At 32.6% G+C, this 72,089-nt stretch overlaps 6 protein-coding genes across 11 annotated transcripts; 3 read left to right on the top strand and 3 right to left on the bottom strand.

Moving 5' to 3' along the window:
- The first annotated feature begins 16,593 nt into the window (after positions 1–16,593).
- Positions 16,594–20,291, top strand: LOC129871538 (mitochondrial carrier protein CoAc2). Its single transcript, XM_055946479.1, has 7 exons — positions 16,594–16,993; positions 18,665–18,750; positions 18,842–19,049; positions 19,142–19,268; positions 19,349–19,533; positions 19,617–19,739; positions 19,827–20,291. Exons 1-7 carry the CDS (start codon positions 16,832–16,834, stop codon positions 19,962–19,964), a joined length of 1,029 nt encoding a protein of 342 aa, XP_055802454.1. The 5' UTR covers positions 16,594–16,831; the 3' UTR covers positions 19,965–20,291.
- A 1,041-nt stretch (positions 20,292–21,332) lies between these two features.
- Positions 21,333–24,891, bottom strand: LOC129871173 (serine acetyltransferase 5). The gene is made up of 2 exons (XM_055946055.1): positions 24,455–24,891; positions 21,333–22,317 (listed from the first exon to the last, which is right to left on the bottom strand). Exons 1-2 carry the CDS (start codon positions 24,842–24,844, stop codon positions 21,826–21,828), a joined length of 882 nt encoding a protein of 293 aa, XP_055802030.1. The 5' UTR covers positions 24,845–24,891; the 3' UTR covers positions 21,333–21,825.
- Positions 24,892–26,730: 1,839 nt separating this feature from the next.
- Positions 26,731–32,705, top strand: LOC129870321 (probable acyl-[acyl-carrier-protein]--UDP-N-acetylglucosamine O-acyltransferase, mitochondrial). 4 transcript variants are annotated; one of them, XM_055945058.1, is made up of 10 exons: positions 26,731–26,846; positions 26,939–27,012; positions 30,100–30,224; positions 30,308–30,416; positions 30,720–30,812; positions 30,900–31,016; positions 31,117–31,200; positions 31,663–31,767; positions 32,139–32,225; positions 32,308–32,705. In XM_055945058.1, exons 1-10 carry the CDS (start codon positions 26,756–26,758, stop codon positions 32,419–32,421), a joined length of 999 nt encoding a protein of 332 aa, XP_055801033.1. In that variant the 5' UTR covers positions 26,731–26,755; the 3' UTR covers positions 32,422–32,705. The 4 variants fall into 4 exon arrangements, with proteins under 4 accessions (XP_055801033.1, XP_055801030.1, XP_055801031.1 ...); XM_055945055.1 differs by having other exon boundaries at positions 32,287–32,705; XM_055945056.1 differs by having other exon boundaries at positions 30,305–30,416; positions 32,302–32,704.
- Positions 32,706–35,355: 2,650 nt separating this feature from the next.
- LOC129870323 (transcription factor MYBS3) lies at positions 35,356–38,033 on the top strand. The gene is given in 4 exon segments (XM_055945059.1): positions 35,356–35,776; positions 36,708–36,877; positions 36,879–36,904; positions 37,673–38,033. Coding segments are annotated over 4 exon segments (672 nt in total). The 5' UTR covers positions 35,356–35,442; the 3' UTR covers positions 37,815–38,033.
- A 5,114-nt stretch (positions 38,034–43,147) lies between these two features.
- On the bottom strand, positions 43,148–50,706 carry LOC129904965 (uncharacterized protein At4g29660-like). 3 transcript variants are annotated; one of them, XM_055980370.1, is made up of 4 exons: positions 50,525–50,706; positions 47,574–48,444; positions 44,720–44,932; positions 43,148–43,538 (listed from the first exon to the last, which is right to left on the bottom strand). In XM_055980370.1, the coding sequence occupies exons 3-4, from the start codon at positions 44,900–44,902 to the stop codon at positions 43,419–43,421; spliced, it is 303 nt and encodes a 100-aa protein (XP_055836345.1). In that variant the 5' UTR covers positions 44,903–44,932; positions 47,574–48,444; positions 50,525–50,706; the 3' UTR covers positions 43,148–43,418. The 3 variants fall into 3 exon arrangements, with proteins under 3 accessions (XP_055836345.1, XP_055836347.1, XP_055836346.1); XM_055980372.1 differs by having other exon boundaries at positions 48,372–48,444; XM_055980371.1 differs by lacking the exon at positions 47,574–48,444.
- A 10,919-nt stretch (positions 50,707–61,625) lies between these two features.
- Positions 61,626–64,349, bottom strand: LOC129871605 (putative GATA transcription factor 22). The gene is made up of 3 exons (XM_055946563.1): positions 64,080–64,349; positions 63,399–63,656; positions 61,626–62,350 (listed from the first exon to the last, which is right to left on the bottom strand). Exons 1-3 carry the CDS (start codon positions 64,332–64,334, stop codon positions 61,886–61,888), a joined length of 978 nt encoding a protein of 325 aa, XP_055802538.1. The 5' UTR covers positions 64,335–64,349; the 3' UTR covers positions 61,626–61,885.
- Between the last annotated feature and the right edge of the window lie 7,740 nt (positions 64,350–72,089).

The following is a 72,089-nucleotide window of genomic DNA, read 5'->3' as shown; positions in this document are numbered from 1 at the left end:
GTGCCGTGGATCGTGTCGAGGTTACACATACTGATCCTCAAAATATTTACGGAGGGTCCCATATGAGTTTTAGAAAACTATTGACCGAAAGGTATTTCACCAAAATATTCTTAGGCTAACACACACCAAAAAGAGAAAATCGACTAATTCCGTTTGTGCGACCCTTAAATGCTATGAATGCGCTGTGGATCGTACCAATGCTATATATACTGATCCCCTGTTATTTATGGAGGGTCCCATAAGGGTTTTGAAAAAATATTGATCAGAAGCCAGTTCACCAAAATATTCTTTGGCTAACACTCACAAAAAATGAGAAAATAGACTAATTTCTCTTGTGCGACCCCTAAATGCTATGAATGCGCCGTGGATTGTACCTATGCTACAGGTATTAATCTCCCGGATACTTAAGGAGGGTCCCATAAGGGTTTTTGCAAAAAATTAACTGGAAGCTATTTCACCAAAATATTCATTGGCAAACATACAGAAAAGATTAGAAAATCGCCCGATTCCACTTCTGTGGCCCCTAAATGCTATGAATGCACCGTGGATCGTATTGAGGCTACACGTATTGATCCCCGAATTCTTACGGATTATCACATTAGGGTTTTATAAAAAAAATTGACCAAAAGCCAGTTCAACAAAATATTAATGGGCTAACACACACGAAAAATGAGAAAATCGCCTAATTCCGCTTGTACATCTCCTGAAAGCTATGAATGTACTGTGGATCATGCCGAGACAACATGTATTGATCCTCCAAGAACTTACAAAGGGTACCATAAGGGTTTCAAAAAAATATTGACTGAAAGCCAATTGACCAAAATATTCATGGATTACAACACATGAAAAATGAGAAAATCATCTAATTTTGCTTATGCGGACCCTAAATGCTATGAATGTGTGGTGTGTGGTGAATCGTTCCAAGACTACATATACTGATCCCTCAGCTACTTACAGAGGGTTTCATAAGGATTTTGGAAAAAAATTGATTGGAAGCCATTTTACGAAAATATGCATGGGCTAGCACACATGAAAAATAAAAAAAATCGCGTCCGTTTGTGCGGATCCTAAATGCTATGAATGCATCGTCAATCATACCGAGAGTACACATACTGATCTCAAGGATATTTACGAAGGGTGCCTTAAGGGTTTCGAAAAAAAATTAAATGAAAGCTAGTTCACCAAAGTATTAATGGGCTAACACACACTAAAAAAATGAGAAAATTGTCTAATTATGCTTGTGTGATCCCTAAATGCTATGAATTTATCGTAGATTGTGCCTAGGATAAATGTACTAATCTAATACTTATGGAGGGTCCCATAAGGGTTACAAAAAATATTTGACCGAAAATCAGTTCACTAAAATATTCAAAGATTAACACACACGAAAAATGAGAAAATCATACAATTCCGCTTATGCAATCCCTAAAAGCTATGAATGCACCGTGGATCGTGATGAGGCTACACAAACTTATCCGTCGAGTACTAACGGAAGGTCCTATAAGGATTTAAAAATTGACTAAAAGCCAGTTCACGAAAACATTCATGAGTTAACACATACGAAAAATTAAAAAATTATGTAATTACGCTTGTGCGTTTCCTAAATGCTATGAATACAAAGTGGATTGTGCTGAGGCTACACATATTTCCTTGGGTATTTACGAAGGGTTCCATAAGGGTTTAAAATTTTTTTTATCAAAAGCTAGTTCACCAAAATATTTATTGACTAATAGACACGAAAAATGAGAAAATTATCTAATTTCTCTTGTGCGGCCCTAAATACTATAAATGCATTGTAGATCGTGTTGAGACTACATGTACTTATCCTCTGGGTACTTACGGAGGGTCCCATAAGCATTTCGAAAAAAATAATCGAAAGCCAATTCACCAAAATATTCAAGAGCTAACACACACGAAAAATGAGAAAATCAACTAATTCTGCTTGTGCGGTCGCTAAATGCAATGAATGTGCTGTGGATCGTGCTGAGGCTACATATATTGATACCCTGGGTACTTAAGGAGGGTCCCATAAGGATTTTGAAAAAAAATGACCAGAAGCTAATTCACCAAAATATTCATAGACTAACACACAAAAAATGAGAAAATTGCCTCATTTCGCTTGTGCGATCACTAAATGCTATGAATTCACATGGATCATGCCTAGATTATATGTACTGATCCTCGATACTTATGGAGGGTTCCATAAGGGTTTCAAAAAAAAATTAATTGGAAGCTAATTCACCCAAATATTTATTGGCTAACACACACGAAAAATTAAAAAATTGTGTAATTCCAATTGTAAGGCCCCTAAATGCTATGAATTCGTTGTGGATCGTGCCGAGGCTACATGAACTTATCCACAGGGTACTTATGGAGCATCCAATAAGGGTTTCAAAACAAAATTGATCGAAAGGCAGTTTACTAAAATATTCTAGAGTTAACACACATACAAAATAAAAAAAATTATGTAATTGTGCTTGTGCGACTCCTAAATACTATGAATGCATCGTGGATCGTGACGAGGTTACACGTACTGATCCCCTGGGTACTTACGAATGGTTCCATATGGATCATTTTGAGGCAACATGTACTAATCTCTTGGGTACTTACGGAAGGTCCCGTAAGGGTCTTGGAAAAATATTGATCGTAAGCCACTCCCGAAATATTCATGGGATAAAACACATGAAAAATGAGAAAATTGTTTAATACAGCTTGTGCGACCCTTAAATGTTATGAATGCGCTATATATCGTGGCAAGGCTACACGTACTAATCTCCTTGGTACTTACAGAGGGTCCCAATAAGGTTTTAGAAAAAAATTAATCGGAAGCCATTTCACCAAAATATGCATGGATTAACACATACGAAAAATGAGATAAATCGCTTAATTCTGCTTATACGGTCCTTAAATATTATAAATTCTCTGTGGATTGCCCGAGGTTACACGTACTGATCCTGCGAGTACCTACATAGAGTCCCATAAGGGTTTTAGAAAAAATTGTCTGGAAGGAATTCACCAAAATATTCACAGACTAACCAACACGAAAAAAGGAGAAAATCGACCAATTTTGCTTGCGCGACCCCTAAATGCTGTGAATGCGCTGTGGATCATGTCGAAGCTACACGTTGATCCCTTGGTACTTATAGAGGGTCCCAATAAGGTTTCGCAAAAAATTAACCGGTAGTCATTTCATGAAAATATTCGTGGCTAATAAGAAATTACTAATTTCGCTTGTGCAACTCTAAATGTTATAAATGCACAGTGGATCATTCCTAGACTACACGTACTGATCCCCAAAGTTCTTACAAAGTTTGACATAAGGGTTTTGGAAAAAAATTGATCGAAAACCAATTCATCAAAATATTAATGGACTAACACACATGATAAATGAGAAAATCGCTTAATTTCACTTATGCTGCCCTAAATGCTATAAATGCACCATGAATCATGCCTAGGCTACACGTACTGATCTTCCGTGTACTTATGGAGGGTATCATAAGGGTTTTGGAGAAAAAATAACCGAAAACGTGTTCACGGAAATATTTATGAGCTAACACACACGAAAAATGAGAAAATTATTTAATTTCGCGTGTATGATCCCTAAATGCTATGAATGAACCGTGGATCATGCCGAGACTACACGCATTGATATCCTGGTATTTATGGTGGCTCCAATAAAGGTCTTTGAAAAAAAAGATCGAAGTCAGTTCAACAAAATATTAATGGACTAACACACACGAAAAATGAGAAAATCGCTCAATTCTACTTATGTGGCCCCTAAATGTTATGTATGTGCCATGTATCATGACGATACTACACGTACTGATCCTCTTGGTACTTATGGAGGGTCCTAACAAGGTTTCAGAAAAAAATTAATCGAAAGTCATTTCACCAAAATATTCATGGTCTAACATACACGAAAAATGAGAAAATCGTCTAATTTCGCTTTTGCGATCCCTAAATGCTATGTATGCAATGTGGATTGTGCCGAGGCTACAAATACTGATTCTCCGAGTGCCTACATAAGGTCCCATAAAGGTTTCAGAAAAAAATTGACCTGAAGCAGTTCATCAAAATATTCATGGTCTAACACAAACAAAAAAAAGGAGAACATCGACTAATTACGCTTGTGCGACCCTAAATGCTATAAATGTACTGTGGATCATTCCAAAACTACACATACTAATCTCTGGGTACTTACGAAGGGTCCCATAATCATTTCGGGAAAAAATATACTAGAAGCCAATTCACCAAAATATTAATGGGCTAACACGCACAAAAAAAATATGAAAAAATTGCCTAATTTCACTTGTGCAACCCCTATATGCTATGAATGCACCATGAATCCTTCCAAGGCTAAACGTACTTCTCCGCCAGGTACTGACAGAGGATTTTATAAGGGTTTTAGAAAAAAATTAACCGAAAGCCATTTCACCTAAATATTCATTCGCTAACATACACGAAAAATAAGAAAAACTGCCTAATTCAGCCTGTGCGGCTGCTAAATGCTATAAATGCACCATAGATCATGCCGAAGCTAAATATACTGATTCTACGGATACTTATGGAGGGTTAAATAAGGGTGTCAAATATTTTTTATTAGAAATCAGTTCACCAAAATTATAATGGGCTAATACACATGAAAAATGAGAAAATTGTCTAATTCCATTCGTGCGGCCCCTAAATTCTATGAATGCACCTTGGATCGTTCTAAGGCTACACGTATTGATTCCAGGCTACTTTCGAAGGGTCCCATAAGGTTTTCGATAAAAATTGACCAGAATCCATTTCATCAAAATATTCTTGACTAACACACATAAAAAAATGAAAGGCGATCCCCTGAGGTGAATGTAAAGGAGCTTAAGGTTCCGGGTTCGATTCCCACGAAGCCCTACAGGGTGAAGGAAGGGATGAACTGATTGATCCTGACTTAGACAATACTTGAATATGTGGGCTCAGAGAGGGGGTCGTCACATTCAGTTCACCAAAATATTCATGAGCTAACATAAATGAAAATGGAGAAAATCTCCTAATTCTGCTTATGCGGCCCTAAATGATATGAACACAACGTGGATCGTGTCGAGTCTACACTTACTGATTCTCTAGTACTTACAGAGGTACCCACCAGGGATTGACTGAAAGACAATTCACCAAAATATTCATTATCTAACACACACGAAAATTGAGAAAATTGCTTGATTTCGCTTATATGATCCCGTGGTTTATGCCGAGGGTACATGTATGATCCCCTGGGTAAGTACGGAGGGTCCCTCTAGGGTTTAAAAAAAATTTAATCGAAAGTCAGTTTACCAAAATATTCATGGACTAACGCATATGAAAAATGAGAAAATAACCTAATTTCGCTTGTGCAATCCTTAAATGCTATAATAGTACCGTGGATCTTGTCAATGCTACACCTACTGATCTCTAGGGTTCTTACTAAGGGTTCCAAAAGGGTTTTGGGATTTTTTTACCTAAAGCCAGTTCACCAAAATCATATATTTCTACTTGTGTGACCCCTAAATACTATGAATACGTCATGGATAGTGTCAAAGCTATATGTACTCATCCCCTGGGTACTTATGGAGGAGCCTATTAGGGTTTTGAAAAAAATTTAACTAGAAACTAGTTCACCAAAATATTCATGTGTTAACATACACGAAAAATGAGAAAGTCACATAATTTTTTTTACGACCTCTAAATGCTATGAATGCACTATAGATTGTGCCGAGGCTACACGTACTAATTCTTCGAGTACTTACTAAGGATCCCATAAGGTTTTCAGAATATTCAAGAGCTAACATACACGAAAAATGAGAAAACTGCCTAATTGCATATGTGCGGCCTTTATATGTTATGAATGCATCGTGGATCGTGCTCAAACTACACTATTGATTTTGGGGTACTTATGGAGAGTACCATAAGGGTTTAAAATTTTTTTTGACCGAAAGAAGTTCATCAAAATATCCATAGGCTAACACGCACGAAAAATGAAAAAAAATCGCTTCATTTTATTTTTGCAGCCCCTAAATGCTATTAATGCACTATAGATCATGCCGATGCTACACATACTGATCCTTAGAGTACTTACGGAAGGTACCAAAATGATTTCATAAAAAAATTAATCGGAAGCAAGTTTACCAAAATATTAATGAGCTAACATACACGAAAATGAGAAAATCGCCTAATTTTGCTTGTGCTACCTCTAGATTCTATAAATGCGTTGTGGATCGTGCTGAAACTACACATGTGGATCCTCTGGGTACTCATGGAAGGTCTTATATGTTTTTAAGAGAAAAATTGATCGGAATCCAATTTACCAAAATATTTATTGATTAACACACACGAAAAATGAGATAATCTACTAATTCTACTTGTGCGGCCCCAAAATACTTTGAACGTGTCGTGGATCATTTCGAGACTACATGTACTGATTACCCGGATATATACAGAGGGTCACATACAGGTTTGAAAAATAATTTACCAAAAGTTAGTTCACCAAAATATTCATAGGCTAACATACACGAAAAATGAGAGTCTCCTAATTCTGTTTATGCGGTCCCTAAATGCTATGAACGCATTGTGGATCGTGATGACACAACACATACTGATTCTCCATGTACGTACGGAGAGTCCCATAAGGGTTTTGAACATAATTGATCAAAAGTCAGTTTATCAAAATATTCACTCGCTAACACACAAAAAATAAAAAAATTGCCTAATTTTGGTTGTGCGTCCCCTAAATGCTAAGAATGCATCAGGTATCATGTCGAGGCTACACTTATTGATCTCTAGATACTTATGGAGGGTCCTATTTGGGTTTTCTAAATAAATTGACTGAAAGTAAATTCACCAAAATATTCATGGCTAACACACATGAATTTTTTTGCCTAATTCCGCTTGTGCAACCCCTATATGCTATGATAGCTCTGTGGATCTTGCTGAGGCTACATGTACTGATATCCTGAATTCATAGGAAGTCTCCGCTTTGGGTTACAAAAAAAATTAATCAGAAACTAGTTCACCAAAATATTAATGGGCTAACATATACGAAAAATTAAAAAAATTGTCTAATTCTATTTGTGCAGCCCCTAAATGTTGTCAATGCACTATGGATTGTGTTGAGGCTACATATACTAACCCCCTAGTAGTTACAGAGTATCACATAAAAATTTCAGATTTTTTTTTGAAAAGTTCACCAACAATATTCATTAGCTAACACACACGAAAAATGAGAAAACCTTTTAATTCCACTTGTGTGGTCACTTAATGTTATGAATACATCGTGGATCATGATGATACTACACGTACTTATCCCTCTGGTATTTACGGAGGGTCCCATTTGGGGTTCATAAAAAGATTAACCGGAAGCCTGTTCACCAAAATATTCATGTGTTAACACACATGAAAAATGAGAAAATCACCCAATTTAGCTTATGCGACTCCTAAATGCTATGATAGCTCCGTGGATCTTGCCGAGCCTACACATAATGTTATCCCAGATACTTACGAATGGTCTCATAATGGTTTTGAAAAAAATTAACCAAAATCTAGTTCATTAAAATATTGATGGGATAACACACACGAAAATTAAAAAAATTATCTAATCCGCTTGTACGACCGCTAAATGCTATGAATGCCCATTGGAGCATGTCGAAGCTACATCTACTCATTCCTCGGGTACTTAAGAAGGTTCCCATAATGGTTTTGGAAAAAAATTAACAGAAAACCAGTTCACCAAAATATTCATTTCCTAACAGACAGAAAAAATGAGAAAATTATTTAATTCCGCTTGTGCGTCCCCTAAATGCTTTGAGCTCAGTTTTGCCGAGACTACACATACTGATTTTTTGGGTATGTACAGAGGCGACCATAATGGTTTTGAAAAAAAAATAACCATAAAGGTTACACGTACTGATTCCCCAAGTATTTACGAAGGGTCTCATTAGGGTTTCCAAATAAAATTGATCGGAAGTCAGTTCACCAAAATATTCATGGACGTTCACAAATGAAAAATGAGAAAATCGCCCAATTCTGCTTATGTGGACCCTAAATGCTATGAATGCATCGTGGATTATGCCAAACTATACGTACTGATCCTCTAGGTGCTTACGGAGGGTCTCATAATATTTTCAAAAAAAATTTAACCGAAAGCAGTTAACCAAAACATTCATGGGTGTTAACACACACAAAAATTGAGAAAATCGTCTAATTACGCTTCTGCATCTCCTAAATTCTATGAATGCACCATGGTTCATGCACGTACACATCTCCAGATACTTACGGAGGGTTCCATAAGGGTTATGAAAAAAATTATCCGGAAACTAGTTCACCAAAATATTAATGGCTAACACACATAAAAAAATGAGAAAATCGGCTAATTCAACTTGTGCGACCCCTAAATGCAGTGAATGCATCATGAATTGTGTCGAGACTACACGTAATAATTTGTAGGTTGTTACGGAGGTTCCCATTAAGGTTTTTGAAAAAAATTAACCAGAAGTCAGTTTACCAAAATTTTCATTGACTAACAGATACTATAATAAGAAAAATCAACTAATTTTGTTGTGCGGCCCTAAATGTTATTAATGCATTGTGGCTCAGGCCGAGGCTACATATACTAATCCTCCGGGTACCTACGGAGGATCCCATAAGGTTTTCGAAAAAAATTGTCTAGAAACCAGTTCACCAAAATATTCATGAGCTAACACACACGAAAAATAAAAAAAATCACCAAGCAACCCTAAATGCTTTGAATACACCTTGGATTGTTCCGAGGCTACTGTACTGATCCTTGTATACTTACAGAGGGATCCATAATGGTTTTGGAATAAAATTAATTTGAAGCTAGTTCACAACAATATTAATGGGTTAGCACACACGAAAAATGATAAAATTGCATAATTCTGCTTGTAAGGCCCCTACATGCTACGAATACTCCGTGGATCATGTCGAGCCTACACATATTGATATCCTAGGTACATACAGAAGATCTCATAAAGGTTTCAGAAAATAATTGATAGAAAACCAGTGCACCAAAATTTTTATTGGCTAAAGCACATGAAAAATGAAAAAATCGCTTAATTTCACTTGAGCGGCCCTTAAATTCTATGAATGCTTTGTGGATCATGCCGAGGCTCACGTACTGATCCTCTAGGTAATTACGGAGGGTTCAATAAGGTTTTTAGAAAATAATTGATTGAAGCCAGTTCACAAAAATATTCACGGCTCACATACATGAAAAATTAGAAAATTTCTTAATTCTGCTTGTGCAGTCCTTAAATATTGTGAATACATCGTGAATCATACCAAGACTACACGTGTTTATCCTCTGGGTACTTACGGAGGGTCCTATATGGGTTTCACTAAAAAATTGACAGCAAGCCAGTTCACCAAAATATGCATAGGGTTAACATACGAAAAAATAGAAAATCATTTAATTCTGCTTGTGCAACCTCTAAATGCTATGAATGTGTACTGGATCATGATGAAGCTACACATACAGATACCCCGGATATGTACGAAGGGTTCCATAAGATTTTTGGAAAAAAATTGATCGAAAGCTAGTACACCAAAAAAATTCATGAGCTAACACACAAAAAAATGAGAAAATCGATGAATTCTGCTTATACGACCTCTAAATGCTATGAATGCTCCGTGAATCGTATCTTGGCTATAAATGTTGATCTCCCGGGGACTTACAGAGGGTCACATAAGGGTTTTAGAGAAAAATTGAGCAGAAGCCAGTTCGCCAAAATATTCATGGGCTAACATATACGAAAAATAAAAAAATTGCGTAATTCCATTTGTCCGACCCCTAAATTTTATTAGTGCACTGAATCATGTCGAGGCTACACATACTGATTTTCTAGGTATGTACAGACGTTCTCATAAAGGTTTTAGAAAAAAAATTGATCGGAAGCAATTCTCTAAAATATTATGGACACATCGTGGATCATGCCGAGGTCCCAGGTACTTATGGAGGGTCCCATAAGGGTTTTGGAAAATAATTGACCTAAAGTCAGTTCACCAAAATATTAATAAGCTAACACACACGAAAAATAAGAAAGTCGCTTAATTCTGCTTGTGCAGCCACTAAATGCAATGAATGCACTGTGGATCATGTCGAAGCTACGTGTACTCATCCTCGAGTATTTACAAAGGGTCCTATTAGGGTTTCTGAAATAAATTGATTGAAAACTAGTTCACTAAAGTATTCATTGCCTAACATACAGGAAAAATGAGAAAATTGCCTAATTTTACTTATGTGCCCCTAAATGTTATAAATGCACTATAGATCGCGTCGAGACTACTCGTACTAATCTCCTGGGTAATTACGGAGGGTTCCATAAGGGTTTTTAGAAAAAATTGCCTGAAGTCAATTCACCAAAATGTTAATGGGCTAACACAAACGAAAAATAGAAAATAGCCTAATTCCACTTATTCGGTCTCTAAATGCTATGAATGCATCGTGGATCGTGTCGAAGCTACACATATTAACCTGGGTACTTACGGAGGATCCCATAAGGGATTTGGAAATATATTTACCTAAAGCTAGTTCACCAAAATATTCATGGGTGAATAGACACAAAAAATGAGAAAATCACCTAATTGCGCTTGTGCTACCCCTAAATACTATGAATGCGCCATGGATCGTGCTGAGGCTATACGTACTGATCTCCCGGATAGTTATAGAGGGCCTCATAAGGTTTTCAAAAAATAATTGACTGAAAACCAGTTCACCAAAATATTATGAGCTAACACACATAAAAAATAAGAAAATCACATAATTCTGCTTGTGCGATTCTAAAATGCTACGAATGCATCGTGGAAAATGTAAAACCAACACGTAATGATCCACCGATTACCACGAAGGGTGCCACAAGGCTTTCAGAAAAAAATTACCATAAGCTAGTTCACCAACATATTTAAGGGATAACACACACGAAAAATGAGAAAACTGTCTAATTCCTTTTGTGCGGCCCTAAATGCTATGAATGCTCCGTGGATTGTGCCAAGGTTATACGTACTGATTCTTCGGATACTTACGGATGTTCCCATAAAGGTTTCAGAAAAAAATTTAACCGGAAGCTAGTTTATCAAAATATTCATAGACTTACACACCCGAAAAATGAGAAATTATCTAATTCCACTTGAGCGGCCCAGAATAGCTATGAATACATTGTGTATCGTGCTAAAACTACATATACTTATCACCAGGTACTTAGGGAGGTCCCATAAGTATTTCAAAAAAAATCGATTGAAAGTCTGTTCACCAAAATATTCATAGAATAACACACAAAAAATGAGAAAATTTTCTCATTCCATTTTTGCAGCCCCTAATTGCTATGAATGAGCCGTCGATCATGCCGAAGTTACACGTAGTGATCCTCTGAAAACTTATGGAGGGTCCCATAAGAGTATTGGAAAAAATTTATCGAAATCAAGTTCATCAAAATATTCATGAGCTAACACACACGCAAAATGAGAAAATGGCCTAATTCCGCTTGTGCGACCTCTAAATGCTAAGAATATTTCATGGATCATGCTGAGGCTACACATACAGATCCCCCAGATATTTACGAAGGAACCCAGAAGAGTTTCAGAAAATTTTTGACCAGAAGCCCATTTACCAAAATATTCATGGGCTTTACACATGAAAAATGAGAAAATCATTTAATTCTGCTTGTGTGACCTTAAATGCTATAGTTTCAACGTGGATCATGTCGAGACTACACTTAATGATCCCTTGAGTACTTATGAATGGTCCTATAAAATTTTTATAAAAAAATTAATCGAAAGTCATACACCAAACTATTCATGGGCTAACACACACGAAAAATGAGATAATCATCTAATTCTATTTGTGTCATCCCTAAATGATATGAATATGCCGTGGATCATGTCGAGCATACACATACCGATCTCCTGAGTACTTTTGGAGGGTCCCAAAAATGTTTTAATTTTTTTATAGAAAGCCATATCACCAAAATATTAATGGTATAACAAACACGAAAATGAGAAAATCGCGTAATTTCGCTTGTGCGGCTCCTAAATGCTATGACTATATCATGAATCGTGCCGAGGCTACACATACGACTCGTTTGGTACTTATAGAGGGTTCCATAAAGGTTTAAAAAAATTGACTTAAAGTTATATCACCAAAATACTAATGGACTTTACACACGAAAAATAAGAAAATTGTCTAATTTCACTTGTATGACTCCTAAGTGTTATGAATACATCATGAATCACGCCAAGGATACTTGTATTGCTCCCCCGGGTACTTACATAGGGTTCCATAGAGGTTTCGAACAAAAATTAACCAAAAGTCATATCACCAAAATATTCATTGGCTAACACATACTAAAAATGAGATAATTGTCTAATTCCTCTTGTGCGACCCATAAATTCTATAAATATATCGTGGATCATGTCGACACTACTCGTACTACTCCCACGTCTACTTACGTAGGGTACCATAAAGGTTTTGAAAAAAAATTAGCCAAATATCATATCACTTAAATATTCATAGGCTAACACAAACGAAAAATGAGAAAAAATTGCGTAATTCTACTTGTACAGCTCATAAATGCTATGAATATGTTATGAATCGTGTTGAGGCTACATGTACTGCTCCTTCGAGTACTTACAGAGGGTCTCATAAAAGTTTATAAAAAGAATTAACCAAAATCCATATTATAAAAATATTTGTGGGCTAACATAGACGATAAATAAGAAAATAGGCTAATTTTCTTGTGCGACACCTAAATGTTATGAATACATCATGGATCTTGCCGAGACTGCATGTACTTCTCCCCCAGGTACTTATGGATGGTCCTATAAAGTCTTCGAAAAAAATGACCGATAGTCACATCACCAAAATATTCATGGGCTCACACACATGAAAAATGAGAAAAATCACCTAATTTCGCTTGTACGGCCCCTAAATACTATGAATATGATGTGGATCGTGTCGAGCCTACACGTATTAATCCCCCGAGTGCTTATAGAGGGTCCCATAAAGGTTTCAAAAAAAATTAAACAAAAGTCATATCACTAAAATATTCATGATCTAACACACACAAAAAAAATTAATAAATCACTTAATTCTGCTTGTGTAGCCCCTAAATGCTATGAATACGCCGTGGATCCTGCCGAGGTTATACATACTTCTCCCTCAGTACTTATGAAGGGTCCAATAAATATTTTATAAAAAAATTGATCGAAAGTCATATCACCAAAATATTCACTGGTTAACATACACGTAAAATATGATAATCACCTAATTTCGCTTGTGCGGCTTTTAAATGCTATAAATATGAGGTAGATTGTGTCGAGGCTACACGTATATCTCCCCTGGGTACTTTCAAAGTGTCCCATAAAGGTTTAACAAAAAAGCTCACCGAAAGTCATATCACCAAAATATTCATGGGCTAATACACACGAAAAATGAGAAAATTGTCTAATTCCGCTAGTGTGGCCCGTAAATGTTATCAATACGTCGTGGATCGTGCCGAAACTACTTGTACTGCTCCTTTAGGTACTTACGGAAGGTCCCATAAAGGTTTCGGACAAAAATTGACCAAAAGTCATATCGCCAAAATATTCATGGGCTAATACACACGAAAAATGAGAAAATCGTTTGATTCTGTTTGTACGACCCCTAATTATTGTAAATACGTCATGCATTGTGTCGAGGCTACACATACTGCTCCCACGATTACTTACGTAGGGTCCCATAAAGATTTCAAAAAAGAATTAACCGAAAACCATATTATCAAAATTAATAGGCTAACTAACTAACACACACGAAAATAAGCTAAAATCAGAATTACTTTTAATGTAATTACAATGGAACTTTTGGGCCTTCAATTTTAGGTGCCAAAGAATATTTGCTGGGGAGAAAAGAAGAAAAACAGATCTCTCCTTACAACTTACAATTTAATATGCAAACTTTTAATTAATTTAAACAAAAATATATATATACGCATTTAGTGGGAATCAAATCTTTTTATCAACTCATAATGACAGAATTTCCCTTTCATTAGGTCCACTATGTTACTTTAATCAAATAGGCATTTGACCATTAGATTTGTCACTCTAAGAGCGCGTTTGGACGGGACCAACTTATAAGCCTTTTTTAGCTTATTGTGGTGTTTGCCTAATGCTAACTTTAACTCATAAAGTTTTTAAAGTCAGTCAAAAATAAAAAGTTAGGATTCCTAATTTTTTTTTTCTAAATACTTAAAGCCATTTTCTTTGACCATAAAAATTACTTTTATATCCCTTATATTTTAACTAAATTCTCAAACTACTTTCTTTATTCTTTTAACCCTAAAATTCACATTATTTTCCTCATTTCTTCGGCATAAACACTTTTATCCAAACACTCAACTGCTTATTTATAAAAATAACTTTCAGCACTTCAAAGTTCTAAAAACACTTCATACATAAAAATTACTTTTATGTTTATGAAATTTGTACAAAATTTAACTTTAATTTTAAATTTTGAATTCTTCAAAAAATAGAATCTCAATTTTTTAAATGGTAAACTTGACTCATAAGTTAATTTTGTAATAAAAAGACTCATGTCTGACGTGAATAAATTATTCGTACCATGTGGTAAGATTATATTAAAAAATAAATAATTATAACTACTGTTAATTTTTTTAAATCAATGAATTTTTATAAAATTATGTGTATTTAAAATATTGTAATACCATGTAATTATAAATATTTATTTATTAAAGAAAGATGGAGGTATGTGATTTATTAATATGAGATCTTAGGATATTTTGATGCCTTGTTTATGAACTATAATTTGTTTATTTGATAAAATTGTATGAAAATTGAGGAAGTTTTGATAGTTACTACAAATTATGAGACTTTCATATATATGAAAAAAAGATACTAACTTAAAAAATCTAATTATCGTCAGAATAAAATTTCATTCAAATTAATCAAATCCTTAATCATAATTTGGAAATCATGTCGAAACAAATCCTAAAAAAGCAATTCCATCAACCTTATTATAAAATTGGGAACATATTTAGATGCCCACTTTAATTTCTTTTTTCTTACATTACGTACTATTTTGGAAAAGAACATAATCAAGTCGTATAGGTAAAAGTATAAAAAGGAATTATGCTTATTATTTAAACCAAATCAAGTAATTAAATTTCATTTGATGCGTTTTGCTATAAAGGGCCATTTGTTAGGGATTAAAAAAGGAATAATCCTATATAAAATTCACACAACATAATCAGAATATTTGATTGGAGGTTCATCATGACGGATATAGAATGTTGCTAGTGGATTTATATGAGCATCTTTTATTTAAAAATTGCTAAGTATTTATAAATAGTTAATCGTAAACTCAATTATTATATATTAACTTAAAGTTCCATAGTAATTTATACATAATATTGAATAACGTGTAAAAAAGAGTTTATATTTTATGTACTGATTGATTAAAAAATATTTTCACAAAATCATTTTATTAGATAATTATAGATAAAACGGAAAAGGATCAAAATTACCCTTTAACTATTTAAAATAGGCCAAATATACCCTTTAATTATTTTTGGGCTCAAAACTACCTCTCCGATTTAACTATTGGGTCACTTCTATCTTTCCGTTTGAGGGAATAAAATGTGACATTCCAAGCGTATTAATTTATGCCACATATGATGTCCACATAAGCACCCCACCCCACCCCATTTGTCCACATAAGCACCCCACCCCACCTCATCAATTAAAAGACCAAACTCACCCATTAAATTGAAATTAACTTGATATTATAAATTAAAATTTATTATCAATGTACATGACTTAAATTAGAAAAAACAACCTTTCACATCACATAACTAACGCAATGTGTAGTTGGTCGTATTAAATAATACTCATAAATCATGATAAATCATGCCATAATACATATTATGAGTAAATATTAAATTATTTTGGAAAAAATTAAAATAAGTAATTCTTACTCCTCTGTCCCATATTAGATGGTCATCTTACTAAAAATGTTTATCCCATATTACTTGATCACTTACTAACTCAAGATAGAATTAATTAAATTTTTTCTATTTTACCCCTATAATTAATATGACATTTTGAATATAAACAATTTTCAATACTAACTATTTTTATACTTTATCTATATTGTATTGATATAAACAAAAGGCAAAATGGTAAAGTCTTTCAATGTATTAATGATTTCTTAATCACCGTATAAATTAGAAGTACCCATCTAATATGGGACGGAAGTAGTATATAATAATGCTTATTTTTTTTCTTCCTCATATATATATATATATATATATTGAAATTTCACTAATTCAAATCGGGGCAAAAATATTTCAAACTCTTTCAAGTAAAAATCAAATTTCGTAGTACGTGAAGTCCCGACTAAATTCAGATAGGACACTGTAGGGTCCATTTAGAGATAGAAGTAGCGTTTTCAACAAAAAAAATTTATTCATAGAACTCGAACCCAAAACCTTTAATTGAAGCAGTCTCATCACTGCACACGACGACGATGTGGGTAATAATACTAATTAATTCTTCCTATAATAACCGGCGTTTGGTGACTCATAAATAGTCAAAAGCGCAAGTTTCATCAATTGTCTGTTTCTATAGCAGCCAAAATCAAAGCCATTTTTAGCCTACAGAAGTAAAGAGCCCATTAACATCTTGAATTTCCCTTCTTTATTGAGCTTTTATTCTTTTGGGGGTTGTTCAAGATTTGTGTGGAGAGAGGAAGAGACCTTGTCTCTCCTTTCTCAATTTTGTGTGTTTTTTTTTTCTAAAGGGGTTTTCTTTTGGAATGGCAAAACAAAGAGATGAAAGGGAGGAGAGGGGTGAGTTGTGGGATGGGGTTATAGAAGGGATGCCTTTGTTTGCTAAAGAATTAATAGCTGGTGGTGTAGCTGGTGGTTTTGCTAAGTCTGCAGTTGCCCCACTTGAACGTATCAAGATCTTGTTTCAGGTATTGTTGTTTCCTTATTGAGATTCTGATTCAATTTTGCTTTCTGGGGTTGAAAGTTTTTAACTTTTTTGTTTCGGGGTGAGTTTGATGATGGATTTGTAGTGAATTTGTTTTTTTTAAAGTGTTATATGTTAAATGAGACAATATGGGTTGATGCATTGAGCTTGGAGGATGATTCTTGAATGGAGTTAATTGCATTTTTCTCAAAATGTGATCTTTGTTGATGTTCTTGAGAAATATGATTTTGTTGATGTTTTCGAGCTGCTTTGTAATGTTTTTACTTGAGGTGAGAGTCTATGGGAAACAACGTTTTCTACCCTTTCCAAAGTAGGGGTAAGGTCTGAGCACACACTACCCTTTTCAGACCCCACTTGTGGGATTACACTGGCTATGTTGTTGTTGCATAGATCATGGAGGATGATTAACACTTGAATAGAACTAATTGCATTTTTCTCAGAATTTGATCTTGCTTGATGTTCTTGAGAGAAGTCAGAATTTACCCTCTATGATTTTTATTGATGTTTACAGTTCTTTCTTGATTATTTCCTAACGTTGAATTAGAGGATGAAGTCAGGAGCTTAGTTAGCGTCTTTGATGAGAGCATCCATCAGTCTCAGTTGTAAAATACTGTGATTTATGTTACAAATTTTTGCATTTCAATAAAGTGCCTGAGGTGATTTGAATCTGTGTGCCTGACCTTTCTTCACACATTGCTTAGCTGTGAATATGTATTTTGCTCGTAGAATCGATTCCAATCAAGCTGAAAAAGTCATCCATGTATATGTTATTAGTAAAGCGCTAACGTTCTATCTATAATAAGCTGTCCTTTCTTGATCGAGAGCGCTGTTTCTGATTGCAGCTAGGCACCTCTTTTCTTTCTCAACATCAACTTCCTCACTTGTTTGTCCTTTAGAAGTTTACAAAGTGATTACTAACTTGTGTATATCATTTGAGAAATTACTATTTGTTTATGATATGTCTTACTAAGGACATAGACAAAACACTGAACATTCATATAAGCATCTCAATTAAATTGGAATTAAGGTATAGTTAATTAATATTTCTTATTTAAAATGCCTCTAATCAATAATGTATTTAAGTCTCTCTGTAAGAGCACAAAGAGCAGGGAAACAGATGCTTGAAATATTCCATGATCTATTCACTAGTGGAGCTTATGGGTGAAAAAGATTCTTCTTGCATTATCAGAATCATGAAGGACCTCAAAAGGCATATTGCTATGACATGACCACCTTTTCCTGAAGTTCTTTCCTCTGGCATCTTTCTTTTCTTTTTTTTGTTATAGTGGGCATACTTGGGATTACACTAGGTACGTTGTTGTTGTCGTTGTTGGGCAAACTGTTCTGGCAACTAACTATTATGTTACGTATTAGACTGGAGCTATTTTTCCCAGAAAGACTCGAGGATTGAATGATGGATGTGGTAGTACTCGCAAAAAATTCTTTTACTTTGCCGTTCCTTTCTTTTGCGTACATTTCTACTTTTCCTCATACAAGCATTAGAGATACCTTTGTTTTTTGTTCAACAGTTGTTAGTTAGAGATACATTGGTGCTATTGAATATTAAAAAGTGGAATGTGCTAAGAATAGTAAGTATGAATTCATTAATCTAGAAAAATGCTGAATTCCTTATATTTAATTTTCTTTTCCTTAGACCAGACAAGCAGAATATAGGAGTTTGGGGCTGTTAGGATCCTTTACAAAGATTGCCAAGACAGAAGGAACCCTTGGTTTTTTCAGGTGCAAAATGCAATATTTTCCCCTCGATTTTAACTGTTCAGATGAATTAGTCTTTAAGTTTACATGTATTTTTTGTGGAACTCTTCTTCAGGGGAAATGGAGCTAGTGTTGCTCGAATTGTCCCTTATGCAGCACTGCACTACATGGCCTATGAAGAGTACCGCCGCTGGATTATAGATGGAATTCCCGGAGTGGGGAAAGGTCCCATTCTTGATCTCGTAGCAGGATCATTTGCTGGTGGGACTGCTGTACTCTTTACTTATCCACTTGATTTAGTTCGAACTAAATTGGCTTACCAGGTGAGAAACATAAAGACATACTCTTTTGGGGGAAAAAATCCACTTTACTGCTCTGTGAACAATTGAAGACTGATTCACATATAATCAGCTAGGTAGTTGGATCCCAAAAGTTGAATATACAAGGGCTTGTTAGTGGTGAACAAGTTTACAAGGGAATAAAGGACTGTTTTTCAAAGACATACAAGGAAGCTGGAATTAAGGGCCTATACCGTGGAGTTGGTATGAAGTGCTTTGCCTTGTGATACTTGTATATACTGTTAGTTGCAAGTCTTCTTACGTAATGTGCATGTTGATTCCAGCTCCATCACTCTATGGAATCTTTCCATATGCCGGGCTGAAATTTTACTTCTATGAGAAAATGAAGAGCCATGTCCCCAAGGAGCGGAAGAATGATATCATGATAAAACTAGCATGTGGATCTGTAGCAGGACTTCTAGGACAAACTTTCACTTATCCTCTAGATGTTGTTAGGCGGCAAATGCAGGTAATTTAGTGAGATTGCATAAGTCAATTAATTATTCTTGTGGCAAACTTGCAGTTAGAATGACAGAATACATGAACTTTCAGGTCCAGCGACTCTCAGCATCTAACAGCCACGAAATGAAAGGAACAGCTGATACTCTTGTTATGATTTTGCGGACACATGGATGGAAACAGCTATTTTCGGGGCTTAGCCTCAACTATCTGAAGGTAAGAAACAGACTGCACATCGACTGGCCATTATTGCCTTTTGTATCTATTATGTTAACTGATCACTATACTATGTTTGATAATAAGGTTGTACCATCTGTGGCAATTGGGTTTACTGTTTACGATATGATGAAAGCATACCTGAGAGTACCATCACGAGATGATGCTGTTGTAGAAGTCGTCACTAGTAACAGAGATAGTCAACCATCCACTCTGCACTCTTAGCCAATCTTCTTCAGGATCAGAGATTGTCAAGTTCAATTTCGGAAAACTGGCCATCTTGAGAGCTTCTAAAGTGTGTAAATTTCCATTCTTTAACATAGGCATAATTCTTCTTTACAATAAGTTGCTTACTGCAAGCAATCAGATAGTATTGCCTTAATCCCAAATTAGTTGGGGTTGGCTACAAATCCTCTTATTAATTCATCTGTATACGATGTTGCACTGCAAAAATGTATATTAACAACAACTTGCTGTAAACTAATGCCTCATTCTGGCATCTTATACATTGATTGACAAGTTTAATGACCTGAAGAGTAGCGCATATTTGTGTGTTCGAGTGTCTTTTCTTAAGCAGATCTGAGTTCTTGATGAAGTGTTACTACTCTATGTCTATTGTGTTAAGTATGAAATTCTTTAGTTCTTGTCGATAATAAATCGTGTTCCATATGCAAAGGCAGCAGCCAGCAGCATAGAAGTGGAGTAATCAGACATGTATGTGTTTTCTCTGGCAGATTGATCATATACTAATGTAAAGACTGATACTTTCTATAAACAAGTTTTGAAGGCCATTCAAACACCAATTGGTTACATGTAACTCTACTGTGAAATTTGTAGGAATTGCTTAAATCTAGATTGATGGACTTCACCATTAGTCTTTGGCAGTGACATTACCATCTCTAAAATGATGAAACTGCTTATTTTCTTGGACGATTGACTCTCTCTCAACAATCTATGTGTGACTCCCATGGCAGAGGGCGGGTCATAGAGAAGGACTAACAAGCTTTTAAAGAAAGAATGCATGTGATACCTTAGACGAATCCCGCATTAGAATGAGAGAAGAATGTGGATGAGCTTAGGACAAATTGTGAGGTCTATTGGGTCAAAACAGATAATACATGCTATGGGCTTGGACCGTGACATTGTGTCATGATTTTAGCTAACTGTTCACTATGATACATCAATACCTGCTCCTTGCACTCCTCTTCAATAGCTTCAAGCTCATATAACTTTTTTGGTATATAGCCTGTAATCTGCATCCTCCTTTTAGGCCTCTAAAGCCTTTCAACTTCTTTGTAGAAATGAGTGGCTTCAAGCTTGTCTATATTTGTGTTTCATGACTTCGAAATGCCAAAAACACAACGTTTTTCATAGTGAGTATTGGCCACCGAGCCATTTCCAATGGAGTCAATCAAATTCAAGAAAATCAACATGTACTAATAGTCTAATACACACAAATGACACCCATAATTATGAATTCGTGTTTTATGACCTCAAAATGCCAAAAAAAAATGTAAAAAAATGTTTGACATTGCAAAACAATGAGTATTGGTCACCATGCCATTTCCGATGGACCGATCAAATTCAACTAAATTCAGAAAAATCAGCATGTAGTAGAGTCGACTCAGACTTGTTCTATAAAAGTCGAGGTATTTCAAATTGTTTGTTGACACAGACAAAGTCAGAGAAAACCTCTAAAATTATTTCAACATTGAACCTTGGACATAAAAGAGTTCCGAATCGAATCTCTTTTATCTCTAATCTTTCAACTTATAGTAGTCGTCTACCTTTCTCCGTATTTAGCATTTTGGGGCGGCCCCCTGTGTCTTGTGCAGAATTGTGGCTAAATATTACTCAATTCCAAGAACATTACACTTTTTATTCATCCATACCGGATATCTTCAACCTTCACAGTATGTAAGTACAGAAAAGCAGAAGAATAATCTTTTAGAGTAGACAGATAGATAGACTGTTGAACTAGTAGTAGTCAGCAGCAGTAAGATTGAACCTCTGTCCTCTCGGTTAAGTTCTGAGACGACGACGATGACTTGTTCATTTTGCAAATATATCATACATGGTATGCAGGTCATATGATGTAATCAGACCATCCAGATATGAAAGATGTATGGTCCATACTCTCTCCGGGACATTCCTCGTGCTTAGTTGGCTGTTCCTTCCCTCCCACCAACCTAGCTGGATTCCCAACTGCAGTTGTTCGTGGTGGCACGTCAATCAATACCACTGATCCAGCGCCAATCTTGGCCCCCTCGCCAATATTTACGTTGCCTAATATAGTGGCACCTGCACCTATTAGCACTCCATCACCAATCTTAGGGTGTCGGTCACCACCAAACTTACCAGTTCCTCCTAAGGTTACATGGTGAAGAATCGACACATTGTTTCCAATAACTGCAGTTTCGCCAACAACCACTCCTGTTGCATGGTCAAAGAGGATGCCTTTTCCGATTTTGGCAGCTGGATGAATGTCAATAGCAAAAACATCAGAGATTCGGGATTGAAGTGCAAGTGCAAGTGGCCTTCGGGATTGAGTCCAGAGTTTGTGAGCCACTCGATGTGCCTGAAAAATAAAACATTAAATTGTTAGTACTTAATACTACCATCTGCAGAGAGAGTAAAGAAGGGGACTGGGGGCAGAAACACAGGCAATCTGTCAATATTCAATTTCCATGATATACTAATAGCTACTCATTTTATTAAAATAAAAAATCGTCTCACATTTGTTAACCAAATGTATCTGTAAAGATATTTCATTGTCAGCGGGGAGCCAATTCAGCAGAGCTCGAAGCTTCCTTCGTAACTCCCGGAACTTCTTCGTAGTGGCTCCCTTACATGCCTCATTTCAGAGGGAACCTCAAAGTGGCTACATGGTAGCTACTGAACATTGTTTAACAGAAAAGGAAAGATAAATTGCATACATTCATTTATATCCACATATATAAGTGTTCGGGACTTCCTACACAAATAAACAGGAAAACCCAGGAGTACGATGTTCCATTAGCCGCCTATGTCAAATTAGATTGGAATGGAATAGAAAAAACAAGGAACGGTAGAGACCACCAAAATTGGCAACCTTTTATCTTTGTACTTCTTTCGAACCATACCTACCAACCAGATACTAGAGACTACTGAGCGAACAGCATGCACATCAATTGGGATGATGAGCAATAAAATGTAGGAAAATAGGAGTACAACCTACACTGACCCCTCTCTCTCTCTCCCTATCAAATGTTTTTAACTAGTCCATCAAATCCATGGCTCCATTGCAGCACACACTTTCACCATTTTAACCCGTTCAGACATGAATAACTATTTCCAAATAGTAGTTTGGCCATGAAGTCTCGGATACCGAGTGAAGTCTGATTTGAACTATAAATGAAATCTTGTAATAGTGGTTTGAAAGCTTATTTCAAGTGAGGTTCTTCACATCTTCGACTTCTACTCACAAATTCACAACATTCACAAACTATTTTTCCAAGTGAAGTTCATGTCCAAACATATACATTAACATCCACACTGTTTTCCAACTTAATTTCAAATGCCCTCTTTTCAACTTCAACTCAACTATTATCCAAACGCAAACCAAGTATACATCCAAAGACAAGATCTAATTCCACCCGCTACCTTACTAAACTAGTACTCTACTTTCCTTTTGGGTTTGTCCCAAAAATAGTGCCTCTTTCTATATTTAGTAAGTTTTTCAATTCCAACATTCTACCTGGCAAGTTTAAGACCATAAAATTGAAAGGACTACACACATCTTTAATTTAAGGCCACAATGTTCAAAAGTCTCCCTTTGTTTCTTAAACTCCGTGCTTAGTCAAACTAAAACACTTAAATTGGAACGTAGGGAGTAATAATGTAATATTTTACCAAATGTGCCTATTGTCACAACATAGTAGTATAGTACCAAGTCTTGAACAATGTCAAATCCCAAACTAAAAAGAGGTCAAATTATCAGTCTCATATTCAAGTAGATTGACATATACCTTTAACATCCTATGTCAATCTTTTGTTTTGTATAACTTCCAAGGCAACAATGGGAATATTTGAGTCTCCCTGATGAAGACTCAATTCAACCATGGGTGGAGCTATGGTTCGACAAGGGGGTACATCATCGAAAAATTACATTGTATGTAGTATGTACAAGGTGAAACTATTTTGTAGTTAGAGTATATATATGCTCTGTATCAATTTGTTTGTCTTACTTTCCTTTTTAGTATGTAATATGTTTAAAAAAGAATGTCTCTTTCCTTTTCTAACAACTCCTTAATTCCAACTTTCCATATGACATGTTTAAACCACAAGATTAAAGAACATTTTGATACATTGTATGTATCTTTACTTTAAGATCACAAGAGTCAAATTTTTTATTTACTTTCTTAAACTTCATTCCAAGTCAAAACCACACTAACAAACGAAGGGAGTAGTAGATATTGAATCCTATGGCTTTTTCGCGTGTTTTACTTCTCTAAATATTGAATCCCCTTATCAGAAATACTGCATCCGCCACTGAGTTCAACAATTTCAATCATCACATTTTCATATAATGTATCTCAACATCCAAATCCCAACTTTTACTTATCCACTATACTAAAAATAAACGTCCACTTTTACTTATGTCGATTAGAAAATAAAAGATATAATTTATCACTTAGTTTATAATCAATAGTGGACAAGTATGAGTAGTTACAAACCTGACAAGCAAGGAAGCCTTTGTAATTAAGCAAACAATGAGAGAAGGAAACACAGGCAGGGTCACGGTAGCGAGCGGCGAGAAGGTCGGCGGATGCGGCGGCGCGTAGCTCAGGATCAGTAGAGAAATTATTGAGGAATAAATCGTAGAGAAGAGTAGAGAGAAGCGTTGAAGAACAAAGCTTGTTCCCCAAATGGAAAGAGAGCGAACGCTCAAGCGAAGAGTGAGAAAGTATAGTTGAGTACAAATAGCTCGCTAATGCCGGTTCAGCTTCGGCGTCGCGCCGAGCTTCTGCTTTGATCTGTGTCCATAACCAGATAGCTTCTTCCGCCGTGTCCGTCGGTGGATGTGGCGTCGCCGGCGACGCGTTACGGTGTTCTTCGGCTGGCATCTCGGAATACGGCGTCGTTTTAGTGAGATATTTTTCTTTTCCAATTTTCAACGGAGTATTTATGGGAAAACAAGTAACGCAGGGAAAGATAACACGTGTCAACTTTCTAGAAGGTTAAGGAAAATTGTTTATCAAAACATGTAAACAATTAAATATAACTAAAAAAAGCAAAAAAAACAATATATCCAGTGTAATACGATAAGTGAGGTTTGAGGAGTATGATATGTACGTGGTATTATTTTTATTCTCTAAGGGTAAAGGTATTTTTAATAAATTCTCGATTAAAATAAAATATATCAAATTAATAAAAAAAATATAGTAGCAAAGAAAATAAACAATAGCAACACAAACAGTTCAATAATAAAATCGAAACATAAGATAGTAATAATGAGAGAATATCTTTAAAAAGGTGTTATACTATATTATTTTTAAATTTATTATGTGTCAAAATAAAGCCTCACAACAATTACTTGTTTCATTTTATGATTTAAAATAGTTTTTATCTGAAAATAATTTAATTAAAATTATATATATAAAAAATTAATCCCCAAGAAAATTTACAATTATTATTTTTTGGATGTGTCTGAATATGCACGGGATAAATTTGTTCATGTATAATATCTCAAAATTTAAATCTGAAAATGTAAATCGTATTAAAAATAATTCGATACAATGAACTCGATGACTATGATGTTTAATTTCTTGAATTTCTAGTGCATATTGCGATTGTTTTTTTTACTTAGTTGTCTTGATAATTATAACTTAGCGGTCTTCGGCCTCCGCTTAGTTTAGTTGAAATCTTCAATTATTTAAATATCATAAATTATAACTATATGTTTTTAAAGACGTTTTCTTAGAGATGAATTTATCCTAGATATGATTTTGATTTCTTTTTAGGATAAAAGTTATCATAAGTGGAATAGTAAACGGACCAAAATGGCTTGTGGTGTGGTGGGACTATTTTATTCTTAATCAGAGATCTTGGTTTCGAATCCTGATATGAAAAAAATCTTGTTGGAAGCGTTATCCCGAATGAGCCCTATAATGCGCGATCCTAATATAGTTAAGGCTCCGTGGACTCCAAATACCGGGTGGAAAATAAAAAAAAAGGTGGAATAGTAAACACATTAAGTATTTATTTGTATTAGGTGTTTACACAAAATAAATAGATAGATGATATGTAATTGAATGTACATAACTATTATTTAATTACTTAACTATAATAAATCGAATTGATTTGGTGTAAATATTTTATGCATATAAGTTTTTTACGAACACCCCTATTTGAGCAACAACGTTAAGTGGACTCTTCAAATCTCATTATTTTTTAAGGTTAATTTTTTATTTGGTCACTGAACTAATATTTATTATATTCAAAAATCATTTTCTTTGCTAAAACAAGTGTAATGTCAGGATCATTTGTTCAGATCTTCTGACGATTGTCGGTTATCGACTTTGATATTAACCATTATTTATGAATGTTTTTTTAGTTTGGGTAGACAAATCTTTTGTTTTTCGGATGATGTCCAACAATAATGCTTGATTTGAGTCTTTCTTTATACTTCTCTTATATAAGTATTCCTCGATCGATCCTTTATACAACATTCATCATACTAAAAATAAATTGATATAAATAAATCAAAGAAAACATATCTGAGCAACGAGGTAGGAATTCGAAGCTTTGATAAATAAAACTTCAGATAAATTCCTAAAGTTTTCGTATTTTAATCAAAAAGTATGATGGAATAAATGATGTCTCTATATTAATTATTGACTAAAGTTTAATTAATTTAAAAATGATGGTTAAAATTTGATTATTACAAGTTTTAAAAAGATACTATTTGCATATTTCTCCCCAATAAAATACATGAAAATTCGAAAAAGACCCCCCAAAAATTTTCTAATTCACACATGTCTTCCCTTTTCTTCTTTAGCAGTCGTAACCCTCTCTCTGTTGCTTTCAGAAGATTCAAAATCTGCAGTTTTTCTTCCATTGTTACTTGTAAAGCTCCCAATTTTACTCTTTTTATCCTTTGAGAAACTCAAATTTCAAGAATTCATTTTCTTATGTTTTTATATTTTATTTTTGTGCAGATGCTACAGAGGAAGAAAAATCAAGATTCATTCACCCCTCTTCGGTTATTCATCCAAATGCAATTTTGGGTGATGTAAAGATTCAATCTTTCTCCTGTTTATGCTTTTTGTTGATGAAAATCTCAAGTCTTTACAATTTATAGATGTTTGTTCTAGTGGCTAGTTTAATTTTGCTTTAATAGTCATATTATTATGTATTATTATGTATGGGTAGGAGAGTGTGGAGGACCCACATTCAAAAGAGGCAGGGGTAGGCCAAAGAAATATTGGGAAGAGGTGATTAGACATGACATGACGGAGTTACAACTTACCGAGTACATGACCTTAGATAAGAGAGTGTGGAGGACCCACATTAAGGTAGAAGTCTAGTTCATAGTATCGTTACTCTTTCTTATTAGTAGGCGTAGTAGCGTACAATAATTTCCTGTGGTCGGATGTCTGTTATTATTTATTACTTTCATTACTTTTTGTACTTTCTGTATTTTGATTGTTCTATTTTATCTGGGTTGCTTTCGTTACTTATTTATTTTTCCATATTGCTTTGAACTTCTTATTCTTATCTGACTTCTTTTTTGATTTTACTGAGCCAAGGGTCTTTCGGAAATAGTCGTCCTATCTTGGTAAGAGTCAGGTCTGCGTACATTTTACCCTCCCCATACCCCATGTTGTGGGATTTCACTGGGTCGTTGTTGTTGTTGTAGTCATATTATTATGTATACTTGAATCTTGAACTAGTTGGGATCTAGTATATTGAGGATTATCTTAGTTTGACTCTATGCCAACTAGGGTAGGGTCTTGAAGAATGAAAAAGTTCCACATTGATTGTTAATGGGATGGGTGGTCTCCTTATATGAACTTGGACAATCCTTCCCTCGTGAGCTAGCTTTTGAGGTTGAGCTAGGCTCAAGATACATTTTGTAACAGTGGGCATAGATTGGGCAATTTGAAATCCGAACTTTTCGGATATTTGTGTTTTTTTTTTTGGATTATGGATTGGAAATTGATGCTACTGATGAAAAACCAAGATTCATTCATCCCTCTTCTGTTGTTCATTCAAATGCCATTTTGGGTGGTGTAAAGATTCAATCTTTCTTCTGTTTATGCTTTTCTGTTCATGAATTTCTCAAGTCTTTACCATTTATAGATGTATGTTCTAGTAGCAAGTTTAATTTTGCTTCTTAGTCATATAGTCATGTATATTTCAATTAATTCTTCTTCTTCTTCATTTTTTTTTAAAAATAAAATAAAATTGGGAATAGGGGAAGTGGAAATGTGTGTGTGTGTTTACAAGCTGAGAAAGCGAACCCTTACCAACAAGCTGAAAGTTTAGGTAGCCAACCAAATGAGCTACTAGATTCCCCTATATATTTTAATCATGAACTAGTTGGGATTGGTTATGTTGAGAATTGTCTTTGTTTGACTATATGCTGACTGTAAGAATAACTGCCCTTTTCCTTTATTCAGAAACCCATTGGTGCAAATGAAAAACAAAGATTCATCACCCTTCTTGAGTTGTTCATCCTAATGCCAATTTGGGTGATGTAAAGATTCAATCTTTCTTTTGTTTATGCTTTTCTGTTCATGAATTTCTCGAGTCTTTACCATTTATAGATGTATGTTTTAGTAGCAAGTTTTATTTTGCTTCTTAGTCATATGATCATGTATACTTCAAAATTCCGAACTAGATGGAATTGATTATATTGAAAATTATCTTAGTTTGACTCTTTGCCGACTAGGGGTGTGTCTTGAAGGATGAAAAACTCCTACGTCGGTGGTTAATGAGATGAGTAGTCCTCTCCATGAGCTAGCTTTTGGGGTTGAGTTAGGCCCAAGATCCATTTCTTAACGGTGGGCATAGTTTGGGCCAACCTGAAATCCGAACTTCTTGGATATTTGTTTTTTTTTTTGGATTATGGATTGGACTTCAGATTTTGTTTTTAAAATCCGTTGATGCTACTGATGAGAAATCAAGATTCATTCACCCCTCTTCCGTTGTTCATCCAATTGCCTATTTGGGTTGATGTAAAGATACAATCTTTCCTCTGTTTATGCTTTTCTTTTGATGAAAATCTCAAGTCTTTACCATTTATAGATGTTTGTTCTAGAAGCAAGCTTAGTTTTGCTTCATTAGTCACATAATCATATGTATACTTCAATCACGAACTAGTTGGGATCTGTTATATTGAGAATTATTTTAGTTTGACTCTATGCTGACTCTCATAACAACAGACCTTTTACTTTATTTGGATTGGGACCTGCTATATTTGAACATGGGTAGAGCTGTTTCTTTTCTTCATTAGTGTAGTTTGAAATTCTACGGCACTTGATTAGGATTGGAACCTCTGGTTATATCTTTTAGGGTGGTCCTGTCAAACTATGTTGCTTGAACTCTCCAAAAATGTTGCAGCATCAATGTCAGATTCTCCAAAATACACTACTTTTGGACGATCTGACATGCACTTGGCAACATTTTTGAAGAGTCCTAGCAATATAGCTGTCAAGTTAAGTAGGGAAAGTAAGGAAAATGTTTCAAATTTATAGTTGCATAGGAATAGGCCATGGTCTTCACTCATCAGTACTAGCAGAGCTAGAATTTTCATTAACGAGATTCAGAATATATAGAAGTAAATACACGAAGAAGCCAAATGGTTTCAACATCTATAGTTAAAAAGTGACCTTGAACAATTACTTGTTAACATTCTCAAAAAAGCAAAAAATGGACTTTTTATATAGAATGTAGTTTTTCGACAAACCTCCTTGTGCCTCCTAGCTCCAAGGCTTAGTTGTTTTATTATACTTATATTAGGTACAATGTTTGCGGTGAGTCCTTTTCTTCTAATTAAAGATGTATCTTAGTGTAGAGAGACTTTGGCATTTACTGATCTCTAGTTTAAGAGAACCTATGATTTTCCTTACAACACAAAATATTTATTGTTTGAGCTGAAATGTGTTCGAAATGAATGCCAAGGACTCATATAGTCAATTCCACCTAGGTGGGATTGATGCATATTTGGTTGGTTGATTTATTGATCTTTGGATATGTCACGTTTCTTCCTTTGACTCATTATAGCTGGTTTATTGGAGATGTTAAGGTTTATATGTTAAGGCCTTAGGTGAATTAGCATATTGCAGATAGTTTAAGGAGCGTTCTCTTTCTGTAGGGTGTTTCAGTTGGTCCCTTCTGTACTATTGGGCCTTTTGCAAAGTTGGGGAGGGCTTGTCAACTGTACCCTGGAAGCCACATCTTTGGAAATACTGAACTCGGGGACAATTGCATCCTGATGACGTGAGTTCAATTTTCTTATTGTACTTGAGTTTTACTTCTTTTCTGTTCTCTCCAGTACCGTTTAGGGTGCATATTTTTAGCAGTGGTGCTGTAATTGGAGATGATCTTCCTGGTCATACAGTCGTCGGGAGAAACAATGTTTTTGGGCATCATGCTGTAATTGGTGTCAAGTGCCAGGACATGAAATATAAGGTCAGTATCCTGATGTTAAACTCATTACCAAAAAAAGTTAAAAAGAAATTTGAAAAACATCTTGATAGTGTTGACAGCTAAATTTTTTTAATACTGTTTTATTACAACATATAGATTTAAATGTGTGCTGCCGTCGAAATGAGAATCATTTTCGTTTGGCTTATGAGCTCGAAGTTGTGTCCATCAGTACAATGATCCGTCTCTTCATCATGATCACTCTCTCCCCCACCCTCAAATTTAAGTAGGTGGTGTTTATTTAAGAATGTAAATAACATTATCTTGTTTGAAATTTGACCATTTCAGTTTGGGAATGAGTGTTTTCTCGAGATTGGTGACAACAATGAAATCAGGGAACATGTATCCATCCATCGATCTTCTACTCCAAGTGATAAAACCGTATGAAACTAGCTTGTTAGTTCTTTTGTAGCGCAGAAAGTTATAAATTTCAGTACATAGTTATCTTTAACGAGCTTACATAAACAGGTTATTGGTGATAATAATCTTATTATGGGCTCTTGTCATATAGCTCATGACTGCAAAGTGGGCAACAACAATATTTTGGCAAACAGTACACTTCTTGCAGGTCATGTTGTGGTGGAGGTGATTGACTATTCCTCTTTAGTCATTTTAACGAAGCATGAACTTTTCTGGAAAAATTTAATCGAACTGATAGATGATGGTTTATATTCTTCTCATACAGGACTATGCTCACACTGCAGGAGGTATCGTAGTTCATCAATTTTGCCGTATTGGTTCATATGCTTTCATTGGTGGTGGTTCAGTGGTGAGACTCTTTTCTAATTCAAATTATTTGCTGTCTTTTAGTTTTTCAAAAGACTCAGCCTTCCTCTCATGCTAAACTAAGATACCAACAGTTTCATAGTTCTGGTGTTCCCCCTGATGTAAACATAATTCAAGCTAGCGAAGCATCTATAATTGCTAGACGCTTAAGTTTCTTTGTAATTTGCACGTTATGAAAGCTAAGCTTCGATCCACTTACTTTTAAGTTGAATATCATCTAATTATTTCATCTGCATTTCTAAGATTGGAAGCACCTATTTTCTTGGATTGGAGCACACTAACTGAATTTGAGATCACGCATGTGTTTCCTTTTTGGATCTCAATCTATTTATCCTCCAGGTTTCTCAAGATTGGAAGCACCTATTTTCTTGGATTGGAGCACACTAACTGAATTTGAGATCACGCATGTGTTTCCTTTTTGGATCTCAATCTATTTATCCTCCAGGTTTCTCAAGATGTTCCAAAGTACATAATTGTCTCCGGGGAAAGAGCTGAGCTTCGTGGGTTGAATCTTGAAGGCTTAAGACGTCGTGGGTTTTCTGCTATGGAGGTTTGTTTCATTTTAAAAACAATTACACTTTGTTTCTAACAAATGTAGGAAGTTGAATTTTTATAAGCAAAAAACCATATATATGATATGGATTGCTCTCGAGGATTTTAAATTGGTCTGTCTTCACTGCATTGGTCATGTAATTTTGTAAGTGGGATGTATTTATTTGTGGGACTATACTGAGTATGTTGTTGTTGATGTACTATTTCAATTAATTCCGCAATATTCGTGATCTATAAAAGCATATCACGTTGATCACAAATCCTTAAAAGATAGATGTGTTATCAGTTTCAATATATTAAATTGCTATAATTGTCTTTTAACTTCTATATCCCTGATTTCAGTTAAATATTTTCTTTGCAACTATCCAGATTAAGAGCCTGAGAGCAGCTTATAGAAAGATATTTATGCCCACTGATACGAGCTCTGGGAATATTGAAGATCGACTAGTTCAAGTGGTATTGAATTGCTTTGCATTTTTCGATTAATAATAGCTGTCTTCTAAAATGATGTAAAAAGACACCGTATTTTCAGGAGCAGCACAAAGACCTGGGTCTATTTCCAGCTGTCTGTTCCATGGTTCAGTCAATACGTGATTCTTTTGCTGAAAATCGCCGTGGAATTTGCAAATTTAGAAGTTGGAGTGGGTCTTAGCATCTTTTCTTCGTAAGTCTGCTCTTTGTTTTAGTTTTCATATGCCGTCCTAAAAGTATACCTTGAGCAAGTCTTTTCTATTCGAATTAAGACCACTATTTGTATGTTGACTGTAAAATGGTGAATTCATTTTACTGAATACTTGGTTCGTAGTACTTGCTGAGGGTCTATCAAGAACAACCTCTCTACCTCCATAAAAGTAGGGGTTAAGGTTTGCGTACATCTTACCCTTCCCAGTCCCCATTTGTGGGATTACACACTGGCTATGTTGATGTTGTTGTATCTAAACTCATTGGATATGTTGTGAAAATTCATTATGTTTTTGCAGTTAAGAATACCGAGTTTCACCTGAATCATGGTCTTCTGATCTCATCCAATGACAAAGTGAAAACAAGCAACGATATTCTGTACGTCCTATGAAAGTTTTAGTAAGGTGAACATCGCTGCACTAGGACCATCCATATTCATGCTTTAAGCTCGTTATGGGGTAACGAACTGAGAAGAAATTCCGGATGAATGGACTAAATGAAGTTCATCATCATGTTATAGTTTGTATACATATATCTCACCACTGCATTTTACCAGAATCTCGTGATTCATGGTAGTATTTCGTTGACCTGTTCTTCCTCTCCGGGAGCAACTATAGTGTCCCTGGCTCTATGTCATCGTGTTATTGATAGCAGAAGCTGCTAATTGATTGAAGCAGCAATATCGCTTGTTTATCGCCTTGTAATTATATAGATAGAGAGAGAGTTCAACATTTGCAACAAATTCCTTTCTGTGTTACTCTGAATTTGTAATTCTTTACTAAGGTTAAAGAGTTAGATTCTTGGTAATGGTAGACATTCATTAGTGTGGAATGTGGATATATACTACTACTACTACTACTTCCCTCGTTTCAATTTGTTTGTTTGATTTTTGACTTGACACAGAGTTTGAAAAAGTAAAGGATAGGTTTGAATCTTGTAGTCGTACTCTAAAGATATGTCGAATGTACCAAAATGCCTTTTAATTTTGTAGTCTTAAACATGTATATGAAAAGTTAGAATTAAAGAGTTGTTTGAATAGGAAAGATATTTTTAAACGGGCTAAAAACGAAAGTAAGATAGATAAATTGAAACAAAGAGAGTATTATATTGCATTAGTATCCCCAACTTGTGATGTGCCAAAGATATTTAAATCAAAACTTTGTGCTATGACAAGAAAAAAATCAGCAAGAAAGGTTAGGAAGAGTGATATTTTTATTTTTGAAAATCAAGATTCCTTCAGGGGATGGGGGTGGGGAGTACAATGATATGATAATTATGTGGGTATATTGGTTGGTTTTTCACTCGGTGTTGATTATTATTTTGAAATTCTGATTAATTCGTATTTATATAGTGTAAAATTTGAAAGTGCACATTTTTTACATGGATATTTTAAAAGTATCTCAAAAATATGTATAATCCAATCTTGAAAAGGAGCTGATTGTATGAAAAATCCTTTAAGAAGTTATGCATAATTTATCACACTTATAATCCAATCAACTGAGAAAAGTAATGATTTCCTTTTCGGATGCTTTTATCATTTTCAATATTTTAAGCTTCTTATAAACCTTTAAAATATATTTTTTTAATTATGAAAATCATAGGTTATCTTTTAAAAATTCAAAAATAGTGAGCGATTCTATAAATCTAATATTTAATAAAGAAAGATAGAGCAATAAACTCATTATTCATCGCATTTTAAATTGTGTGTTGCAGGACTTTGAAGATTTCTAGATCATAACAAAAAGAATATTACATGATTGAATTTATTTATTGACTCTTTATACACACACATTCCAATTTCCAAGTCTTTGCTAGAACTAATTTCATGAATTTTGTACATATATTGGACTTATTTACAAGGGAAAATTTGGCGAATAAACAAACATTTACTAATTAATTAGTTAATATAGCTATAGTTTAGCTAATTTACAATTCGCCACTAACATTTAGTGTTAATTACGGTTCAAGTTTGTATAATTCAAAATTTGTATAACTTTTGTATAATATAATTTGTATACCTGTTTAAAGTTCAGATGTTTGTGTTTGTATAAATTCGTTGTTTCGAGTTTATATAAAAATAGTTCAATTATACAAACCTGCGAATTATACAAATGAGGTAGCTTAAACTATAGCTACAATCCGTAAATATGCAAACTATAACTAAAAAGCCTAATTAAATTTATTATTATGGTTATTTGTGAAATTTCCCCTATTTACAACCCCCTCACCCACCCCCAAAAATAGAAAAGAGGTCACCATTTGTGCAATGTTCAAAAAGCCATTGATGGATCAACATCAAAAAATTTCCAAATATTTACCACTAGATGACCTTATTGACCATTTCTTTTTCAATTAATAATTATAGAGAGTTTAATGCATACAACTATAGTAAGTTATAATCTGTAGCAGAGCCAAATTCTAATAAAGAGATTAATTTATTTTAAATTCATATATACTTAATATGAATTGAAGTTTTGGAGAAATGGTAAAGTTATTTCTGTGTTAGCTATATGTTATAAGTTCAAGCCGTGAAACTAACTACTAATATTTACACAAGCAAGCTATGCATATCAACACCTCTTGGGGTGTGTGACCCTTTTTCAAAATGTAAGTAAACACAAAATATTTTGTGCACAATAGCAATTCTGTGAGATAAGACCTTTTATCATTATTTGTCTACAATAATTCCATTATCTTCCTTTAATTTTGTCGTTGGTAGAGACACCAAAAAGTTGTTGCTTTCTACTCTAAAAACCCTAACTTGGATAATATATCCAACCAACCAAAAACATTAATGTCCATCCAATCATCTTTTCTTGGCTATTTTCATAAAATTCTACCTTGTACTATACAACACATCATAATCATATTATTTTAAAAAAAAACAACAAACTAAATAGTTCTTGATATATACACAACCCTCCTCTTCCTCCCATTTCAACAACTTTAAAGAAAAAAAACTTTTGTGAAACTAACCTTTTTTTTTGTCTATATGAAGATGGGGAGAAAGTGTTCACATTGTGGCTACATTGGTCATAATTCAAGAACTTGTAGCACTTTGAAATGTTCTATTGGTGGCAATAATTTTATTGGTGGATTAAGGCTTTTTGGAGTGCAACTTGATATTTCTTCATCTTCTTTTTCTAGTCATAATTTGAAGAAAAGTTTTAGTTTGGATTGTTTGTCTTTAACAAATAGCCACTTATCATCATCTCCTTCTCCATCTCTTAATGAAAGTTGTGAAAAGAGTACTACTACTTCTACTAATAATAATTGTTATCTCTCTGATGGTACTCTTGTAGGTTGTGTTGGTAAAAGGAAGAAAGGTATGTAATTTAATTAATTCATGTTTATTGTACACTCATTAATTTCTAGTTTGTGTTAATGTACAATAATAATGGTTTTATAAAGCAAATTTGGTTCACTATATGGTCTAATCCAAAATCATTGCTTTCTTTAATTTTGTAGGGGTTGTGGGGGGTATGGGGAATCATCTTCTTAACTCATGGTTCTTCTTATTTGTATGTTGTCATCACACATCTTTTTTATATGAGAATTCATCATAAATTGACTAGCTAGCTTTATGCTGGTTGTCAGCCAACCGCAACCCCCAATTCTATCACCACCAACAACCTAGACCAAAATCGACAATATATATGAACTACTAAAAAAAATATGAATTAGTGATATATGGGCCGCTAGTCCTATTTACCAATTGATTATCAACAAGTTTTGTTAGCTATTTAGTATTTAGCGATGAAATTATAGCTAATTTCATTTTTTTTGTGTGTATAGTAAAAATTTCCATATTAATCTGAGATAAGCTTAAAAAGAGATATACTAGATAGTGAAAATTCAGGTAATCGATCTAACTTGATGGAATTGTGTTGTAGTGGGTGTAGACTGTGTAGTAGTACATAAACATGTGGTATCTTTCTTGTGAGCACTTGTACACAACTTCAACTATATTGTCCTAATTGTAACTTTATATATATATATATATATATATATATAAAGGGGGTTATGACATTGTCATGGTTATTATATCCAATAGAAATATTCTCTTAATTTATATTGATAATGTGATCGATTATTAAAGCAGCCATTAATATTTATATCAGGGTAGACTATCAATATTACACTCCTTATGGTGCGATCTTTTTCCAAATTTGGCGTGAACGCAGAATGCTTTGTCCATCGTCGTGCTGCCCTTAATGTAATTATTGATATATGTGTATATTTATATTGGATGAACAGGAGTTTCATGGACAGAAGAGGAACACAGAAAATTCTTAATTGGACTTGAAAAGTTAGGTAAAGGAGATTGGAGAGGAATTTCAAGAAATTTTGTGACAACAAGGACTCCAACTCAAGTTGCAAGTCATGCTCAAAAATATTTTCTAAGACAATCAAGTCTCAACAAAAAGAAAAGGCGTTCAAGCCTCTTTGATATGGTAAATATATTATTTTTGAACTTCATCGCTAATCAGTCGATATAAATTGTTCTTAGCTAATAGAATATTTTGATAATTCGTAGCTATAATAGAATTAAGGATAATTTTTGTTGTTTAGCTAGAGAATCTATTTGTAGCTCAGTCCTACTTTTTTTTTTTTTGAATTTCCTAAGTAAAAATTTTGAGGTATTATATCCCTAGGATGTAAGCTATATTTTTTGGATCTTTTAAAAATGTCATTACACACCATTGGTGGAGCCAACTTTGTCTCAAAGGGGTGTTAAATGACACCCCTTCAACTAGAAAATTACAGTGCATAAATAGATACATTTTTTGAAATGTGTATCTACTATAATATGATTTTTTTTTTTCATGTGTTTTCTATTTTATAGTTTAATTCTTTTTAGTGAAAATTTTAGTTTCGTCACTGCCACACATGTTACACTACTAAAAAAAGTGAATTTTCGATGACTTATCGAGTTAATTCCCAACGAACACAATGTCCTTTTAGTAGTGTCTAATCCTAGAAAATGAATGCATTAAGAGGGTCAAACACGGATACATCTTAATTTTTGAATAAGTTGAAGTTATACACATTGATAAAGATACTTTTTAGATAATCAAAGCAGTTTACCTATTATAGTTGGTTAGTTACTCTTAATGCCCATTATAGAGATTTACTTATACTTGAATTGATCATATAAATATATTTTTTACACTATCAATACATATTATTAATTATTAACTTTTATTTTGTAAACATGATAGGCAAGGAGCAACAACAAATATGCAGATTTTGCTCATAATTGCCAAGAAGATTGTCAAGAAATTACCATATCACAAAATTCTCATCACTATAAAGTTCCAAATAAGTCCATTTCTTCAAATGGAACTCTTGACTTGGAGCTAAGTCTCACATCTCCAAGAAATAATGTTGTGGATAAAAATATCACCATCCAAACTACTTTCATGAATATTGGACCAATTAGAGTTACCTAACTTGTACTAATTAATGTTTAAGTATGACTATTTTTGGAGGATCTAACACATATCTCGTAATATTTTTGAAGAGTTTGAGCAAGCAATATAAATTAGAACAAAGTACTTTATGAAGATCTATTTCCTAATAGCTCTTGTGCTATACCTTTCATATGCTTTCATGCTTCAATAGATTCATGGGTATATCTATGTATGCATAATGATATATAGGCTTTAACCATGATGTGGTTAGTTGCGGAGGCAGAAATTCTAATAAGGAAATTTTAAAAAAAAATATGACACCAAAACTTTTCAATATATAATTATAATTAATTAATAAAAAAAGGATATAAATTCTAATTCTATTCTTAGTTAGAGGTTTCGATTTGAATTTTGAGAATGAAGAATTATTTTGAAAGGTATTATTTTACTCTTTTTTTTAGAAGGCCTACACAACTCGTATCCAAATTAATCAGGCCAATAGATCTAGAATATTAAATGCCTAATTATTATTTAGTTTTAAAAGATACATATGTTGAAACAGCTAGCATCTCATACTTTTCAAGTCTGCTATTATGTAATATGCCAAAGTGAGATATACTTAGATTTTTTAGGGTCGACTTTTGCCTACAAAAAGGGGTCCATCATCACTATTACTCCAGATTTAATAGGACAAAATCACTAGAGAAACATAAAAAAACAATTATTTTTTAATAATAGTGCGATATTCTGATCAATTTGTATGCTTCCCTATTAATTTTATAGAGTTTTTATTATTTTCTTTGTCGAGTAATTCTACAACAAAAATAAGGTATCCATTATAATTCTACAAATAAAACTAAAAAGGGTAAAATGTATCAGATCTAACTCTACCTTGGAGGCAAAAATTTATCAAGAGGGTTGAAAGAAAATCAAGCACGCCTAAATTTTAAAAAAAATTAAGTACGTCTAAAACTAAGCCTACAATGCGCCTAAGATTAGAAAGATAAAAAAGTGTGGTTAACGAGATTCGGATCCGCGAACTGGCACAACTAGGCGAAATATCGAACCTTTTTACCACTGAGCTAAGTCCCTTGCTTTATGTTTAGGGGGTTCAATGTTAAATATATACATGCAAATCAAAAAAATTATCTTATATATACAGTGTAATTTTTTAACAAACGCTGAACCCTTTGGACCCAACGTAAATCCACCCCTGCTTGGAGTTAGAAAAGTTGTTTCAGATAGATTTTCTATTTTGATCGAATAATTATGTCCACCAAATTTCATGATATAAAAGTACATTCTTGAAACGTGTATAAATTGGAAACAATCAATAATTGTACCTTCATTCATATATACACCTAAAAATACAGACAAATAATTTGACATTACTTGACAATGGTCAATGGACCACTATAATAACTTTAGAAAAATTATGGATCATTAATCTTATATGTCTCCTTTGGGGTTAAGTATTTTAACAAGTTGGTGGATATAAGCATATGAACCATATTCGAAGACTTGTCGGTTGTTCAGCCTAGCTAGCTCATGGCTCAAATCAGAGACGCATTTAGAATTTGAAGTATTCGAATGCTCCACAAATGAGCTTCAATTTGGATTTGTCTTTTTGAGTTATATGAAAAATCGATCGCGCTATAGAATTTGGGTTGAAGCTTGCACTCTCTCTATATATATACCTTAATATACACATCAATCGGTGGTAGAATCAAAATTTTCCCGTATTTCTTTGAAAATCATATATATCTTGATATAAGCCTTATTCGGTGTGATATATATATATAATTGTAGAGAAATCATCATCCATCGAGAGATGGATATAACATGTTTACAATGAGTAGTTCAATTAAATATCCCAGTATTTTTGACACGAAATATGTGTGTATATGTATACGTGCACAACATCATACTCAATATAGTTTTATAAGCATTGTCTAGGAATAATGACATATACACAACTTTAGCCCTTTCTAATGAAAGTAGATAAGTTGTTATATGCGTGTATGTTTCTTCGGTCAACTTTTTTGGTAAGCCAAAAGTGCCTAGCTAATTGGCAGCTCCGCATAGTGAACCGCAAGTGTGGATGATTTAAAAATCACTAAATCTATTAACTTTTAAGGGTATGTTATGAAGACATTTTTCTAATTTGTTTGTTATAAATATATTTTTTTAATTTTTTCATGTTCGATTGATCAATTTTTTTTATTTTTTATTGAAAAACATAATCAATCAATACCACACATCCTTAATAATACACAAATAACACACCTATCTTTATATTTTTGGCATTTTCTTGGTGGGGGACTAGGGGTGGGGTGAGAATATCTTTTAGAATTTACAATAAAATCTTGTGTCTAACTTAAATAGGTACCTGGCATTTGTCAGCTGGTCCTACATTTATGTACTTTTTAGAGATAGTGACCTTAGAACAAATTAAAAAGATTAATATGTTAAATATCAATTTATGCCATATCGTTTGAGTGAATATAAATTTTATTTTAAAACTATTTTATAACCATAGTATTTGAGAGTTTACGCACACTTTGACTATTTCAAGAATACCTAGCCTCCCATTAACCCAGGTAACTGATGACTGTCCACCAATATTTGAACAAATGGAAGAAAATTACTCGTAGTTCAAAACTTTGAAAACTTGCACTCTAAAACAAGTCTTAGATATAACTATAAATTATTTCATTAGAAATAAGATAAAAAGTTTACAGTTAAATCACTTCTAAATTTAAAAAAACATTACATTTTCTTTTTTGGAATATAAAGAATAAAAATACTACATAAACTAAGATAGAAGGAGTACATATTACTATCAATGAGTTATCAAGAAATACGCATGGATCCTTCTAGTCACCCTTTATTAATGTACTCTGAATCAACAACATACTCAGTGTAGTTTCACAAGTAAATTTCAGAGACTCGACTCACACTCCAAATCAAATCAAATAAATTGAATGAGAGAGGAATATCTAATTTCTTCTTTTAATTTTGGTCAATAACTGTTCAAATATCCAAATAACCTACTATATAGTAACTTCATTTTCAAAGTTGGAATTTTCTCTTGTTGTATAATGTAGTAATTTCTTGTAGCAGCATAAATATGATACAGACAAAGCAAATTATTTTCCACTTGGCTTTTCTTCTATCTTCATTGAGACAATTATAAGCATCCATTTTGTCTCTTGTGATTTGGAGTTTTGGACCATTAATAGAAAAGGACCATAGAAGAGGCTAGAAACTTTCTATAGAGCCCACATACCCCACCACACCCCTACCTCCATCCACCCACCCACTCTACCCCACATCCTAAAATTAAAGGCATAGGGTGAGGAATTGATCTTTGGGACCTATGGATTGTGTTGAGAAATAAACTCGCATTTTCTCAAGTTTTCTTAAACTTTTATGATTTTCGAGTCAGCTTGCGAATTTGGTTATTTCATTAGGTAATTGCTATTTTCCATCAGCATAAGCACATCAGGTAAAAAGGAAGAAATCATCTAGTGTCTTTTTTCCCTTCCCATATTCTCTTTTGAATTCATTGATTACTAAATCACATCCTTGAGTGCAAAAAAATGTCTTCTGAACGACATTCTTTAGGTCTAGAGAGTCTTATACATGTTTTAGCCTTTTATAACGGATGGTGTTTTGGTCAATTTAGGCGCACTGCAGTTATTTCACTGTAACCTAATACCTTCAACTAGTACAATTATCAGATAAAACTTTGCCTAGACATATATATAGGTACAAATAACTATGGTTATCAAGATTCGGACAAATAAGAAAATTTCACTTAACGTCTTTTGCTCTATCGAAATATAAACCCTAATTTTCACCCAATTTATTGATCGCTAGGTATGTCCGAAAACCATACAATGTTTTGCTGGACCACTGCTTTTAGCTTGGACATGTCAATTCCTCATTTGAGAAAACATTGTTAGCGGTGTAAATTGTATCAGTAGTATTCTGTCCTGTCTTACATATGAAAAAAACATATGGATGACTAGTTTTGGATAGTACTATGGAAAAGATTACATATTGTATAGAATGAGAAAAATGAACAAGCCAAACAAGACCACGTCTCAACATTTGATACCATGTACTTTCTCTTTGTTTCCATTTATGTGACGGTTTTTCATTAGACATTTGAGTTTTAACATAAGAGGAGACCCTTGTCACAACTCAAATCCATAGTACATATCGTTTGCTTCAGCTCAATAAACCTCACAAATTTGTCTCTCAGACTACGTCATCATTGAGCCCAAAATTGTGTATACCGGGTAAACTTATGCTATGAATGTGAAATTCGCCTCAGATGTCATACATTGTTAAAACCTACCAGTTCTTTTCTTTGATCCGTCCTCCGTCATAGACCTCACAACTTTTAACATATAAGAAGTAATAAGATGTGATTTCTAGCTATGTAAATTTTACTTCCATATATTAATTATTTAACTATTTGCATGTTAAACCCTTAATTATGCTTGACCTTTGTTTTCAACTTCTTGTATCTTAGTTCAACACTTAACCTTTTTGTGTTATAATCTTAACTTTATAAATTATAATAAGACGACATAAAACCCAGCCCAATTAAACTTCACCAGGCACAACAAATTTACTTAATGGGCCTGTCTCTCACTCCAAATTTCAAAATGGCCCAACTCCCAACCAAGCTCCTTAAGCTGAGCCTTTCCTGACTGCTCAAGGAACCCATGGGCAGAAGCCTTAAAGGGACACGGGCCAGGTCTAACCCCACCCGACCCACTTGACACGTCTAGTTCAATGCACCCTCGAGTTGCTTCATTATAATTGTTAAGAGTTGTCCCTTGTGGTTAGGCCATTTCAATAATCTGCAACAATAATTGTAAAGAGAAAGTACTCTAATAAAGTACTGTCGACAAACCTTTCATACAACAACACCACCTACAAGCGGGGTCTGGGGAGGGAGGGGTATGAGGAGGGAAGAATGTATGCATAGCTTACTCGCTCTTTGCGGGATGGACAAAACTTTTAGACATTGGTGAAAAAATGAAATAAATTATCCTCCGTTTAGTGTGAACTTCATGCTTATGGTTTTTTTATACATCAAATTTCATACGTTCTAGGAAATCCAGCCATCAAAGTAACTTTCTTGTGACATTTCAAACAAACACAAACATAAAACCAGAAATGTAAATATATAATTGATCTTGAAAATAATATGACCAATTAAAAATAAGAAGACAAGGAGAAATATAGGGAAGACCAAGATAGGTATAGAGAAAATTGGAAACCTATATTATAATCTTCACAAGAGAGGCTAGTTCAAATATAAATGCACAACACTTACAGAAAAATGGTACCTCTCTTTTATTACGTACCAGTTCCAGAATTGGTGGATAATCGGCCTGAGTTGAAGTCGTGTGCACCTATCACACAATCGCGTGCTGTTGTACTACCTTTGCCGTTGAACAAAAGTCTAGGGTGGTACCTTTCCTTCTCATAGAGCTTATGTTGGATACCGAATAATTATCCAACTGAATGCAGCTTAGAAATCGAACTTCCCCATAGGAGGAACGTCGCCTCTCATTACTCTCCAAGGACCACCATAAAACATTGGTTTCATTAGAGGCACTTCTTGCCCAGGATGTTCTTCCCAGTATTTTTCCTGTTATTATGGGGAAGGAAACTCTAATATTAAGATACAAATTTAGAACTGAGAGTAGAGAATCTGATTGTTAATGCAAAAAGGGATGTCTTTATGTTGAGCAAATAAGTACTAATAAAACGTATAAATACCAAAAAGTCAAGAATTAGATGGGGGGAAAAAACAGAAGCAATTTGAGTAGATAAAACAGATAAATTCATAAAATCCTCTTAGTTTGAATGCTTCAATATTTTCAGACAGACGGAACAAACTATGTAATCAACAACAACAACATGTCTAATGTAATCCCACAAGTGGGGTCTGGGGAGGGTAGGATGTACACAGACCTTACCCCTACCTTTTGGGTAGAGAGGCTGTTTCCGATAGACCTTTAGCTCAAAGGAAGTAATGAAGAGGCAAAAAAGAAAATTCATGGTAGCAACCCCCCAAACAGACCATTAATAGTTCCTTTGTAAGAGGGAAGAAAGGGATAATTTGTACAAATAATCCTGAAAAAAAGGATGTTAAGGCGGTTGAGAAATCACGGGCTAATACAGAGAGAAGCAACCACCCTTTCAACAAAAAAACCTGAAATCCGTTGTAGCCTCATTCTCTCCCTTTTGAGCTTTTTTTTTTTTTTTGCATCTCTCCATCTCTCAAGAGCAATTGGGCAAAAAGACCCTTCAAGTCATGAATTAAGAAAAAAGAACTAACAAACAATGTACTCCTTCCAATTAACAATAAGCTTGTTTACAAATTAGAAACGTTTAATAATACTTTGGGAATTACCGGATAATCAAAATCTTGAAACTTCTGAAAGATGTATGGAATGTTCATTCTATGAAGTCATGCTTCCCAATTAATTTTTCACAAAGTAATTTTACTGATTAAACAATAAGTCACACTTTCCACGTATAAAAATGAGAGGGAGCAAAACTAAAGAGTTGATGCATAATTATTGATCATCAAAATGAAAAAACAGCCTCCTTCCGAACAAAGGAGTAAAGACGAGGAAGTAAACATGGGAAGTTTAATAAAGTGATGTGCAGTCCTATATACCCTAACCCTACACTTGGTGAACTATCTATAATTGGGTGACTCCAACTTCCAAAACTAACTTTCCAAAGCTGCTATCCCGTAAATCATCAAAAGAGAGGCCAAGCATTAAGTACCTTAAAAAAGAAGATGTAAAGCCACTATACCTTGTAGAGTTGCTCAGTGATGGCTGCTCCGATAACCCCTGTATAAAATGCACTTATGTAGATTGTAACAAGAGGAGTAAACGATTTTGGTCTCCTAAATGGTTCTACCATATCCCAGAGGAGCGTCTTTTCCCATTTTGTGTATACATAATCTGCATATTTTCTCCACAAATACGTTGCCATTTCCACGAGATCCTTCAATTATCAGCTGAACTGCACAAAGGAAATATTTGGTTAATTGGAAGATGTAGCTATCAATATGCGAAAAACAGAAACAAGATTTATCAAGGGATAGTTTTTGAATGCAGGACTGCTCAATTTTAGATAGTTGAACATCAAGAACAACAACATAACAGCGTAATCCCACAAGTGAGGTCAGGGGAGGGTGGTGTGTATGCAGCCTTACCCCTATCTTGAAAAAGTAGAGAGGTTTCCGATAGACCCTCGACTCAAGTAAAACATCATTTTGATATTACCATAATTTTGTGGAATAAATGCAAACTTACAAATCATTGCTAGAAAACATAATATGTAAATGTTGTGATTAGGGACTACTAAAAGAAGGAACATAAGCTGGAGGAACACTTGCAAGAGAACAAACAGTAGAGTAGTAATTTGGTAACATAAGGAGTTCTATCGAGAAAGACATAACAAATTATATAGCTTGCTGTTTAGAAATCAACAAAAGTGATGCCAGTAAAGCCATCTATTCTACAAGTTTGATACAAACACCATATAGTTAGTTATACATCCTTTTTACAATTGAGAAATCCCCAAGCTCTAGTGGAGCACGGTACGAAACTTGACAGAGAATGAGCCCACTCCTCTACCCTTCTCCATTGAAATACTAGGGTTTTTTCTACAACAGGATTCAAACCCATGATGTGCATCTACACGTGTTGCCCTCTTATTACTAGACCAAAGCCCTCGGAGCTACATATAGGGTGTGTTCAGTATAGAGGAAAACATTTTCCAGTTTCCTTTTCATGTTCGGTTGGTCTAAAATTTTGGTAAATATTTATTTTAGGAAAAAAACTCGTTACAATGATGACTTACCTAATGAAAGTAGAGAAAACAAGTTTCAAAAGTAGCATTCAACAAGATTGTTTCCTCCCCACTATCCAACGCACATCATCTTCAACCCCCACCCTCATAGCCCCCATCCCTACCACCCCACACCCCTAGTTTATCTAGATTATATATATACAAATACTTTTAGGATAATATTTGTTGCTTACACACCGAACACAAAAAATAAGTAACAACCCCAAGAAAATATTTTCCATGAAAAACGTTTTCCTTCATACTGAACACACCGATAGTTATACAACTACAACAACAACATCCCACAACGTGGAGTCTGGAGAGGGTAAAGTGTACGCAAACCTTACTCCTCCCAAGGTAGGACGGCTGTTTTCGAGAGACCCTCGGCTCAATAGAAGCATAAAAAGAGGTCAGATATTGCTAAGAAGTACAAGAAATTCAAAGCGTTATGTGAAAGCAAATAACGAAAGCGACACAGATAAAATAGAGTAATCAAAGTACAGAGAGTAGTATATAATAACAAAAATCAGAGCATAAGAAATTATAGTGCGCTAATAAAAGGGCAGCCCGGTGCACTAAAGCTCCCGCTATGCGCGGAGTCCGGGGAAGAGCCTGACCACAAGGGTCTATTGTACGCAGCCTTACCTTGCATTTCTGCCAGAGGCTGTTTCCAAGGCTTGAACCCGTGACCTCCTGGTCACAATATAGTGCGCTAATGCGCTTACTAATAAGGAAGAATAACAAGATTTTGTACTAGCCTTCTACCCAATATGGGTCCTCCACACCCTACAACTAGGAAAACATAATTTAAACACCAACAACAACAACATACCGGTGTAATTCCACAACCTTATACCTTAGAACGTAGAGAGACTATTTCTGATAGACCCTAAGCTCAAAAGAAAAATTTTAAAAATCGTTCTAGCATTCATAGTTTAGTTGGATTGCTTAACCATTTCACTAAATGGTTGGATTGAAATGCTGCAAATACACTAAATTTTACCATAAGCAAATAGATTACAAATTTCAATTAAAATTACATTACAAATCTATTTTAATCAATCGACAGACAAAGAGAATTAAAACAAAAATGCCAAAAAAAAATAATTCAAAATCATAGAAAGGAGAATACCTTAAGAGGAGGAAAGGGACACTGAAGGGTTCAGTGTAGAAATCAGGAGAAACTGGGTCGAATTTGGGATCCATTAGAATGGATTTGGGCTAGATCCAAGTTCCATTTAAATGGCCCAATTTCATTTTTTCTTTTGGGCCTTTTTTATTATATATGATTTCAAATCAGATACAGCTAGACACATGTATTTTTTCTATCAGATACACTCAAAAATACATATTTATAGGAAGAGAGACGAACTAGAGAGGAGAGAGGCAAGCGAAATAGGAGGAACACAAGCGAAAGAGAATGTGTATCCAAGATACATGTGAATCACATTAGATACATGTATCTGAGATACCCGATACATTCCAAATACATTCTGAAATACAAATAAAAAGGGAAAGAGGCGAGCGAGAGAGGGGGAGAGGCGAGCGAGAGAGTCAGATACATGTGAATACAGTGTATTCAGAACAAATTACACATAATTTTGACCCTATGTATCTGAACGCGCCAGATACATGTATCTGAAGACTGATTCTGGTAAGATTTATAATATTAAAAATGAAACTATCTAGCCAAATTTAGAAGTTGCAAGTATAGTTTTAATTATCATGAAAGATATGCTTCGTTCAAAATTATAAGTGAAACATGGTCCTTGAAATGAAAAAGATAAAAGAGACGGGTGATATTGCTGACCTCTCCCACTTCACTTGGAAGTTCCAAAGATCTTGACAAGATTGCAAGGCACTCAGCATGGTGTATAACAACAAATTGTTTTACTTCCTTCTGAAACCAATCTTCCTCATAAATCAATAATTGGGAGTGGGAATACACAATTATCATATTTGCAGGAGGTGCTGATTTTGTTTATCATTTCTCAGATGCAGATTAAGTGATCAGGAGAAGATGAAAACCAAGTTACGAAAAAAATATAAAAACATAACTCAAGATGGATTACCAGAAATTAAAAAAATATTAAGGTCAGAAACCACATTGCTCATGTAAAATTGAAAAAAGTTAACAAATGTCTTTATACAAAGAAAGTATGTCAAAATTAAGAAGTATAGCTTATAAAACTTTAGAGATGTATTGAGTGTGACTTTCCACTATTGTGAACTGTTGCACAATAATAAGTTAAAGTGTCTTAATGGATGGCATTTTCAGTTGTTTGTGAAAGCAAACTGTCAGATGCAGAAGTATGTGCCAGAAGCTAATGTTAGGACATTAAAGCTGACACCTTTCGTTTTGTTGGAGCAAAGCTAGTGTGTTATGATATCACATTTTTTTTTCTTAATGTGGCTACTGGTATATAAAAGAGGATCAATGTTAGGATTTCTACAACAATTATTGTGCAGTACGAGATATGTTTTGAAAGCATAACGATCCAATGGACGGTTGGGAATGGAGAAATTTTAGAATGAATTGAATTCAAGGATAAAAGAAGGAGTAAGCAAAACAAATACAAGGAATGAATAAGAGAAAAGGAAACCAAACCTGATAAAATGTATGTAGCAATTCAGCACGATGGAAATGAGGGCCTCACAGGAGTAAGCAATTCTTGGTGACTCTTTAAGCACAGAATACATAGGGCATCACAGGATAGAGATAAGAAAGAGACCAATTCGTTGTCAGGGCCCCCCAGTTAATTCATTAGTCTATAAGTATATCGTAAAAAAAAAAGGAAAATAGGACACAAAACGTTCTATCCAAAAAGAAAAAACACAATCAAGTGGTTAGTAAAATCAGAAAAAGGTAACAAAAACTAAGAAAAAGTTGTACTTAAAAAAAATGAACTTACTAATTGTGTTGGATTGAAGATGTCGATGAAAGTATGGTTTGACTTTCTCAACATTGACCTATTCTTAATTAGATGTACATAACTATTAGAGGAAAATAGAACATCGTCATTATGCTTAACATATGGTTTGACTTTCTCAACATTGACCTATTCTTAATTAGATGTACGTAGCTATTAGAGGAAAATAGAACATCGTCATATGCTTGCTTTAGCGTGGGAATGTAGCTTCTTTTGGAGGGCACTCCTTTGAGCTTATTTAGCCTGCCATTTCTTATCTCAGAGCAAGTACAAATGATCAAAATCAGCAAGAGTAAATATAATGATATGCACCTAAACATCCAAGGACAATCACAAACTAAGAGGAAAGAACACATAGACACGACGAGTATTTATTATACCAATTAAATTATTAACTGAGGAAGTTGTTTAAGAAGGAAAGAAGAACCTTTAACATAAAGTTCACTGAAATGATAAACTTCAGCTTGTTATTTTAATGTTGTTGCCATAACTCATCTTTGTTATGAACTTGTTGTGTCATAGATGTACAACAAATTCAACGTAGCCACACCAAAAAGAAGGCAGCATCTCTCAACAGAAACAGTTTGCAAACTGAGAACTAGTCAGAAAACTCCCTAGGTTCTCAAAAATTGAAATGATAAAGTGTTTGATAGTGTAATACTAACTGGATTGAAAGAACCAAAAAGATGCATACCACAAATCAAAAGAACTCTAGCCGTAGCTAAACAAAAGAGAAGCTGCATCCACATTGTATTTAAAAAGCTAAACTTTGTAAAGAATCAAAGACTATATCTTATCACAAATGGATCTAAATAAGCGAGCTATCAAGATTTTTAAGGTACAATCTCTGTTTATCTTATGAAGATTTTCAAGAAAATAATGTCTTTCGTCTAACGTGATGGGGAAATAATGAAGACTATTATACTACAGTGACCTTTCATATCATCAAACGGGTAGTTTCCCTATAATATAAGAGTACTGTTGGTTAAATTTAAGAATCAACCGTGTAGTTTTCCAATGCCACTGAAATCATAAGATAAAATAAATACAACACTACGAGTTAAAGTATTTAGACTAAAATTGTGTATTATATAAAATTGGTATATCAAACTTTCTAAACTGCTTTTGCCAAACCACCAACTCATTCATGTCCTAAGCTTGGTCAAACATTTTTGTACAAGTGAGTTGTCAAAAACTTTTTTATCACAATTTCACCTTTCACTGCCCTCAACACTTGCTCAAAACCAAAAAATTTCCAAATTTTTAAACTCTCCTGCTTTTTTACATGTTCATTTTTTATTCTTTTCTAGTACTCTTGTCTCATTTCCGATCATAAAATCCCACAAGTGAAGTCTGGAAAGGGTAGAATGTACCACTAACTCATGGAGTTAGAGAGGCACCTCAAATCTATCAACCAATTTTTTAAATGGTATATCTTCCATAAATCTCACCCTACTTGTATTGCTAATAAAGGTCTCTAAAAACAAAAATCTATTTCCAAATGGTTGGACTTGGTGCTAAAAGAATTGCTAACGTAAGGTCATTCTTATGCTTTTGGTTTAAGGAAATTAGGCTCATTTACCATATAGAGCCATCAATAAATTTTACCTTCCATATTATTCTCTGTTTGATTCAAGAACTTCAAATACAGAGACTAATAATCAAAATCACATGTTCAACCAACAAAAATCAAGCTTTGAACTAATCTCGATACATTTATGGTGCGAATTGAGTTCTTTTCAATTAAACTTTCACCAGAGTTAAGAATTTTCTTAATCTTCAATTATTTCTTTTTGAAAAAGAAAAAAAAAGACACAATAATGGAACTTACCTTACTACAAAAAAGACGAACGAGCAGCGGCAGCCAATTGCAGCAAGCCCAAAATTTTGCCCTTTCAGTCGCTCTCGCTTCTCAACTCCATCTTCAATCTCTCTCGCTTCTCACTCTATCTGGCAGCAGAACCTTTAATTGAAAACCCTACAACCCAATAAATAAATAAATCACTGAATATTAAAAGAGTGGTTCATATATTATAGGGAAAATGAATAAATATATACATCCACTTTGTGATTTCCAATAAAAGAGTGGTTCATGTATACTCGTCGTTTTATTAAAAAAATTATATTTACACAAGTAAAAAAATCATAAAATTGATTTTTTTAATTTCAAAAATATTACGTGGCTTTAAAAAATTAACCTACCCATTTTATTTACTCCTTCAAACCCGATTGAAATAAAAAATAAATCAATTCCTCTTCTATTGAGTCATAAAATATGTTTGGGTCGTGTCCGAATAAAAAAGAAGTTAATGTTTTTTTAGCTGGATCGGGTTTGTGTAGGTCTAAAGGGTAAAAAATGGATGAGGTAATTTTTTAAAAACCCTTGACATTAAACTGATTTTTCTTTATTAACGAAAAAAGTAAATGTGTCTCATTAATTAGACGACGAGGGTATAAATGCACCATTTTTTAACGAAAGCTATATTCTCTCTAAATCACAAAATTGAGTGCTATATTTGCACTTTTTCCCTATATTAGGTATATCCAAAACATATTTTTTTTAAAATAATTTATTATTTTTATAAGCAAGATACGCAAATTGAAAAGTTGAAATTTTTTATTTGGTCAATTTTATGATTTTCGGGAACTAAATAAAATAATAGCTGTAGACAAATATTTACAAATTTTCCAACAAAATTAATTAAAATTATTAAACTCAAAGACTTTGTACAATGAAAAATATCTTTCTAGAGATAATCAATTATACAAACATTATTGAGAAGAACAAATATTACTTATAGGAGAAAACTTTTCAACACTAAATTTAGTAAACTCTGCATTCTTAAAAATAATTAAAAATCCTAGACTAATGTTAATGTATATGCGACTAATAGCTATAGGAATAAAAGAACTAACTAGAAAGAATTTGGGATCCAAAGTTTTAATCCAAATATACGATGATAGATGGTCGGACCTAAAGAAATCTATAATAGGATTAACTTAAGTAGATGTGATAAATAATGGAGGAATATTTTATATTAGCCCAAATTTCTTAATAAATTTAAAAGAATTTTGCAAACATATTAACATAGGAATTCAAATCAAGGAAAACGAAGAAATGAATAATGAAAACAATTTATTAATGTGTTTAGATTTTATAGAAAAAATGACTCTAAGTAATAATACAAAGTTTAAACTTCAAGTAAATGATGTAGTTGAGGTAATGGGAAACAAAGGAATAAAATTAATAAAATCAATAAAAATAAATCCAGAAGAATATGCAGGATTAGAATGGAATCTAGACAAGCTTAGCAAACCAAAAGTATTTGCTCCAGAAGTTCATTTAACGTATACTAGTTCTAAATGAGAAACTTCAATTAGATTCACTAATTATACTTATACAAGCCAAAAGGAACTAGATGCTAGTGAAACAGAAAGTATCATAGAAACAGAACAAGAAAAATTTATAAAGATAGAAATAATACAAGAGGGCTATGAAATAGATAAAGCCATAGAAGAAACAAAAAGGCTATACGAAGAAAATAATTACATAGTCTTTAGATGCGAAGGATGTAAAAAAGGTAAAATGGATATAACAGAAATCATAAAACATTTTAGAATATGTAAAGATAGAAATGATAATTTAACATATAGACCAAAAGGTGAATCTATATATACAATTTCTGATAATGAAGAGAACGAAGACATTTTATCTATAACTAGTCATAAAGAATTAATGGAAGCAACTAGCTCTACTAGTGCTAGCCATTTTCAAAGAACAACTCCAGCGCAAACCCATTAGTTATAATACAGGAAATCTACCACGAAAAAGGGTATATAGATCTAATGAAGACATAGAAATAAATGAAAATATAAAGCCAACAGGTAGACAGATGCCAATAGAGGAACCCATTAGATTACAAGGAGGAGGAAATAAAGTAAAAAGACTAAATATAGTTGTCCATGATCCACAAATGTGGACTACAGTAATTGATTTATGGAAAGGAATAGTAGTAGTAGACTTTATAAAAAATTATAGTGAAACGGATGCGGAAATAATTTATAAATACTTAAAAACCTTTCTAGGAGAATCATCTAAGGCAGTATGGAAATCATTCAAATAAAATTTTCCCCAAGAATTTCAAGGCTTAAAAAACTTAGAACCAAATCCTTATAATTTTACAAACAAAATACATGTTTTACTAACAGGAGAAGATCCAAATAGTGGCTTAGTAGCATTACAAAGAAGCGCGGTGATAAAATTAGAACAATTAAGTATTTCAAATTGGCTTTATATAAAAAAACTTACTTAAAGACTATTTTTACTATTGTACTATTAGTGGAAACACCTTTGATGAAGAATTAGGAAAAAAATTATTTAATAAATTATCAGGAACTTTAGGGAGAGAAATAGAAGAGAGAAGATATAAAAAAGAAGGGTAGTTCAAAACCCCATAGCCCTATGATCTATAGGACAAAAAATACAACATGTAATGAAAGTACCAACATACAAATACAAAACAACTATAACAAAATGAAATGAATTTCTGTAAAACCATGATATATGCAACTCAAAGTTATGATAAAGAACCACGTAAACAAAAGAAATATCGAAGACGATCTACTTACAACCAAAGACCATACAACCGTAAAAAATACTTCTTACGTAACTCTTCAGCTAAAAAAGTCATACTTAAATAAAGACAGACATGTTGGAAAATATAGAAATAATAGAAATTATAAGAATTAATTAGAATGTAATACTTGTGAAAGAATAGAACACTTAGCAAATATATGTCCCAAAAGAAATAACAGTAGAACTAGAAATGCTCAATTGGTAGAAGATTTTCAAGAAACCCTATTAAATGTAGATGAATGCATGTCAGACAATGAAAGTATACACTCTATTATGAGTATTGAAGTAGAAGAAAAGACTCAATCAGAGTCATCTAATTCAGAAAAAGATAACTTAATAAATGACATATGATTAGAAATAAATGAATTAAATCTAGACAATATACAAGTAAGTACTATGATGAATATCAATCAAGAATGTAATCATGACTTTGAAAGACAAAAAGGAATAGATAGTAATCAATGTAATATATGTAAATGGTACCCGAGCAAAATAAATAAAGTTAAATGTCAAAAATGATATATGGAAGCTTGTATTAATTGTATAGAAGATAAGTTAAGAATAAAAATAACTAAACAACAAGAACATACACAAATAAGAGACCAGGCTACTAATCTAAGATTAATAACATTAGAAACTAGGATAAACGAATTAGAATAAAGACTAGTTTTGCTAGAAAAGGAAAAAAAAATAGAAATAGATTGTATATCCACACCAGGAACAATACATCTAGAAAAATTAGAAACTGAACTTATGAATATTGAAGAAAATAACACGAGTTTTATATGTAATGAAGATAAAAATTTTGAAACAATAAAGGTACTAGCCCAAATTAGGATTAAAGATATAGAAATAGAAACTTTAGCCTTAGTAGATACAGGATGCACAAGCTGCCTCATAAATAAGAAAATAGTGCCACAAGATTTGTTAAAAGTTTTAAAAGAACCTATATCAGTAATATAAATGGATGGAACTTATAACAATTATGACCATTACATAGAAAAGGCACAAATAAATTTTTGTAAATACATATAATGAATTCTACAAACCGACCTACAATATGTATAAAATACGAGCAAGAGACTTAGACATTAAAACTGATCTAGTAATAGGACTACAATTTCTTTTACAAAATAATGAAAGTTGCTTATTTTCCAGAGATGAGATAATGCTATTTAAAAAAAATAACTTATATTCCAGTACAAACTATACGATTTCAAACAAAAGGAAGATCTCAGATAAAAAATATAGAAACCTCAATATCAACCAAAAAATCAACTCCATGTTGTGACGACCGTGGCAACAACAGAAAATGTTCTTTAAAGAACCTGTATGAAGAAAAACAAAAAGATGATTATTTAGAAGAAGCATACCTAGAAGACATAGAGAAAGATTACACATTAATAAATATTGAAACAAAATTTTATAATTTACAAAAAGGTATAAATAAGATAGGTATGATAAGAAATCCAAAAGATTTAGACAATATAGTAGCAATACTAGATGAAATGGAAATAATTGGAGAAAAACCATTAGTATATTGGAATTCTAACAAAATCATGTGTAAATTAGATATCATTAACCCTGAATATACAATAAAAATCACAGTCATAGAAGCAAATAATGAAGATACAGAAGAATTTAGTAAACAAATTAAAGAATTACTAAAAATAGAAGTAATAAGAAGATTCACCTATAAACATAGGTCTGCAGCACTCATGATAAAAAATCATAGTGAACAAGTAAGAGGTAAAGCTCGTCTGGTAATAAATTATAATAGGTTAAATGATAATACTAGAACAGATGCATACAAGTTACCTAACAAAAATGAATTCATTAATATAATACAAGGAAAAAAGTTATTTAGCAAATTCGATTGTAAATCAGAATATTGGCAGGTAAAAATGCACCCTGAAAGCATAGAATGGACAACGTTCACTTGTCCTGAAGGACATTTTGAATGGTTGGCTATGCCCTTTGGTTTAAGACAGCAGCTGCTATATTTCAAAAAAAAAAAATGAACGATATGTTCGGAGACTATAAAAACTTTATATTAGATTACGTAGATGATATCCTAATATTTAGTCAAAACATTCAAGAACATTTAGGACATCTACAAATAGTTTTTAGACTATTTGTTAAATATGGAATAATAAAACTTACATGATTCAATTGAGAGGGGTTCCCGAAGAACTTGAGATTATTTAACAAACACACTTATTATTATACAAGCTCTATTATACAACAGAGGTAGTTGGGTAATTCGCTCAATTAAAGAATATATATCTATAAATTATAATGTCATAGATTTTTTTATAACGTTATGAATTTTATTTAGATTTTTTGAATTGTTTCATAATGTTTTTCACTAACAATTAATTTGAAGTTGAAGCATATGATTCATGTTGAAATTAAAGGATCTACTGCTGGATAAATATCTTTAAAAACTAATCTTCTTAATAGTACGATTGGTAATTGCATCAAAATGTACAGCAAATGTCTAAGTAGGAACAAAGGTCGATTATTTTGTCTACGAAAACATAATCTGAACGACGATTCATAATTTTATAAGTATAATGAATTAAATACTAAAATCTCCAAATGTCGAATTAATCAAATTTTAAATTTTGAATTCGTCGGTTAAGATAACAAAGGAAAAGTTAGACATATGTGTTTGTAACATTTCGTTAACGTTTAAACTTCTCTGTTTTATTCTATGGTGTGGGTCGTAGGGGACCATGTGATGAGGGTGAGTTGACAGTGGAAGAAAAGAAAATTACATATTATATATTCCTTCGATTTCAGTTTATGTGATAATATTTTACTTTAATCCATTTAAAAAATAATAATTTGCTAAACTTAGAAATCATTTAACATAATTTTATCTTTTTGTTTTTAACAAGAAACTTTTATAATAAAATAATGATTAACAGTAATAAATTTAATGTAATTCACATATGAGGTCTTAGAAGGATAAGATATACACATTCTTACTTTTGAGTTAGAGAGGTTGTATCTAATTGATTGCAACCTTCTGTCACGACCCAAATTCGGGTGTGATGACACTCATCTCAACCCACCGAGACAAGTCAGCCTAAAACTCAACGAAAAATAAATGCGGAAGTAATTGAGATAAAATAAGGTTTAAATTAGTCAAAAACAAATAAATAATCTTCAAAATCCCCCAAGACTGGTTGTCACGTATACAAGCCACTAATAAATTACCGAAGTACGAAAGAAAATACAGTCACAATGTCTTTGTCACTAGAGTAGGACTAAAACATAATAAAAGAGTAAGAGGTGTCCGCTAGATGGATGCAACAGCTACCTCAACACTCGAAATGATAGCCTCAGATGTGGTGGAAACACTAGGAGATCAAACAAGTCCGGTCTCACAACCTACACAAGTGTGAAAGCAAGAGGTGAGTACCAAACAACACGGTACTCAGCAAGTGGATAGCTAAAACTAAGCCAAACTTAATAGATACAAGTACTCCTTTCCTTCCAACCGAACCTCCTTAACTACAACCTGCATAAAATCAGCCTAACTCTACACTTGTGCGATAACAACAGTAATACAGTCCACAAATTCTCATCAATGAATCATACCAAGTCAAGTTCAACATACACAGAGCAATATAGGGGTAAACACAAATTCACAAATGTCAGAAAGGTGCAATGCAATGCAATGAAATGATGCATGTCTGTCCTATCGGTACACATCCGCTGAATCACAGTCCGGAACCCATGGGGGACATTTCTGTCCATGTAACCTGCCACGGAGCGTGTGGCCCGTCCCCTCAATATATATATCCTGCCACGGAGCGTGTGGCCCGGCCCCTTTATTTCATAATATCTGTCACGAAGCGTGTGGCCCGACCCCTTTGTTTCATAATACCTGCCATGGAGCGTGTGGCCCGACCCCTTTGTTTCATAATACCTGCCACGGAGCGTGTGGCCCGACCCCTTTTGTTTCATATCATTTTCAATCTCAACACAATATGTCAGAACCAATGCAATCAATTCATGTTCATATAATTCACGATAATAATATGACAACAATCATAATTTTTCCTATCTCACATCAACATAGTCATTTCACATGTCCAAAATAAATCCACAATCATAACATATCAATTCCACCAATACATGTCATTAGATTACCATTTTCTACCCCTCATCTCCATTTTTTTTAAGGTCAATCATATAGTCAATAATCCAGTCTAATTCTCATTACTTCCTAATACACAACACAGAAATACAAGCATCTATAAGCTTAAACTGAGGTTTAGAAATTCACTTGCCTTAATTAATCAAGAAATCACTTCGAGACTTGGGCCTTCCCTTTTCGTTGAGCCTCCAAATCAATGTAATCTAGTTAAATAAATAATCACAATAAGATTTTGGAACTAAAAACACCCATATTACCATATATCTAGCCTAGACTCAAATCTGTAATTAAGTTCCTAATGTTGAAGTCAAATAACATCTCACTCTCATATTTTTTTCCAATTTCAAGTCTAGGGTTATATCTTAATCCCTCCAAATAGAATAAATCTAATGATATTCATATAATATAATACACCTAATATTCAATAGCTGCTAAAATCTTGACAGAAGCCAAAAGAAAATTTAAACCAAATAGTAAATCTTTCACAATTTTCGGTTTCTTTCCATATTGCATCATAATTTATAATGATGTGCCACTCATTACTGTATGATTGGTTCTCCTAACCAATCACTAACATATAATGCCCTCAAAAGTGCATGTTGCAGCAACCAAGAATTTCTAATAAATAATTTGATTTCTTTATTCTTTTCTAATCCAAAACCTACCCTACAAATCATTACCATTAATGGAATTTTTTTCTTTTACCCGTGGTTTGGAAAACTTTGGTATCCACTGTGAATAATAAACTATTGTTAACTAATGCTTTCAACATCATGAAATAATAATTAAACTACACCCACTCAACAATCAATATGAAAGGAAATAAGATAATCTTGCCATTACTTGAAGGTGTTGCCGCTTCGACGTGCAGGTAGTTTTTTTTTTTCTTCTTCTTTTTTTTTCGTTGTGTTCCTTTTCTCTTTTTCTTCTCTTTTCTAATTAATTAATTACTAAAAGTGATATAAACCTACTAACTCTAATTTAATAAATATGGGATAAGTGGTACAGGATGTTAAATATATCATTACTTCAGTCCATTAATTACATGAGTTATCTGATTTCACCCCTCCATTAAATAACCATGGTTATCGAATAGTCCAAATTTCTAATTTAAATTTTTGTAGAGAGAGTATTTTGTGGAACAGAGATGTCTCATTCTTAAAATGACCAAACGGGTCATTACACCTTCGTCCTTTATTCGGGCTTGAGACCGATAATTTAAACGAGCTCACACAAACGGAGTTAGGAGTAAATTTCATTCGAGATAGGAGTAAAATCCGCATACAGTCTACCCTAGTCAGGCTCTTGTAACATGATCACGCTAGGTATGTTATTGTCGTCGTTAAATTAAAAGGGAGTGAATAATACTTTTCTTTCTCTTTTGCTTTCTCTAATTACTCCTTCCATTTTAAAATTATTTATCTGATTTGACTAAATATGAAGTTCAAGAAAATTTAAAAAAAAATAAATGCTGTGATTTTAAATTAATTAAAAATACATAAAATGTATCAAAATGTCTTTTAATCTTGTATCTTAAATATATTATATGAGAAATTAAAATTAAAGAGTTGCAAAAGAAAGGAGAGAGATTTGAATTCTTTTTTAAATTGACAAAAAATAAATAAAATAAGTAAATTGAAATAAGAAAAGTATTTTTCAGTATAATCAGACCTTTATATAACAATAATTTTTTATAATAATACTTAACTATAACAATCAAGTTTTCTTTAAAATCAATTATCTATAGTAATATTTTCTTACAAGAACTAAAAATAATCAAATAAATAATATGGTTATAAAAAGATTTGAAAGTGCGTACTTTCTACTGCAAAATGACTTCTGCAAACACCAAAAGCTACTGTTTATATAGCCATTCATGACAGCAATGAATAGTGTAAATTGTTTATGTTTTTGATTAAAAGCCTAATTTGTCCTCCTTTGTGAAAGATGGTCCCAAATCCTAAGTCGTTTGATTGTGAAAGATAAAAATAAATAATTTTGTGATAAAAAAATAATTTAGAAGTAAAATTTTGTTTTGTTGTTTGATTACTAAATTTGGAATAACTTATTCCATTATTTATATCATAATGATAAAATAAGTTATTCCATATAAATAGTGGGATAACTTATCCCAGAATAATTAATCCCAAAATAACTTGTTTCCAACCAATCGCTAAACATCCACACTTTTTGTTAAGTTGTCTCTCACTAAACGAATGGAATAATTTTATATTTAGAAATTATTTAATTTTAACTTACCATATAATAAATGGAAAAGGGTCAAAATACCTCTGACCTATAGAAAAATATTTAAAAATATTCTTCATTCACTTTTTGGTCTAAAAATATTTTTTATTTATTTTTTTGGTCTAAAATTACCCTCTCACCTAACTCTTTGGCTAAATATAACCCTTGAAACTAACAACCCTCTTTTTATTTTTAAAAGTATTTATCATGTGTCATTTTCTTATTGAATGAAATAAAAATTTCACATCCACTAAAAAAAAATTCATAATTTATTTAAACCAAAAATAATATACCTCTTCAAGAACCCTCCCCCCCCCCTTTATAATTTTTTTTTAAAAGCTACATTGATAAACAAGACTAGGATTTTATTACCTGATTAACCAGAAAAAAAAACTAGATTTGTTTTAGTCCGTAGCTTGATTTTTCTTTACTGTTTAATAATGCTTATTTTTTTACAATACGTATAATTAAAATAACTAAAAAAAATTAGTTATACGTATAACTAAATTATTTTTTAGTTATTATAAGATAGTAAAAAAAAATATTTTAACTAAAAAATAATTTAAACTAAATTAGTTATTACAAGATAGTTAAAAATAAAGAAACAATTTTTTTTCTATTACAAGATAGTGTTTAGATAGTTATTGTAAAATTATCTTGTAATAATACGTATAACTAAAAAGATTTTTTGAGTAAATTTTTTTAATTTTTTTTTATAATTTATCCAAACCAAACAATATACATGTTTGATGACCATAAAAAACTAAATTTTTTAAAAAAAACTACAGCAAAAAAAAATTAAAATATTTTTTTCCATAATGTATCCAAATCAAAACAATATCCCTCTTCATGATCCCAAAAAAAACTTTATAAAAAAATAAGAAGAAAAAGTTATAGCAATAAAAAAACTATTAGATTTTTTTTAAAAAAAAATTGGGGTCTTGAAGAGGTATATTTTTTTGGCTTAGATAAATTATGAAAAAAATTAGTGGAGGTGGAATTTTTATTTCATCCAATAAGAAAAATGACACATGATAAATACTTTTAAAAAATAAAAAATAAAAAGATGATTGTTAGTTTCAAGGGTTAAAGTTAGCCAAAAGGTGGATGAAAAAGTATTTTTAGACCAAAAAGATGAATAGAAAGATATTTTTAAATCAAAAGATAGATGGAAGGTGTTTTTAAACCTTTTCTTATAGTCGAGGGTATATTTATACTCAAATGACTCATGATTGTTCACAAAATTATTGAATTATCATTATCAACTAGTATATATTACTTAATTACTCACGTGTAATATTAAGATTGTATTATTATTATATAATATTTGAGGATAAAATAATACTAAATAGTCTAATTATAATATATTTTCTACATAAAAGGACCAAAAACACACTTTTTGGTTAATTGGAGGTTAAATGTATGTTAAGTCAAATATCATAAGAATGACCAAAATCAAAGCTTCAAAAATAACAATGAGGGACTAAAAATGCTATTTTCTCTTCTTCTTTTCTTTTAAATTTCATATCAAGTCGCCAAAAACTTGTAAAATACGATAGATAAAATGGAGAGGGTAACTAATTATGTAAAAATATACCTGTCTAACAGCTTAAATAAATATCAAGTTGTCAAAACCTTGCAACATACAATAAGACAAATAGGGTAACTAATTATGTAAATATACCTATCTAACAGCTTTAACAAATATCAAATCGTTAAAACCTTGCAACATACAATAAGACAGAGAGGATAACTAATGTGAAAATATACCTATCTAATAGCTTAAACTTTTAAAACAATTTTTGTAGAAAATAATGTTTCAATAGACTTCAAAATCATCATCACAAGGAAATAATAGATGAACAAGTGACCAAAATGTTCTTGTAATTGTCACCTTGTTCAAAAACTATCAATATTTATGAGCTTACAAAAAGATCATCACCACACACATCAAACTTATTATAAACTCCTAGCTAGCTAATTAAAGTACTTATTAAAAAAAAATATTGTAGCTCGACTTATAGCAACTCTCTCTCTCACTAATATTAATATAGCTCAATTTTACACAACTAATTTGGTGCTACATATTCCATCTAATTAATTTTTAACTAATAATGGAATTAAACTCAAGAATGACATTAACCATGAACAAGGCCACTTGATAATGCCATTAGCAAAATTGCAGCTTCCTTCTCATCCTGTGGGAAAACGCGATGGATTGCCAAATTATTGCTCAAATTCACGAAGAAATCCTCGAAACAAAGCTTCTTCTTTTGTTGCACATCGTTGTTGTTATTATTATTATACGATGATGATGATGATGATGATGAACCAATACGATGATTTGGTGTAGGTTCAGGTTCAGGTTCAGGTGCAGGTGCAGGTGCAGGAGTAGTAGGAGTAGTACTTAAAAATTTGCACCTTTTCTTGAAAGGTACAACATGATTTGTATTCACTTTTGTTATCTTGTGCTTCTGTTGTTGTACCTTTATCTTCATTGTTGTTGTTGTTGTTGATGTACTAATGAAATTTGTTCCATTATTTTCTGCTGCTGCTGCTCGCCGCGCTTTCCTTTGTCTAATTCCACATGCGTTACAAAGCGACTATACCAAAAAAAAAGAAAAAAATGGATAGTCAAAGACAGATTCAAAATTTTGAATTTATTCGTATTAAATTTCAAAAATACAGTTTGTTGAGTTCGAAATAAATTATTTATATGTATTAACACATTCTTGCCAAAAAAGTACTAGGTGAGTAGTCAAGTTTTTGTGTACTGACATGAGTTTATACTTTTTCCACACAGTGTTAAAAATGACCTACCCGATAGGTAACTGCCTATAGTAATCTTGTTTAGTAATTCAAAAAAATATATGTAGTTATTAATCACATGTTTTAATGTTTTCGAACTTTTAAAATATATGGACAGTATATGAATAGCATCCTTCAAAAGGAGTGTAATTTTAAAGAATCTGACATATAAATGAGTAACATAGATTTTAACCAACTAAAATACAATAAAATCACATGTTTTAACAAGTATTTTTTACATTAATCATCAGTGATAGGGACGAAGCTACGCATTCAGTGAACAAATTCGTCAACTGAATCTCATTCATCGATAAATTATATTGTAAAACAATATTTTTGTATGTACTAGACATGACAAGGAATACTTTTAGTATAGTGACAAAGGTGGTTCAGAAATTATTTTAGGTCACAAATTTAAATTACAGGTCTTTAAATTAAATTGATTTTTTTTAACCCTCTTGTTAGAACTCCTAGTTCCACAATTATTGATAAGTGAATATAAGTTAGAGCAAAATAACAATAATATATTTAGTGTAATCTTCTAAATGGGGGTTTGGAGAGAGTGGTGTGTATGCAATCTGATTCCTATCGTGTGATGATACAATATTTTTTCGATAGACCATTGGCTCAAGTAAGGCATATCAAAAAAAAGATAAGAATACTTCATTTGACTTGTATAAGCTAGAAACAACGCTAACATGTTCAGTATATCCCACAAGTGGGGTTTGGGGAGAGTGGTATGTACACAACCTTATCCTTGCATTATAAAAGTAAATATATTGTTTTTGATAGTCCCTCGCCTCAGGTAAAACATATCATAAAAAGGTAAGAATAATTAATTACCTTAGGGCCATTAGGACCACTTCTCCAAAGAGGGGTTTTAGTAGTGTTACAATCAGAACAAACCCTAATTGGGATGATATTGTTGTTGGAAGAGCTGTTGCTGCTGTAATGATCAGTTTCTATGTGTTTCTTTTGATCTTCTAGTTTCAAATTCTTCATTTTCTGCACACCTTTTCTCCACAAGGTTAATTTGAGGCCCTTGTTTTTCTTCTCTAGATGATCATGTGATCCACTTGATCTTGAAGCAAAATTATCAACCTATAATTATCCACAAAGAACAATTAAAGTAAAAAAAAACTTAATTTGCATATAAAAGAACATGATCCAAGTGATTGTAAAAACAAATAAATTAATAAGACCTTCAAAGGAAAAATAGATAGAAAAATAATCGCGATGATCAAGCACTCCTTCACTTGGATCAGTAAGGTAACGTCTGGACCTCCTTACTTGTACTTTTCCTTATCGAAAATTTGACTTTACTAAAAGGAGTGAGAAAATCTTTTTCTATCTTAATTAATCAAGCATGTTAATTGCAATTTTAAAAACAACGCTAACTAGCTAGAAATAAAAAGTGTTTCAGTTTTAAAATCTATCTGAGTGATTTAATTATAATTTTAAAAAATTGCGATCCAACATGAAAATTAAAGAAAAAGAACCCTATAATTTCCTTATAATATGTACCTCATGTTGATGTTGTGGATGGTGAAATTGAGAATGATAATCATATCCACTTTGATCTTGAATATTAGTAGTTGAAATATTGAAGAAAGTTTGACAAGATGAGTTTGTAGATGATGAAGCAAATTGATAGTTATTATAAGGACTAACATGAGTATTATTATTAGTATGATGATGACTTAGAAGATCATGATGAACTTCATTTTTAAGCTCAAAAGGAAATGGAGGAGAAGAAGAATTTGTGTAAGTAGGAATCATGGCCAAATTAATTAAGTGGAAAATAAAAATAAGGGAAAGGAAAAAGAGATAAAATTTTCTTCTTGAATTTGATCAAAGAAAATGTTGTAACACTATTTTAAAGAGAAATTTAAAGGGGGACAAAGTATAATAGAAATTCACGTGACTTCATGACAAACAAACAAACAAATAGTTTTAAAAAAGACAAAAAAAAAAAAAGAGTAGTATGCTAGACCACAAAGATCAAATGGACAGAGAACCCTATCTTCAAAAGTTTCATGATTATTTATATTTTTATTAAATAATTAATAATATTTTCACAAAGTCAAAATTAATTGGAAAATATATTATTTTATGGATAAACAATACAATTTAGGTATTTGGACTTTGGACAAAGGATATGTCAACCACACAGAGAATTTCTCATGTGTACTCCTCAATCATCAAGTCATCATCTAACACCAACTCCTCTTTTTTCTAGTAAAGTTTCTATTTCACTTCTTAATTAGGGTTTTCACTTGTAAGTTTTTGCTTCTTATTTTTTATGGTATATAACCATCTGATATTCAGAATTTATTGATTCGATTAATTCAGATTTCCATTAAAAGAGAAAAAGCTTGCAACGCTCGTAACTACAGGTCGTTTGAGGGTGAATTACAGAGAAAAACGAATAGATTATTAGACTTGAAACTTTTAATTTGTAAAACAGGTGAACATAATACTTTAAGCGAATCCCGCATGAGAATGACAGAGGTAAGTGAAGATCTTTATAAAGCATAAAATAAGTTCACATGAACAAGCGTGTTTTTTGGCTCAATGACGAACGTAACTTAAAAAACAAATTTGTGTGATCTGTTGGGCCAATAAGGTCATACAGACAATATGTGTCATGAACTTGAATTGTGACAAACCCTACTACAAAGCTCGAAGCAGAAATCTCTTGTATATGGTCCTTTTTTTTCCAGATTAGATCTTGGCAAGGGGTTGTCTATGTATCAAATTCTGACATTACATAAATACCTATATATCAAATTCCGCCATTTATAGTGGCACTATGAGATCACTCGTACGCCAATAAACATATCTAAATGTTTTGGGTTGTGTTGTATATCATGGAAACTGAAATACAATATGGAGATATATATAACGAAGCTAAGATTTTGAGTGTATAAGTTCTGAATTAAGAAAATATAATTTAATAAATTTTTAATAAATTAATTATACTATATATTAAGTAGATTTTAAAACATAAATAATACATAGAAATTAAACCAAACTTACTGAAATATTCTACCAAATTCGTAGGCAAAACTATAACTCCGTCCCTTGAGGGGAATATATGCCTTGAAACTTAATTTTGAGAAACTAGATTCTTAATACAAGAAAAAACACATATTTGTGATGGACAAATTCATCACAATTTGTGAATATGATTTTATAATAAATGCGTCGATTTGTGACTCTTTTTTTTTTCGATCACAAATTTTCTGCTACCATCAAATTTGCGACGATTTTATAACAAAATGCGTCAATTAGTTTTTTTTTTTTTTTTGCGATCACAAAATTTTTGCTAGTGAATATTAATGTACTTGAGTTGAATATTTATTATTCAATTTATGATTTTCATCACCATAATTTATTCATTTCTTTAAATATCTCAATACTTCAACAACAACATCATGTGCATGTCAAGTGGTCTAAAGAGTTAGATTTGCATGGCAATAATTTCATATTTTGCTAATATTAGTATTGCCAAAATTTGCATTCAATGCTGTGCAGGCTAAGGACAATATTTATTTTCCTATACATATATGGTTAATCTTAAAAACTCTATTTTAGGTTAAAAAAAAAAAGTTTACCGTTAGTACTAAACATGAGTTAGACAGTACAATTCTATATAGTCTATTTATTATAAAAGTTTCCACAAATTCATCATTAGAGGAATGTTTTCGATAAGAAAATGTTTATTCTAGTAAAAATGTATTATAGTTTTCGATCTACGGAGAATGGGTTGGATATCTAATTCTCAATATATGCATTACAAGATTATTCTATCACTCTCTAATTAAGCAGATATTCAATAATTATTTTTACTTCGTCAAATTTAAATTAAAAAAATTAATGTTTAAGGCTAACACCCCTCCCCCCCCCGCCCCACCCCCAGGTCCTTCAAGAACAAAAGGCAAAACGGCTAATTTTGGCCATTGAAAATAGTGAAAGCTACGTTTTATGTTTCTTTGCAAGTAGCTCACATGAGGAAGCAATGATCTTTTCCTTTCAAAAATACCTCGAAATCCACTATCTCTAACTCTTCTCCTCATCCCCCACCCCCACCCCCACGAAATTTTTTTTGGGTACAAGTTAAGAATTATAAATGATATTGTGTGATAAAATATTTACATAATCAGATCATTTGTATGATGTTGAAGCGTATGTGTGATTATCTGATCTAAAGAACACACTTTAAGTTAGTTTATTACTTTATATATATATATTATGTCTTAGCACGCACCACCGTGTTAATTTTGATTCTTTTTTATGAGTCACCATGTGAAAGTACCGAGTATGTATACTTTTTTTTCTTGTGAAATTGAGTGAAAGACTTTTATTTGTTCTGATATCATATTGATTAAATATTTGACTTATCATTTTGTTTAGTGGTGAAATTATAATTTTCACTAAGAGGTTAAAATATAAAGGAGTAAACAAAGAAAACAAGACATGTCAATATTTAATATATATACGTAAAAAAGAATTTTCACCCAACTACACAATATAATTTTTGATGAACTAGTGTCGATTGAATACATGTACTTGTGGCTTTGCCACTTATCTCATCCAATAACTTAAGTTGTTTAAAAAACACATTTTAAACTATTTTTTTGAGTTTCACACTTTATGTTCGGTACCTACATTGGAGAATAGCTAAATTTGGATTCGCGCCAAAAAATTTCACATTAAAAAGATAAAAAAATAAAGCATTCCCTAGCAAAGACCACTCTTTATTCATTTTTAACTAGGTAATTACTCCATATTATGTGTCTCAATATACAATACTTACATAGGAGTATAAGTAAATGTCTACGATAATATTGCTCTGGCAAAAACAAAAATGGGACAAGTCATAATAGGATAAACTACATAAATAATGTGATTATTATTTTATTTTTACATTATAAGTACTATAACTAAAATCCTAAATATGAATACAATACCTCAAAAGCAACTCTGAAGGATATGGTGAAATACATTAGGGAACCTTTTACTTAATTAATTAATTTAATGAATAATATGTGTTGAGATAATTTTAAAAAATTATATAGTACTTGTAAATATTTTCATATATCATCATTTGGTTTTGGTGGATAGTTGCGGAATTCCTCCATTCTTGACTAGAAGTCCTAGGTTCGAGCCACTAAGAATGAATAGAATCATGTTAGGAGTGCTGCCTCCATAAATGAACCCTATAATATCTGAAAATTTAAATTTATTTGAACCTCAAAATAAATATCGAACACCGTATGAAAATTCAAAAAATTTAGTTTATATTTTCATATGGATCTGAGCATTTTAGGCCCACTGGCACCTCTTGCATTCATCTGTTGTTGTTACTGCCATAAGAATAAGGATATTTAATAAAAACAATTAACATCATTTATTTTCATTCTTGTTTTTTTCCTATAACAATTAAATATGTATATATAATACCTTACCTTTAAAATTATTACAAGTACACCATTGATTCCTTTGATATTACTCTAAATTCTTTGAACTTTGAACAATATCCTACACTATATATTCTACTGCAATAAGAGTGAAAGATAAAAGGAAACGTCCTCATCGAATTTAAGTTATATATTGATAATATATAAAAAGAAAATTGAAGAGTAAGTTCAATTTAATTATTTTTTTTGTTTTTCATTCGGTGTTCGGAGACCGTGCAGCTCCGACTAAATTCGGATCGCGCACTGTAGGGCTCATTCGGGGTGGCACTTCAAACAAAATTTTCTTCATACCCAAGGCTCGAACTCGAGACCTCTGATTAAGGGTAGAACAGTCTTATTAATGCACACAACCCATGTTGATAAGATCAATTTAATTATAAATAGCACATTATTGCTTTATTTTTCTAGCTATTATATACATGTATGTCTTGCCATGAATAGTATGTTGCCTGTGCATACTATTTAAACTCAATATTAAATTATTTAAACTTTGTATACGTTCACTATTAGAAATAAAGACTTTTTTATCGCGAATTAATGAAAAAATTATGCTATAAAATATGATATTCTTTTCTCCACTCCATTCCTATCGAATCAGTCCATCGAGAAACGCATGGTGAGAAGTAGATTATCTCTTTTAAATACTGAAAATAGTCAATCAATATTTTTTTCTCTCTGATTCAATCAGAATATCTATAAAAATAACCATTAAATATTTTTTTGTGAAAAAGTTTAACGAAAAAATAATAACTTTTTAATAGTTGTTAAAAGCATAAAGAACTATTACAATAAATTGGCATATCCTCAGCTAGCTGCTTTCTTTCCAGTAAACTTATATAGATAGTTAGCTATTCAATATTGATAAGTAGAAAATACTTTCAAAATTAAAATTTTGACTCTATCATTAGTCTCATGAATATATCAAAGCTGTGGATAAACTTATATCGATGTGGATATATGTATTTACTTAAAATTAATAAAGTATTGAATGCTCATAACTTCATCCTCTTGACTTTTTTTATATATTTACTTAAAATTCTGATTCTATCACTGATTCCATAAAAATATTAAAGTTGAACTCAACATAACTAGAAGAATAAAAAATATCCCCACTAGCATATAAAAAATTAAACATATCTATAGGAACAGTAAAATGCATGAAAAATGCCACTTATATATGATATGACATTATTATACCTGCCTAAAAGCAAGATTTGGATAACACTGCTAAAAAAAACAAATGAAAAAAGAAATAATTTGTCTTTACATAGCAACTCTTCATTTAATTTTTAATGAGATAATTTACAATTATATAAAAAAATATTCACAAATTGTAAAAATCTAATCTTATTCAAAGAGATAATTCTTAAATATCTGAAATTTTGAATATTAATTATATGGATGTAATATGATCCACAAGAATCATGATTACTCCACAAGTGATTTCACAGCCTCGAAGCATATAGATTCATCTTGATTTCACAATCTCGAAGCATATAGATCCACGCTGATCAATGAACAATCAAATCAAATTCATCCATCCTTTTAACTTGACACTGGTATGTGAGCACCTATGACTAAGGGGAATGAAATTAAATGTCTATCTCAAAGTGAGATAATTTTATCATACGAGCTAGCAGAGGTGGAGCTAAAAAATTTAATTTATGAATTCTGCATTACAAATTTTATTGCGTATTGGATTCTGAATATATTGTTCGTACATATTAAATGAATTTCTTACTACAATCTTGGGTTCAGCTACACTCATTATAACAACTACTCTTTCATTTATTTTTTCAAACTAATTCTAGAAAATGATTTTCTTGAGTCGATGATTTTTGAAGACAATCTCTATACCTCATATAAATAGGGATAAGATATGCGTATATTTCGCCATTTCTAGACTCTGTTGGATATGTTATCGTTTTATTTTGATCAACATGGCTTTTTAGTATTAAAAAATCAAAATATATTACATAAATTTGTGCCGAAGAAATTAATCAAGAGGTCATGAGGAAAAAGAATAAAAGATAAGGAATTTTTTACGATGAAAAAATAAGCTACGTAAGAGCTTTATGAATCACAGGCTGCAGGGTGGAGGAGACAGGGATAGAGACATTATGGGTAAAGAAATGATCATATATTGTTTGTCATAATATAAGGTATGTCCAAATTGAGGTTGTTTTCATATTGGTTGCTTCAAATCTTAGGGGCCATAGGCAATTTTTGCTACATGACATTTATGTCCAATGTCAAAAAAATTAAAGGTCCCCTTTTAGTTTTTCTTGTATCCCCACACAAAATATATATGGAGTATGGTTTCAATACGATCATAGCTGAGTCAGAAATTCTAATAACTGAATTAAAAGTTGATATGAAAAATTGTAATATTGATTTGAGATTTAAATTTGTGATTTAAAGCAATTTTGAATATCGTTAATAGCGACAATGGTGGATGCATTGTGGGAAAGCGGAGTCGTGGGACATTGATTCATCAGAGAAAATTTACATTTTTGAAAAAAATATAAAATGCAGATAAAATTTAAAATTTTCAAGGTAAAAATAATCCATCAAATTAAAATCTTGAATCAACGTCTTTGTTTTCTACTACATTAGAAGATTACTTCATTTTAAGGGGTCACATAATATACACACACAGTCTTCATGGTAAACAAGATAAAAGGGAGACAAGATTGAGATGATTCGGACATGTGAAGACCAGATGCATAGATGCCTCAACGAGGAGGTGTGACAGGTTGGCTATGGTGGGTCTTACAAGAGGTAGAGGTAGACCATAGAAGTATTGCGAGAGAGGAGATTAGATTAGACATGACATGCCTGCAGTTTACTCAGAACAAGACCTTGGATAGGAGAATATGGAGGTCGAGAATTAGAGTATAAGGTTAGTAAGCAGCCGAGTTTCCCTTATTATTATTATAAGTACACTCTTACTATTTTATTCTTCGATTTTATTATTACCTATTGTTTTCTCTACTTTAGTTATCGTCTTATTTATTGTTGTTACTGCCCTTTTTTCTCTTATTTTCTATATGCATATATAGTTTCTTCACTATTGTATTTCATTTTCTTACTCATTTTGTTATGTTTTACTTGAGCAGATGGTCTATCACAAGCAACATCCCTATCTTCACAAGATAGTTGCAAAGTTGCATACATATCACCCTTCCACACTTCACTTATGGAATTATATCGAAAATGTTATTGTTACTATGAGGTTTTAAATTATTATTATTATTAGTATTATTATTATTATTATTATTATTATTATTATATATATATATATATATTAAATTTCTTAAAAAATCTACTCTATTTTATCTGTGATGCCTTTGTTATTTATTTTCCTATAGCGCTTTGAATTTCTTAATCTTATCTGACCCCCTTTTTATGTCTTTTATTGAGCCGAGGGTCTTTCGGAAACAGCCGTCCTACATTGGTAGGAGTCAGGTCTGCGTACACTCTACCCTCCCCAGACCCCATGATGTGGGATTTCACTGGGTTGTTGTTGTTGTATATTAAATTTCTTAAAATAAATACAGAATTGAAACCAAAACTATTAGCTTCTACTAAATCCACAAGTTATACTCTAGCTTCACCTCTACTTCTTGCACAATATAAATGTTTCGACCAAGTGAACTAAATTGAACCTATGGCTTCGTCATTGGTTCAACGATTTCAACTAAGCCAAACATTTTTTGATAAATACTAAGTTCTGAATTCATAATTTCAAAAGTATTATAGTCTTGCCATGTCACGACCCGAATCCGGGTGTGATGACACTCATCTTAACCCACCGAGATGAGTCAGCCTAGTAACCAACGGAAAGTAAATGCGAAAGTAATTGAGATAAAGCAAAGTTTAACTTAGTCAAAAATAAATAAATAATCTCAAAATCCCCCAAGATTGGTTGTCACGTGTACAAGCCACTAATGTATTATCGAAGTACGAAAAGAAATACAGTCATAATGTCTTAGTCTCTAGAATAGGACTAAAATATAATAAAAGAGTAAGAGGTGTCCGCTAGATGGAT

The sequence above is a fragment of the Solanum dulcamara genome, chromosome 10 (genome assembly GCF_947179165.1).
Source record: "Solanum dulcamara chromosome 10, daSolDulc1.2, whole genome shotgun sequence".
In the NCBI taxonomy this organism is placed as follows: Eukaryota; Viridiplantae; Streptophyta; class Magnoliopsida; order Solanales; family Solanaceae; genus Solanum; species Solanum dulcamara.
Note: the sequence above shows the minus strand (reverse complement) of the source record. Positions and strands in the feature narration are given on the sequence as shown.

Coding starts and splice junctions, on each gene's coding strand:
- LOC129871538 (XM_055946479.1), top strand. CDS start 16,832: ATGGCAAAACAAAGAGATGAAAGGGAGGAGAGGGGTGAGTTGTGGGAT. Junction 16,994..18,664: donor GTATCAAGATCTTGTTTCAG/GTATTGTTGTTT, acceptor TCTTTTCCTTAG/ACCAGACAAGCAGAATATAG. Junction 18,751..18,841: donor GGAACCCTTGGTTTTTTCAG/GTGCAAAATGCA, acceptor ACTCTTCTTCAG/GGGAAATGGAGCTAGTGTTG.
- LOC129871173 (XM_055946055.1), bottom strand. CDS start 24,844: ATGCCAGCCGAAGAACACCGTAACGCGTCGCCGGCGACGCCACATCCA. Junction 22,318..24,454: donor AAGGCTTCCTTGCTTGTCAG/GTTTGTAACTAC, acceptor TTTATTTTTCAG/GCACATCGAGTGGCTCACAA.
- LOC129870321 (XM_055945055.1), top strand. CDS start 26,756: ATGTCTTCCCTTTTCTTCTTTAGCAGTCGTAACCCTCTCTCTGTTGCT. Junction 27,013..30,099: donor CAAATGCAATTTTGGGTGAT/GTAAAGATTCAA, acceptor CTCTTTCTGTAG/GGTGTTTCAGTTGGTCCCTT. Junction 30,417..30,719: donor GCCAGGACATGAAATATAAG/GTCAGTATCCTG, acceptor TGACCATTTCAG/TTTGGGAATGAGTGTTTTCT.
- LOC129904965 (XM_055980370.1), bottom strand. CDS start 44,902: ATGGCAACGTATTTGTGGAGAAAATATGCAGATTATGTATACACAAAA. Junction 43,539..44,719: donor TCACTGAGCAACTCTACAAG/GTATAGTGGCTT, acceptor CCATAATAACAG/GAAAAATACTGGGAAGAACA.
- LOC129871605 (XM_055946563.1), bottom strand. CDS start 64,334: ATGATTCCTACTTACACAAATTCTTCTTCTCCTCCATTTCCTTTTGAG. Junction 63,657..64,079: donor ATCCACAACATCAACATGAG/GTACATATTATA, acceptor GGATAATTATAG/GTTGATAATTTTGCTTCAAG. Junction 62,351..63,398: donor GTGGTCCTAATGGCCCTAAG/GTAATTAATTAT, acceptor TTTTTGGTATAG/TCGCTTTGTAACGCATGTGG.